Consider the following 63,902-nt stretch of genomic DNA (forward strand, 5'->3'; position numbering starts at 1 on the left):
ACCCAGAAAGAAAGTATTCTACACTTTGAAAATGCTAAGCTTGCCATTTCATATTGCACTTGCTATGAGTGATATTTTCCATTAATGGAAATCTTTCATCAGATCAAAAAGATGACTTGAATACCTGGCAACTGAGTAACAGCGTAGACCATACTATCATTGACATGTTCTGTTGACTGTTCGTAATAGGTAAATCACAGATCACATTCAACCAGACCACACATGCTTGCAAAACCTAAACTGAAATCATTTGCTCTTAGATCCAGTACAAAACTACTGAACTAGGTTTAACGTAAGAGGTGAAAGATTTAAAAAGGGCCCAAGGGATAATTATTTCACACACAGAGTGGTGCATGTCTGGAACAAGCTGCCAGAGGAAGAGGAGGAGGTGGGTACAATTACAACATTTAAAAGGCATCTGGATGGGCATATGAATAGGAAGGTTTAAAGGGACACAGGCCAAATGTTAGTAAGTGAGGCTAGGTCACAAAGGGTCTGTTTCTATGCTGTATGATTCTAAACAGCTCCTTCACCCTACTCCAGTATTCAATGAGATAATGGCCAAAGATTCACACTTGCAAGTTGTGAACAAAACATCAGGGTACCATTCTGGCAACAGTCATCCTTCTGTAAGCACATCTGTGGATAGGTATAGATTAAGCAATCCTGAGCTGCCTCCCACGCATAAATATGATGTTTTCTTTGTTGAAAGGGATAGACTTTCACAAGTACTTCAAATGACTTGAGTAATGCTACAAAAATAATATGTCACTCAAGGGTATATATGGCTGAAATGAGAAAAACAAATAAGTCTTTGACTTCAATTCATTACCATTGTTAATGATCTGTCACCAGAACTTTCCTTTATTTCCATCATTACTGAGAGAATTGGTCTCTGTCTTTCACACAGTCTTGCTCTGACAAAGTTTCCAGATTTATTTTGCACCTTTTGATTTGACTATGATTTGGTTGCAAGTGGTACATTACCTCATTAGTTTCACAATATTTCATAACCGTAATCTATACTATGGAGTTAGCGGTAGCTAAATACCCCTCCAAATAAGCCTATCTGGAGGTACAAATGGTGGCAAGGAAAGAACATCTTCTAGTTGTTGGAAAGATAAACTGCCCTTTGATCTGCATAAAAGAACCAGATTGTCTTGCCTTCGTGTTAGTTAAGTTGGAAAATGCCACTTTCACAAAACTAGAAAGAAAAGGTCGATTTTTTGGGAAATTACAATCAAATAATCCTTTATTTTGGAATCCCTACAGTGTGGAAACAAGCCATTCAGCCCATCGAATCCACACCAACCAAAGACCAACCCACCCCCCACTCCACCCTTTCCTATCCCTGTCATTCTATATTTCCCATGGCTAATCCACATAGCCTGCACATTCCTGAACAGTATGGACAATTTAGAATGGCCAATCCACCTAGCCTGCATAGGTTTGGCTAGTGGGAGGAAACCAGAGCACTTAGAGAAAACCAGACACACGGAGAATGCACAAACTCCACACAGTCACACAAGGGTGGAATTGAACCCTTGCTAAAAGGCAGGAGTGTTAGCCACTGAGCCATCGATTTACTGCCCTCAAAAAAGTCCTAATTTTTCTCTTAAATATGCAACCAATTGTACTGCAATTATGCCCTCTGGTCCACATGGGGCAGGGGGGGACCCTTTCTGTATCTCCACTATCTAGTTTCCAAAGAATCTTGTATGTTTCATAACGTCACCTCTCAAACGTTCGAAATTCCAATGCATACAGGACCAAACTCTCTTTATAAGACAGCCCCTTTATACCTGGTATCAGTCTGATGCTTCTCTGGACTGCCTCCAATGCATTTAGATAAGGGCCCCAAATCCGTTCACAGCTGATGGCCTGACTGGTGCCTTATATAGTTAACAAAACTCCCCTACTTTGATACACCATTCCATTTGGATTTAAGAGGTAAAAACAATGACTGCAGATGCTGGAAACCAGATTCTGGACTAGTGGTGCTGGAAGAGCACAGCAGTTCAGGCAGCATCCAAGTAGCTTCGAAAATCGACATTTCGGGCAAAAGCCCTTCATCAGGAATTGGCTTTTGCCCGAAACGTCGATTTCAAAGCTACTTCGATGCTGCCTGAACTGCTGTGCTCTTCTAGAACCACTAATTCATTTGAATTTAGGGCCAACATCCCATTTGCCTTCCTGAACTCACTGAACTTCAATGCATGTGTTTTGTGATTCATGGATGAGAACTCCCATATCTATCCAAACTGTGGCTTTCTGCAGTCTTTCTCCATATAAATAATATTCAGCTCCTTTTCTTCCTGGATTAGTGGTGCTGGAAGAGCACAGCAGTTCAGGCAGCATCCAACGAGCAGCGAAATCGACGTTTCGGGCAAAAGCCCTTCATCAGGAATAAAGGCAGTGAGCCTGAAGCGTGGAGAGATAAGCTAGAGGATGGTGGGGGTGGGGAGAAAGTAGCATAGAGTACAATGGGTGAGTGGGGGAGGAGATGAAGGTGATAGGTCAAGGAGGAGAGGGTGGAGTGGATAGGTGGAAAAGAAGATAGGCAGGTTGGACAAGTCAAGGAGACAGTTACTGAGCTGGAAGTTTGAAACTAGGATGAGGTGGGGGAAGGGGAAATGAGGAAGCTGTTGAAGTCCACATTGATGTCCTGGGGTTGAAGTGTTCCAAGGCGGAAGATGAGGCGTTCTTCCTCCAGGTGTCTGGTGGTGAGGGAGCGGCGGTGAAGGAGGCCCAGGACCTCCATGTCCTCGGCAGAGTGGGAGGGGGAGTTGAAATGTTGGGCCACGGGGCGGTTTGGTTGATTGGTGCGGGTGTCTCGGAGATGTTCCCTAAAGCGCTCTGCTAGGAGGCGCCCAGTCTCCCCAATGTAGAGGAGACCACATCGGGAGCAACGGATACAATAAATGATATTAGTGGAAGTGCAGGTGAAACTTTGATGGATGTGGAAGGCTCCTTTAGGGCCTTGGATAGAGGTGAGGGAGGTGGCGTGGGCACAGGTTTTACAGTTCCTGCGGTGGCAGGGGAAAGTGCCAGAATGGGAGGGTGGGTCGTAGGGGTGTGTGGACCTGACCAGGTAGTCACGGAGGGAACGGTCTTTGCGGAAGGCGGAAAGGGGTGGGGAGGGAAATATATCCCTGGTGGTGGGGTCTTTTTGGAGGTGGCGGAAATGTCGGTGGATGATTTGGTTGATGCGAAGGTTTGTAGGGTGGAAGGTGAGCACCAGGGGCGTTCTGTCCTTGTTATGGTTGGAGGGGTGGGGTCTGAGGGCGGAGGTGCGGGATGCCTGGAGGCGTTCTTCCTCCAGACACCTGGAGGAAGAACGCCTCATCTTCCGCCTCGGAACACTTCAACCCCAGGACATCAATGTGGACTTCAACAGCTTCCTCATTTCCCCTTCCCCCACCTCATCCTAGTTTCAAACTTCCAGCTCAGTAACTGTCTCCTTGACTTGTCCAACCTGCCTATCTTCTTTTCCACCTATCCACTCCACCCTCTCCTCCTTGACCTATCACCTTCATCTCCTCCCCCACTCACCCATTGTACTCTATGCTACTTTCTCCCCACCCCCACCCTCCTCTAGCTTATCTCTCCACGCTTCAGGCTCACTGCCTTTATTCCTGATGAAGGGCTTTTGCCCAAAACGTCGATTTCGCTGCTCGTTGGATGCTGCCTGAACTGCTGTGCTCTTCCAGCACCACTAATCCAGTATTTGGTTTTCAGCATCTGCAGTCATTGTTTTTACCTCCTTTTCTTCCTGCTACAGTGCATAAACTAATTTCCCCACATTATACTTCTGTCAAATTTCTGCCCACTCAATCAGATCATATCCCTCAGCTAACTCACCTGCCCACCTATTTTTGTATGCAGGCAGGAGGCTGGAAAAAACACAAGTCAGGCAGCATCAGGGTACTGCAGAAGTTGACATTTCAGGTGTAACCCTTCTTCAGGGTTGGGGGTGGTTGTGGGAGGAGCTGCAGATAAAGGGAAAGACAGAGGCAGGATGAAGTGGGAAGAGGTGAAGACAGGTAGAGGGTACGACCTGGTTGGTCAATGGGAGGAGTGGATCCAGTTGGTGGTAGTGTGTCACGTATAAACTTGGCTGCAGTATTCTCCCCATCCAGTCATGAATGTACATAGTAAACAAAATAGTTCTACTGGACTTTGTGTGCACCTGCTTGTTTGAGAATCCTTGAGGATACCAGTTTCAAAATATTTAAACATGAAAGGTTTAAGCATTGCACCAGGAAATTAGCATATGCCTTGCAAACTTCACAACTCAAAAGTGGTAGTTTCTAAGTTATTAAGCTAAACAAGTTCTAATGCCTAACAATAGCATAGAACTCAGTGAATAAGGTTTTTTTTTAAAAAAAGACATCTAATTATTGCCCCAGATCTTACAAAATAAAACCTCAGATTTCCCAGGACAGATTTGTGACCTAAATGGGTTTGGAGAAAAATCTGTCCCAAGTTTGTAGATAAATCAACAAAGAAAATTTCAAGATTGAATTAACCGAGCCCCCTCACCTGGAGGAGGAAGTATAAAAAGGGGGAATTACAGATATACTCTGAAAAGGGAGGGGGAAAACACTCTCTCTATCGCCCACTACCACCCTCAGCCTGGGCACAGCCAGAGCCAGGTCCAGGTCCAGGTCAAGGTCCAGAACTAGGGACAGGGACAGAACTCCCTCGGGTGGGACGGTTTGATTAACCCTCCAGCCCAGGTACCAGGGCGGGCGCCTCCGCTCCACGCCCTCAATTTACAGCCCAACTTCTACAGAGGGTGCCATCGCCGCTCCAAGACGAGCACTAGCCCACAACACGAGTCCTGGGCCCGACGCCCTCTCTCCCTCCCTCTCCCCCCTCCTTCACTCACTCACCGAGCCGTAAGGATACGTTGCCATCTCCAACTCAACTACCAACCGCGGCCTCACCGAGCACGCACCCACCCCGCGCGCACTCTCCTTCACCCGATTGGCCCGTCAGCGACAAAAGGCCCACCCTCCACTTGGAACGTCTTGGCCTCTGATAGGTTATTATGCAATGCCAATCACGAGTTGCCATGACGTGTCCTTTGTAACGTCGGGGATTGTGAGGACATCATGTGATCCGTTCCGTGACGTCTCGAAAGGTGTGTCATTCCTCACACGTGGTCCTCCAGCAGCATTCCCGGAAGCGAGGCAAGTGTTCGTGGTCAGTGTTTCCCCGTTACCAATCTCTCAACCAGCCAGCCTCACCTCCACCCAGTCCGTAAAATAAATCCTCAGCTTCCAGTTGCCTGCCATTCTTCAAGTTCCCACCTCAGCATTTTGTTTTATCTTAGTTAAAAATCACACAACACCAGGTTATAGTCCAATTATGAAGCACGAGCTTTCGGAGCGCCGCTCCTTCACCAGCTGATTGTGGAGGGCTCGATCGTAACACAGAATTTATAGCAAAAATTTGCAGTGTGATGTAACTGAAATTATACATTGAAAAAAATTATACATGCAACTTTTTTTAAAAAGGGGTTTGTGATTTCCACATGAAAGAAGTGAAACTATCACTGTATTCTAACAGATGAAAGGCTTAACAATCAATTTTTCAATGGATAATTTCAGTTACATCACACTGCAAATTTTTGCTATAAATTCTGTGTTACGATCGAGCCCTCCACAATCAGCTGATGAAGCGTAGCTCCGAAAGCTAGTGTGCTTCCAAGTAAACCTGTTGGACTATAACCTGGTGTTGTGTGATTTTTAACTTTGTACACCCAGTCCAACACCTGCACCTCCAAATCATGTTTTATCTTAGGTGGGCTGTAGTGTCTCAGCAAAGCTCAATGCAAGCTGAACGAACCTTCTACTTTGGTTCTGTGCACCCTTCAGGACTCAATACTGAGTTTAAAAAATTTAGAGCATGAATATCTCCTTCCATAGCTATATATGTACCCCTACACTTTGAGTGCTGTTGTTGGTATGGGTTGCTTCCAGAATGAGGACTGCAGATCCTGGATATCAGAGTCGAAAATATGATGCTGGAAAAACACAGCAAGTCAGGTAACATCCGAAGAGCAGGAGAATCAACGTTTCGGATGTAAGTCCTTCATCAGGAAGCTTCCTTCTTCCAGCCAACCCATTTTCAATTACACATAGCCCCCAAATATCTAAACCTCTTCTGCTCTGGCTTACTATCAACAATCCTTTTGTCTGTGTTATCTTGTTCTCGCTGAGCTCCATCTCCACTTATCCACTTGGTCTCTTTACTACCAAGTCCCACCATTCTCAGTATCAATACTAATTTTTTCTCACTGTCATCAGTTCTAAAGGGTCACTGGACCAGAAATACTAACTCTTATCATAAATGGTCCAAACCTGCTGAGCTTCTCCAATAAGTTGTTTTTGTTATAGGAAAGCTGCTGTGGTAGCAGAATACTGAGGGAATGGATTCCCTGTCGAAGAGATTCAAAGACCCAGAAGGCACTTTACTTCTGGAAGTCAATTTGTGTATGCACAGGTTTGAGTGAAGTTACTTTTACAACAACTCTGGAATTTCTTGAGGGTGGTAACTCTGTGGAACTCATTCCTGCAGAGGGCTGTGGAGCCAAGTCATTGAATGTATTTAAGACAGAGGATTCTTAATTGGTTGGGGGATCAAAGGCTATCCGGAAAATGGGATTAAGAAACACATCAGTCATGTTCAAATGGCAGAGCAAACCCAATGGACTGAATTACATAATTCTCCTATATCCTATGGTCTTATGGTCTAAGACATGCCCCACTGTAGCAGGGAAAGAGTGCCTGTTGAAATCCTGGGAGGGACCATTTTCTTACATCTTGATTTTTTTTCTCCCCTTTTCCAGTCCCTTCCCACTTACACATGCAATTCCTTGGATGCTTTATGTCAGTTTCAGAACTTCCACTTCGTGGGCTCCAGCTGCCTTTTCTTTACCAAGAATATCCATTCCCATTACACATCCATCCCCATCAGGATGGTCTTAGGGCTCGCTCCTTCATGGAAAAAGAGGCCTGAACTGTCCAATTCACCCTCACTCTCCTCCCCTGGCCAAGCTCAGCCTCATTCTGAACTCTTTCGAAATTGGTTGCCAACTACCTGATGAAGCAGCTCTTCGAAAGCTCGTGCTTCCAAATAAACCTGTTGGACTATAACCTGGTATTGTGTGATTTTTAACTTTGTCAATCCCAGTCCAACACTGGCACCTCCAAATCATCACTTCTTTCAAGAGGGGTGGCCATAGGTACCAGCATGGGGCCCAATTACATTTATCTCTTTCTGGGATACATGGAACATTCCTTGTTTCAGTCATACATGAGTCCCACCCCGCAACTCTTTCTTCAGTACATTGATGACATTATTGATGCTGCTACCCTCATCCAGAATTGGTTCACTTCCAACTCGCTCTCATCTTCACCTGGTCCATCCGACGACTCCTTCTTCTCTTCAACATCTGTGCTCCCTTTCCTGTGAATAGGCTGGCCACCAATATCGACTACAAACCCCAGTGACTCCCACAGTTAACTGTGCATCTTCACACTGTGCTTCCCATAAAGACTCTATTCCATTTCCCAATTCCTCTGCTCTGATGATGCCAACTTCAACAAAAGGGCCTCTAAAATGTCCTGTTTCCACTATTGATGATTCCCCAGCACCATGGTTGACAGGATCCTCAGCCAGGTCTGACACATCTCCCACACTTTAGCCCTCACCCCTGCAAAACCACGATAGGGTTCCCCTTCAAAACAGAGATAGTGTCCCCCTTGTCCTCACTTACCATCCCATCAGCATCCACATCCATAGGATCATTAGCCACCATTTCTGCCACTTCTAAGCAAATAGTCCCCCCCCCCCCCACCATCAGTCTTCTGCAGGGACTGTTCTGTCCAGGACACCCTGGTCCACTCTTCTCCCAACACATTCCCTCACACACATGGCTGCTTCAATTGTAATCACAGCCTATTAACTTCACTTGCCTATTAACGTCCTCCCTCCTTACTTTCCAATGGCTCAAACATACCTTCCAGGTGAAGCAGCTACTTACCTGTTCTTCACTGAATGTAGTTTGCTGTATTTGCTGCTCACAAACGGGGAGACTCTACATTGGGAAAACAAAGCACAAACCACTTTGCGGACCACTTTGCAAAACACCTACATTGTCTGCAAAAATACTCCTGAGCTTCTAGTTGCCTGCCACTTCAACACACCACCATGTTTCTCTGGCCAACATCTTTGTTTCAGGCTTGCTGCAGTGGTCCAGCAAATCTGGAAGAACAGTATGTCATTTTCCACTTGTGAACTCTTCAGCTTCTAGACTCAATATTGAGTTCACCAATTTTAGGGCTTGAGCACATTCTCCCGTGTCCTTAATCCAACCCTCACACTCCAGGCCTTCTCACATGGGCTGCTACCACACATAACTCATTATCAGGTACAAATAATCCCCATTAGCAGCTATTCATTCTCCATAAACTCATAGAGATGTACAGCATGGAAACAGACCCTTCAGTCCAACTCATCCATGCCAACCAGGTATCCCAACCCAATCTAGTCCCACCTGCCAGCACCCGGCCCATATCCCTCCAAACCCTTCCCATTCATATATCCCATCCAGATGTTTTTCTACAACCTCTACCATCAGGAAGAAGGTACAGAAGGCTGAACACATGCATCAGCCACTTTCGAAACAGTTTCTATCCTACTGTTGTTAGAATACTGAATGGACTCACAAACCCTTAACATTCGCCTGTACCCATGTTTTAGTTTTTGCTGATGTTTACCTATTATTTACTTAACTGTGTACTTAACTATGTGATCTGCCTGTTCTGCTCGCAAGACAAAGTTTTTCACTGTGCTTCGGTATGTGATAATAAATTCAATTCAATTCAGATGCCTTTTAAATGCTGCAATTGTAATAGCCTCCACCACTTCCTCTGGCAGCCCATTCCACAACGCACCACCCTCTGTGTGAAAAAGTTTCCCCTTAGATCTCTTTTATATCTTTCCCCTCTCACCCTAAACCTATGCCCTCTCGTACTGGACTCCCCTGCCTCAGGGAAAAGACCTTGTCTATTTACCCTATCCATGCCCCTCATGATTTTATAAACCCCTATAAAGTCACCCCTCAGCCTCTGATGCTCCGGGGAAAACAGCCCTAGCCTATTCAACCTTTCCTTATAGTTTAATCCGCTACCCCGGCAACATCCTTGTAAATCTTTTCTGAACCCTTTCAAGTTTCACAACATTCTTTCAATAGGAAGGAGACCAGAATTGTATGCAATATTCAAAAGTGGCCTAACCAATGCTCTGTACAGATGCAAAATGACCTCCCAACTCCTGTACTTAATAGTCTGACCAATAAAGGGAAGCATACCAAACGCCTTCTTCACTATCCTATCTACCTGCAACTCTACTTTCAAGGATCTATGAACCTGCATTGCAAGGTCTCTTTGTTCAGCAACACTCCCAAGGACCTTACCATCAAGTGTATAAGTCCTGCTAAGATTTGCTTTCCCAAAATGCAGCACCTCCCATTTATCTAAATTAAATTCCATCTGCCACTCATCAGCCCATTGGCTCATCTGATCCCATTGTAATCTGAGGTAACCACCTTCGCTGTCCACTACACCTCCAATTTTAGTGTCATCTGCAAACTTACTAACTATACCTCTTAAGCTCACATCCAAACCATTTACATAAATGATGAAAAGTAGTGGACCCAGCACTGGTCTTTGTGGGACTCCACTAGTCATAGGCCTCAAATTTGAAAAACAATCCTCCACCACCATCCTCTATCGTCTACCTTTGAGCCAGTTCTGTATCCAAGTGGCTAGTTCTCCCTGTATTCCTTGAGATCTAACCTTGCTAACCATTCTCCCATGGGGAACCCCGTGAACGTCTTACTGAAGTCCATATAGATCATGTCTACTGCTCTGCCCTCATCATTTCCAGGCTCACCTTTACCTAGTCCTTTGTCTCTCCAATTGCTTTTCTCTCTCCCCAGATGAGCTGAGTTTTTCCAGCAATTTCTGTATTTGTTTCTAATTTCCAGCATCCACAGTTCTGTTGGATTTTTGTTTACCATTTCCACCCACCTATTGCAACTTCAATATGGATTTGCCCTTTTCCCACTTAATCGTTGGCAATAGAAATTTCAGAAGACTACTGAACTCTAATGAGAAAGATTGGACATAAATGATTTCCATTGGAGAAGGTAGCCTTTTGTTTTAAACCTTTGCCATGCCAGTTTTCTTCTGATCATCCAAACTTCCATCAGTTTCTCTTTATAGGTGTATTTCATTTTAAAGTGGTGTATATTTCATTATCTATCATTCAAACATAAGTTACTGTGATTTGTAATGACCGGAAAGATGGACATTCTTTTTGAATTTTTTTCCTCATGTTCAGGAACTGTACAAGGCTGATTTCCCAAAGACAATCGGAGGGATGTCTTCTAGTGCCTGAAGATAGTTGTTTAAAGTGAACCAAAGGTACTGGAGCAGATCAGAATGTCTTCATCATAAATGCATTGGGATTTTTGCTAAAAGCATCACATTGTTGTTATCAAACTTGTGATGCTGAGTTTAGAGTAGTTGCACTGATGGATATGTGCATAATCTGGTTGCCAGCATGCAACTAGGTATCTTACTAAGACTTGAGGTGTTAGGTATTTTCAAAATGTGAATATGAGAAGGCTTATGTGTTACATTTTGAACATGTGACCTACTGAGGTATGAATCTTAGAAGCACAGAATAAAAGCCATTCAGTTGATCATATCTTTGCAGGCTGAAAAATAATTATCCAGTGTAATCCCATTTTCTTGCTTCCAGAATGTAAGTGTTGATATGTTCACAAATAACTAGTAGATGCCACTACTGTTTCTCTTCATGATCAACAGGCTAGCAGTCCAACTGAAGATCTGTTTTGTAACTACAGCATCACAGTCAGTCAAAACACGAAAGACCAATTCAGTTCATGCCAGTTCTATAGAGCAATTCACTCAGTCCAATTCCCATGATCTTTTCCCTTATCTTACAAGTTTATTTCCCTTAAATGGCAATACAACCTTCTTTAAAAATCATTGCCACTTTCCACTTCCACCCTCATAGACAGCGAGTGCAAGGTCATTACTACTTCCTACATCAAAAAATTTCTTCACATCTAACCTGTTTCTCTTCCCACAGATGCTTCAACCAGCTGAGTACTCCAGCATGTGACAAATCAACGTTCTAACTCAATATATCTTATGGTTCAAGAAGAGGATTCGGATTAAGGATGATCAGCCATGACCATATTGAATGGTGGTGCAGGCTCGAAGGGCAGAATGGCCTACTCCTGCACCTATTGTCTATGTTCTTTTCTCCCTCACTTACCTGATATTTTATGATTTGTACAACTGCAATTAAACAAAGTGCTCCTGACTTTTATAGATTAATACAAAGGGCAAAAACATAGTAGAAGCATACTATAATAGTTTGTACTGTAATTAACAGTACCATTTACTATTTGGTACAATTGCTTTACTGTAATTGATAAACGTTAATAAGATCAAGGATATCAAAATAAAATGAATCAGTTTGTGAAGAATGTTTTATTGGCATTGCATATTACTTTCAGTTACCAGCTTCAAACTTTAAAAACAAAATAGGGTAATTCCTTCATTAAAGTTTTACGTACATATACATATATATGTATATATTAAAACACAGCAGTGCTGGATTAAATACTGCCAATATTTCCACGATGACAAAACTACAGTCGAATCTGACATATCCTAGGTCCCTTCAACTTATTTTAATCCAATTTTGTTAAATCAGTTTTCACCTCAAAAATATTTCATAGTAGAAAATAACAGCACTTTATAGAATGAACTGAATCAATAACTAATAAAACAAGTTACATTTTAAAATAAAGGGCACAGAGCATCTAACACTGCATGAGCCAATAAGAAATATACCAAACTACTATAAGCTATAGGAAATGATCCAGTTAACATTTTGCATTTTTACCAAAACACCACAGATTGAGAGTCAGGTATTCTGTACCAACAGTAATTTCTCCCTTTTATTAACCTGGCTGAAACTGGATTTCTTTCTTGCATTAATTTCTCCAATCTAGTTTATTTTTCTGGTTCTAAACTGGTCAACGTTTCTGAAGAAAAAAACTGGAGTACAAGGGTGACTGATTTGATAGAGATGGATGATAAAATCTTACAGTTTGGCTGGTTTAAGAATGGGCATAGAAATTGATTTAGGAAAAATCACTAAGCTACTTACTTAGGATTACAATGTCCGTTATTACCAGAACGCTGAGGGATGGTGTTATTTAGAATTCTGCTGTTGTTGAGACTTTCTTTTAATGCACAACTTTTAAACAAAATTTCCTGTTTTTCCATCCCATCCCACCTAACCCAACAAAAAAAACAAGACAAGTAGCTGCCATGCAACTTCCTGTTAGTAGGAATGAAAAGCAGTACAAAATTGACTATAATGGGGTTTCAGCAAGGCATCTGAACAATAGAGAAAACTCATTATGCAATGGGTTCAGAACATCAGACAATTCTGGGACTTGAATCTTGATCGGCCAGCTCAGAACACAATGTAAATTGCTAGATTGCCAAGCAGCTCCGAAAACCTTGTTTTAATAAATATTGATCCACCTTCAGGACCATGACACTAAAGCTGAGTACACACTTTTGAGTAACAATGTGCTTACGTCTGGCATACACTATCTGGTGTGTACCAAAGTATGCACATTCCAAACCTGAAATGTCAAGCAATAGTCTTTAAGAATCAATGGCCATATTTAAAGTGCTCTTCAAACACTTTCTATTCTGTGTTTTGGATTTTAGTCATTTTCCAGTCTCCATTCATTAAAAATAGCTGCTCTTGGCAATCATAAATTTCCTTTGCAAACCAAAAAGGACCTACATCAACTTATTCACAAATACGCCGCAAATTTAATCTCTGCTGTTTGTGTAGCAGGTGCCCAACTGCACACTACAAAGTCAGAACAATTAGCAAAAGAAAGCTAAGGAATGGCATTTGTTCCAAGCTGCAGATTTTCATAGGCTAAATTGTGGCATTCACATGTGCATCTATTCAGTATTGGTGATTGAGAAATTCCTTTCTTGGAATTGTCAGTGGAACACTAAAGAATGAAGACATGTAAAAGAGGATTGGACAGCAGCTCCATCTGTGCGTTTAGTTCTCTCCCCCTTCTCCACCATCAGCATCATCTGCCGCATTATCAGAGGTCCATAACTGCAAGAAAAGCAACAATTTTCTAAGCCTATATTTTTGAAAACCACATGTTTAACAATGTAGTATATACAAGTAGAATTAGTGATTAATACTGTGAATACCAAATATCATTTTTAATTGTCAGGAAACACATTTCTAAAGTTACAAAAACAATATACACATAGATGTCAAACTTTCCATTCGTTCAATACTTGGGGGCCTCTGCAGACTTAGCTATTTGTTCTGGCTATTTTGCTATGTTCTGACTTCTGATAAAGCTTGCATATATAAAATTTAATGGCCATAATGGTATATTCTCTCAATACTTATATGAAGAATAATTTTTAATGTTACAATTTACGTTAATATAGCATCATTGACAGAATAAATGATCACGGTGCTTCATGCAGAAAAATGGAGCAAGAGGATTAGAGGAGGTATTTGAATGTATAATCAGTAAGACTTTCGAAAAATCTTTTAAACACAAAGAAAGAGATAAACATCAGCTTTGGGACAAACAGAAGGGCAAGTCTGCACATGGTCCAGGCCAATGTAAGCAAGGTGACATGGTGCAAATGAGGTGAATCTCAATAGTGAAAAGGTTTTGATGATTGGTCTTTGGTGTTTCTCACGTCTCAGTTAAAGGGAATTCTGCCATGCTGCACTGTTGCAAATTCCAAAGAGAGGGGTTATTTGTACATTATACACAAGTTGAGGCAAAAAAATTAAACATTTTTCAAATGCTTGTTTATTCCAAAGCTTGCATAGATTTCTGAGCAAGAGGTTGCAATAATTTTATTCTAGATACTGTCCAGTGTTGCAAATTTCTGTTAAGTTTCTAAGTTTCAGTCACATGCATTTAAGATTTTCTATTCCTCATGGTGATTTGACAGTATAAATATTTTTATAGTATTCTTAACCATATCACTCTTATTTACATTATATTGAAAAACATGAGCATTAATGGTCTTTAAAAAAACTGTTTAGATTTTGTATGCCTCAATCTTCTCATTAAGCTCAATAACCATTTATTGAAATATTGTTACAGTGTTGTATAATTTCACTTACCGTCAGGTTATCTCTAAGTAGTTGCATAATGAGTGTACTATCTTTGTATGAGTCCTCATTCAGTGAATCCAGCTCTGCAATAGCTTCATCGAATGCCTGAAGACAGCAAAGGTCAAAAAATATTTCAGTACTGTATTATAAATCAGTTGCAAAAATGGGAGGAGGAAAAAGGACATAGCAGCTTAACAGAATAAGCTATTTTAAAGTGATGCATGATTTGGGATGCATTTAAAAAAACGTACAGCGCTGGAATTCTGTTCTGTAATTAATAACTTCAAGGTAAAAGTTACCAGATTTTAAAAAATATAGTAACAGATATCCAGAATACAAAAAAAAATTGACATCCTGTAGTGCACCCTTGCTAATGTAGTCCACACTTTTGAAGTAATTTTAGAGAGCAAACAAAAAATCTTCCAATTTATCCAATTGTTTGTAGGACCATTGCTACAATGACTATAAATTTAAAAATAATTCGCTGAATGTGAAACAAGCTCTTTCCTACATTATTACACTCTATGTCTATCTTTCCCATTGATCTTAAGGGGGTTAATTATTTGGCCAATTTTTACAGCTACCTTTAATAATATTTGATTTCCTCTTAGCCAGGTATTTATCAATTTGTTTAAAGACCCACAACCCAATTAGGAAATAAACGCTTACACATTTGCTTGAATTTGTGACTTTGCACTTATTGTTTACAATTTTTTGTCATATGGTCAACTTACACCATTATTCCACACCGCTAAATCAACTATGTTAGAATTAGACAAAACAATGAAGTGAACAAAAACACCATGTATTAACATCTGTCTTTTTTTGTTATGAACTGCACTGCTTAAGTAGATGAATTTCAGCTATATAATTGGAGGAAGTTGCAGAGATAAGGCAGAGCAAGATCACTGAGGAATTCAAGACATCACCAAATGTTCTAAACTCAAAGTTTTGGGAATTGAGAGCCAACAGGCAAAGTGCAAGCAAGTCTCAGCATAGGGCAGGATACAGATAGTGCAGTTTGGTAAGGTAGAGTTTATGGAAAGTAGAGGATAATGTATCAGGAAAGAAGTGGTTAGCACTTCTGCATCGCAACACTTGGGTGCCAGGTTCGACTCCAGCCTCAGGCAACTGTCTGTGTGGAGTTTGCACATTCTCCCTGTGTCTGCGTGGGTTTCCTCCGGGTGCTCCGGTTTCCTCCCACAATCCAAAGATGTGCAGGTCAGATGAATTGGCTATGCTAAATTGCCCATAGTGTTAGGTGCATTAGTCAGAGGGAAATGGGTCTGGGTGGGTTACTCTTCGGAGGGTCGGTGTGGACTGGTTGGGCCGAAGGGCCTGTTTTCACACTGTAGGGAATCTAATCTAAACTATGGAGACAATGACGATACTATCAGCATTTCAGAACAGAGTTAAAGTAAGTGCAGCAATAGGCAATTTTTCAGAAGTGGAAATAAGCAGTTAGAAGCTTATTTGAGTTCAAAACTAAACTTAGGATCAAACGAATCTGTCATTTCTCACTGGTCTTAGAAAAGTAATAAAGTGGAAGAAAACTAAAGGTGAGGTACCAAGACTTCTCCAAAATTAATACAGTTTTCATGTGACAATTTATCCAGGCATAGTATATTCAATGAACAAGATCACAGAGTTGTTATGATGCAAAGGACTGTCTATTGGTGTATTACCGAGTGACAATCTCCTGCCTTTTCCCATATCCACACACACTATTTCTATCCAAATAATTATTTGGATTCTTCTATTGAATGATCACAAGGAAAAATATTTTTAAAAGTTAGTCCTTGACATTTTTGCTTACCGCCTTGGCCAGTGCGCAGGCTTGCTCTGGAGAGTTGAGAATTTCATAGTAGAATACTGAAAAGTTCAGGGCAAGACCTAATCGGATAGGTTGTGTTGGCTGCATGTCTGTCTTACTGATATCAAATGCTTCTTGATATGACGACTGGGAGTTCTCAACAGTTTCTGTGACAAGACAGAATATAAGCCTGAAAATATCCTTCATTTTAGCAGCACTTATGTAATCACTAAGCGATTTTTTGTTATCGAAAGTGTTCCCTTGCCTGTAATTTTAGTCTATCGCTATCTCTCTTTTCCTTCCCTACTCCACTCTCCTCTCCACAACCTGCAATTCATACCCCAATTGCTTCCATCCCTTTGCAGCATACTTCCTCACAACTCAATCTTCTAAATTTATCAGCATTTTCTATCTATTCGACACATAATTACAAGTGATATTGATTTGGATGGTGTAATCTCATACACAACCATTCTTTCAAACTCAGCAGAGGTCAAAACACCAAAGATTTTTGCATCACACTCTAATTTTCCATCATCCTCAACTGATACCAAAATCAGATTAGTATTTGAAGATTTCATATATAATCCTTTTGACCATTCTATACCACCATATTGGTGAGTTAACATGCAGTGTCACAAATACCTTCTGTCTGTTGTTTGCAGATAATATACCAGCAGTAAAAACTTACGTTTTTTGTTTTCAATTGCAGCTACTTCTGCAAGATAACGGTAATAATCTCCTTTCATCTTAAGATAGAAGACTTTGCTCTCTGAATTGGTCGAAGTTGGTATTAGATATTTGTCCAGCAAATACTGCAAGAAATAAAATTATTTGCGTTATATCAGACTCTAAAATATCTAAACTCATTTACAGAAACTATAGGAGTAATCATTAAAATCAAAAAAGTATTATATTTAGACTAGTTATAAATTTTATGAAACTTTTGGAAGAATACCTTACTATTTGTTAACAGAGAACTTGTATATATGCTTTGTAGCTAATTCTAAGAATGTGAACATCACTGTACAATATTAGAGTTACTCTGTAAATTCTGATAGATTAATTTTATTATCAAATATTGCAGACCAAAGCACACATGGTGAGTAAAACGTAGGCATAACAAATTTTAACTAAGCACACACGTGAAAACTATAAGACTTAATAACTGTGTGATAAATTAAGTCCTAAAACAAAACAGGCAGATACATGCCTGGGAAAAAGAAATCAACACTTAACAGTGTATTGAAAAGATAACCCAGAAACTGTATGAGATGGTCCGTTAAAGTATTAACAATAATGAATACCACTGTTAAGAAGAAATGAAGGGAAGACTACCTAGAGTAATTTTGGAAATGCAGACTTGAGAATTGCTGGAAAAGAAACATTTTGTTGAAGCTTTTTGTCTTATACTCATCAGGACAATTCACAAGAACTATCAAAGTAAAAGAACACCAAATCTTATATAGAGTGTGTTAATTGACTGGCAAGTGAACTCTGATTGGTGTTGTCATGAAGAATGTACCAGTTAATGATGACTGAGTTAACTGCCCAGCTTTTTAAAATTTTAAGCAAGGCAGATGCACTCTGAATGGTTCATTTTTCAGAGAACATTATTTTCCCTTTGCTTTGGTAGTTCCTGTGAACCATCCTGGTTGGTACAAGAGGAAAAGCTCCGACAATATGTGTCTTATCTTTTACAGCAGAATATCCAGCACAAGGCATTTAAAAGTAGCACACAGAATGGGTTGATTTAATTCAGTTGGCTGCATGGCTGGTTTGTGATCCAGAGTGACACATACTGTACAAGTTCAATTCCCACACCAGCTGAGGTCACTGTGAAGCATTTTCCTTTTCAACCTTTCCCCTCGCCTGAGGCATAATGACTTTCAGATTAAACCACAACCAATCGTCTCTCTGCAATGACAAAACAGCTATATGGTTTAGTCTTCCCATCATGTGCTTGTACATTCCCCCCTCCAATAGTTTCTCTTGCTTAGCTTTCCAGAGTGATGTGCAAGTGATAAATACAAACCTTATACACATTATACCTTTTTAAGATAATTATTTCCTACAGCAGATCTACCAAACATGAAAGCATGTTTTCTTAAAAAGATATAGCCTCAGAAGCTAAATATTTATAGTTGTGTTAATGGGATATAATGATAAATTCCTTAATGCAAATAGACATTTTTAGTTAGAAAGAGGAAACGAGACTGGTTAATATCAGATCTTCATTCTGGAGCTTCACAGAAATGGAAATGGCAGAAGAATGAAGACTACATTATGCAAAATAACATATTTACAATTCACAATTTATCTTCTACATGTCACCAACCAAGATCACCGAAACAAATTAACCAGTCATTTACCTCATTGCTGTTTGTGGAACTTTGAAACCCTCTGATAATTTGCTCCTCTGTGCATAAAGACCTGGATAACACTCAAGCTGCACGGGTAAGCTGCAAGTAGCATTTGCATCACGTAAGTGCCGAACAATCACCATGTCCAACCAAGAGTATTTTCTTCCAGGAATTGGCCTAAACAACATTTTCTGAATTGCTTCAAAAGCAAGTATATCCTTCCTGAAGTAAGGAAATCAAATTTCATTAAGGGGGTGTGGGCTTCACTGGCAGGGCCAACATTTACTACAATCTCTAGCCTCCCTTGAAATGGTGGTGATGCACTGCCTTCTTGAACTTCTCAGTCCATTCAATGTCAGTACATCATTGTGCTGAGGCAAAGAGTTCTAGGATTTTGACTTCGTGACAGTGAAGGATACAGAGGGACTCGGATGGGAAATATCTCTGCTAACCTGGTCTTTCTGGATGATAGTTACAATGTGTTTGGAAGTGCTGTCTAAGCAGCCTTGGTCAACTTCTGCAGTGCATCTTCTTGAGGTAAACATTGCTGACACTGTGTTGGTGGTGAGTGTTTGAGCATGTGGTGCCAACCCTGCCAGCTGCTCTGTCTTGGATGCTCTCAACCTTTCGACTTTTTTTAGAGCTGTACTCATCCAAGCAAGCGTGGAATATCCATCACACTCCTGGCTCATGGCTTGTGGACAGGTGGACAGGTTTTGGGGAGTCAGGACATAAGTTACCCTCAGCAGAATTCCTAGATACTGATTTGGTCTTGTGGACACATTATTTATATGGCTGGTATAGTTCAATTTCTGGTCAATGATACTCACCAAGTTGTTAATAGATGGGGGATTCAGTGACAGTAATATCACTAAAGGTCAAGGGCACTGGACACAGTAACCTATAAATAGTGTCACCAATGCATTGTACAGTTATTGTAAGGCTTCATTACTTTAACACCCTATCCACCTTGCAATAAAGGCCAATACTCCATTTGCCAATATATTTGTTGTACAAGCCTGCTACTGTTGTGATTCATGTACATTCATCCAGATCATTCTCTACAGCAGCCATTCTGCAGTTTTTCTCCATTTACTAAATACTTTGGTTTTTCTATTCTTCACCCTGAAGTGACAATCTCATATTTTCCCACAATGTACTCATTCTGACAATTTTTTGCCGACATTCTTTGCAGACTTCTGTGTTCAGCTCAAATTCTTTTCCTACCTATTGTGGTATCGTCAGCAAATTTAGCCACAGTATAATCAGTCCCATCATTCAAGTCATTAATATAGATCATAAATAGTTGAGGGCATTGCACATATCAATGTGATACTCCATTTGTTACAATTTGCCAACGTGAAAATGATCCATATCCGCCTAATTAGCTAATCCTCTATCTTTGCCAACATAATACCCCAAAAACTGAACTCCTATCTTATGTAATTATCTTTTATGAAGTATATCACTGAATTACTTCTGAAAATTGAAATACACTATATGTACTGTTATCCCTGCTTGTGACATACTCAAGGAACTCTAATAAATTTGTCAAACAATTTCCCTTTCCAAAAACAATTCTGGCTCTGCCTGATTATGTAATTATTTTCTAAATGTCTCATTACCACTTCCTTGTAATAGATTCCAGCAGATATCCAAGGTAGATGTTAGGCTATCTGAGCCTGGCTTTTTGCCTCCTTCCTGGTACATCTGAATACTGGTACATCTCAACCTTTTGGAAAGAACAGACTTTTCCAGAATCTTGGAACTTTGAAAGAATACAATTAATGTGTCCACTTATCTTTGCAAACACTTTGTAAAGATGCTAGAATACAGGTCATCGGGTCAGCATTTAGTCCCATTAGTTTTCTTAGTACTTTTCCCCTCTAGCAATCATGAGTCCTGTAATTTCCTTCCTTCATTTTAACATCTGCTTTTCGATTATTCTTGAGATTTTTTCTCCCAACTTCAATTGCAAACAAGATACAAAATACTTGGTCAACGTTTCTGCCGTTTCTATGTTTCCCATTATTAATTTCTCAATCCAATTCTCTAAGAGTCAAACATTTACTGTCAATACTCTCTTCCTTTTTATATACTTGTAAAAGCTGTACCATCCTTATATATTTTGCTAGTTTCTATCTCTCACACCAATTTCTCCTTTTTTTCGTTATCCTTTGCAGGTTTCTAACATTTTCTCAATACTCTGGCCTACTACTAAATCATTGCAGAACTAATCTGTCTTTTTTCAAAATTTGATAATATCTTTAGTTTTCTTAGTTAGCCACAGATAGTGCATCCTTCCTACTGAGTCATTAGTTCTCAATGGAAAATATCTTTGTTGAGTGTAATGAAACATTGCAAGAGCTGACCACTGCTCCTCTACCATGTTCCCTTTTAGTCTATTTTCCCATTCCAATGTTAGCCAGTGCTGTCTTTATACCCTTGTAATGTAGAATGTGAAATTCTATCATTAAATGATCACTCTTATAAAGCGGATGTTGACTATGAAGTCATTAATTAACCCTCTCATTACACATTTCCAGGTCAGAAATAGTCCATTCCCTCTTCCGATGCAGAACAGTGTTCTAAGAAACTGCTCTAAAAACATTATGAACTCATCCTGCAGGCCATATTTATCAATTTGATTTGTCCAGTCAAGATCAAAGTCTCCCATGGTTACAGCAGTACACTCACGATCACTCACCTCTTGATTTTTTCCAGAGTAGCTGAATGACCATGAAGGGGCATATAACCTCTCACCAGGACTACTTCTTTTTGCTAATTCTTATGTACTCCAAACTGATTGTACATCTTGACTCTCTGAACCAAGATTATTTTTGATTTGGAGATGCTGGCGTTGGACTGGGGTGTACATAGTTAAAAATCACACAACACCAGATTATAGTCCAACAGGTTTAATTGGAAGAACACCAGCTCCTGGAGCACAATCAAGTGATAAAGGACTGGCACTCCGAAAGCTAGTGTGCTTCCAATTAAACCTGTTGGACTATAACCTGGTGTTGTGTGATTTTTAAGATTATTTTTGATTGCCTCTTTTCTAACAAAGTATTAAGTATGTGTTGTAGAACAGAGGGACCTAAGGGTTCAGGTACATAATTCTTTGATGTTTACTTCACATATACAGGGTAGTTTAAAAAAAGGCATTTAGCATGCTTGCCTTCATTTCTCAGTCCTTTGAGTATCGGAGTTGGGAAGTCATGTGGAGGTTTATAGGAATTAGTGATGCCTCTTCTGGAATACTGTATCCAGTTCTGGTCAACCAGTTATAGGAAGGATATTATTAAGCAGGAGAAGGCTCAGAAGAGATTTACCAGGATGTTGCCAGATATGGAAGGTTTGAGTTATAAAGAAAAGCTGGATGGGCTGGGACTTTTTCCATTGGCACATAGGAGGTTGAGAGGTCACCTTCTAGAAGTTTATAAAATTATGAGGGGTGTACATAGGGTTAATGGTAGGTGTCTTCCCTAGGATGGGGGATTTCAAGACTAGGGGACACATTTACATTTTTAAATCTCTCTCTTCTCTCACCTTAAAAAGACATAAGGGGCAAAGTAGTTACACAGAGTGTGGTTCACATGTGGAATGAACTTCATGAGGAAGTGGTGGATGTGGGTACAATTACAATGTTTAAAAGACATTTAGATAAGTACGTGAATAGGAAACATTTGGAAGTATTCTGAAGTATTTACCTTTAAATGAAACTTCTTCTGAAATGCATCCTTTTGAAATATGTGTTGGCTTTTAAGAAAACCTGGTTATTGATGATTCAGAGATGCCGGTGTTGGACGGGGGTGTACACGGCGGGGGGGGGGGGGGACAATCACCTGATGAAGGAGCGTCGCTCCGAAAGCTAGTGTGCTTCCAATTAAAGCTGTTGGACTATAACCTGGTGTTGTGTGATTTTTAACTTGGTTATTGATGAGAAGTGTGGCTGCAGAGGAGGAGGAAATAATGGGAATTTATAGTGATCATTTTGGAAGGTTAAGAAAATCCAAATGCTAGTTTAACCAATGCAGGAATGAGAGATTTTAATATTGAAACAATTCTGTAAAGTAAAATTGTTTGTTAAAAAATCATGAGATATTCAAGGGGAACATAAAACGATATTTTAAAAAGCCATGATTAAAAAAATGTTGTGGCAATTGTTAGGATTATTGCCAATGGATTGCATCTACAAGCATTTTGAGAAATGAAAATGTGAACATTGATACTGGAGGGGAGAAATGCAAACTTGAACAAAGGTAGGTAGGGAGATTGGATTGTGTATGTGAAAAATTGTTTATGTCCTATCTCAAAATAACAGTGTGTTGAAGGCTGACAATGGGTATCAAAATGGAAAGGCATTCTATTATCAGCATTAACTTCTCCAAAATAAGAATTACAAATAGAGATTAAGGAGAAAATCATTTTTCTTAAGTTAGTGGCATTTCACCCACCTCTAGCATGATGCCACCTCAAAACCTATCTATCCCTCCCCTCCACTGTCAGCATTCTGTATTGACCTTTATCTCTATGACAACCTGATCCACTCCTCCGTCCCTCCTCACACTTCCTCACTCTCCCATAGCACCTTCTGATGCAATCACAGAAGGCGTAACACTTGGCCATTCATGAATTCTAAACTCACTGTTCAAGGCTCAAGACACACCTTCTAGATGATAACTTCATTCCAAGCCGCTACAGCCCACACATAGGATTACATATGCAGCAGGAAAATCGACGTTTCGGGCAAAAGCCCTTCATCAGGAATGAAGGGCTTTTGCCCGAAACGTTGCTTTCATGCTCCTTGGATGCTGCCTGACCTGCTGTGCTTTTCCAGCACCACTGATCTAAAAACTAGTGAAAGTAGTGTTTGGTATATTTGCTTTTATTAGTCAGAGCATTGAGTATAGGAGTTTGGGAGGTCATTTTGCATCTGTACAGGACACTAGTTAGGCCACTTTTGGAATACTGCGTTCAATTCTCGTCTATAAGAAGCATGTTACAAAACTTGGAAGGGTTCAGAAAAGATTTACAAGGACATTGCCAGGATTGAAGGATTTCATTTAGATTAGATTTAGATTTAGACTTATATTAGCTTAGATTACTTACAGTGTGGAAACTGGCCCTTTGGCCCAACAAGTCCACACCGACCCATCACCCACCCAGACCCCTTCCCCTACATTTGACCCTTCACCTAACACTACGGGCAATTTAGGATGGCCAATTCACATAACCTTTCAGTTATAGAGAAGAGGTTTAATAGGTTGGGGCTATTTTCTGTGGAGTGTCAGAGGCTGAGGAGTGACCTTATAAACATTTATAAAATCATGAGAGGCATGGATAGGGTGAATAAACAAGGTTTTTTTTCCCTAGGAGGTGAGTCCAAAACTAGAAGGCAGAGGTTTAAGGTGAGATGGAAAAGATTTAAATGGGACCTAATGGGACCAGAGGGTGGTGCATGCATGGAACGAGCTGCCAGAGGAAGTGGTGGAGGCGGATACAATTATAACACTTCACCTGGATGGTTATATGAATAGGAAGGGCTTAGAGGGAAAAGTGAGGACTGCAGATGCTGGAGATCAGAGTCGAGAGTGTGGTGCTGGAAAAGCACAGCAGGTCAGGTAGCATCCAAGGAAGAGGAGAATCAACGTTTCGGGCATAAGCCCTTCATCAGGAACAAGGCTTGTGAGCCAAGGGGGTAGAGAAATAAATAGGAGGGGGAGGGGGCTGGGGGAGGGTAGCTGAGATGAAGGTGAGGGTAATGGTGATAGGTCAGAGATGAGGGTTGAGCGGATAAGTGGGAAGGAAGATAGACAGGTAGGACAGGTCATGAGAGTGGTGCCAAGTTAGAAGACTGCATCTGGGATAAGATGAGGAGAGGGTTTAGAGGGATATGAGCCAAATGCTGGCAAATGGGATTAGACGTATATAGGATATCTAGTCAGCAAGGACATGTTGTGAGAATGTGTATAGGGTACAAGCAGGCAAGGAAAGAGTTACGTTAAGTTCTGAGTTTTGTTAAACAAGAGGTTCAGCTAAGTACAACTCAGATCAGATAAGAACTTACAGTTAACAATAGCAAGGGTAATGGGGTAACAAGGTGGAAAACTAGTCATTATGTAGAGCCATTTAACAATATTGAAAACATTCAGTATGTAAGGTCAGCTCACAAGGGGAAAAGTATCCGTTGTATGAGCCCAATTAGCAAAGTTAAGAATACCCATTGCATAACAGTAAAGGGCTTGGCCTCTGCTACTGATACTCGTCAATTGTAACGGTCACCCAATTAATATGGTATGTTGCCTTATCTGGACGTTCCTCCATGTAAAATGACTGTATAATTCATTGAGAAGCTATTGTTCGAGAGAAGACCGTGAACTCATGTCTCTGTGCACATGGGCAATCATTTTCTCTCTCTCTCCCTCCCTCCCCAGGGCCTGGAATAAAGGAAGGTAAAACAACTGTGTCTCTGAGTGTTTTGCTTTGACTTAAGGGGGAACGGGACGATAGTTGGACCGAAGGGTATGTCTCCATGCTGTACAGCTCTGTGACTCCAAATGTCTTTTCTCCTTCAAGCAACCATTCATTCCACTTTTATTTTATCATGCTATCCTTGAAATGCTTGTTTTGAGAGATAGCCAATGGTTGAATAAGCCTAGTTAGACCACCAGGGACCATTGCACAATTACCAGTTTGCGATCTAACTTCAGCAATAGTAGTGTGACATGATCTGAACATGTCCCAGATAACAAGACATCTTTTCTTCATGTCATCCTCCTAATCAAAAATTCCAAGCTTTCATTACTCCTATTTTAAAGCCACCTTTATCCATACATGACATGAATGTGGTTGACTGTTCCTCCTGGGGATTATCATTTTTGGAAGAATTTTCTTGAATTAAGCTTTGTCCTGCCAACAAAGGTACAAAAACATAAATTTCTGGAAAAACTCAGCAGGTCTGGCAGCATCTGTGCAGAGAAAGCAGAGTTGATGTTTCAAGCCCAGTGTGCCTTCTTCAGAACTAATGGTAGCTAGGAAAAGTTTGGTATTTATGCAGGAGATGGTTGGGGGGGGGGAAGGAGTAGACAACAGGGAGAGATAGAGCCTGAAGAGAGAGAAAAACAGAGAGATAAAGGAGTGAGTAAAGGTCAGTCTGGAAGAATGAATAGCTGACAATGGGTTGTGTGTGCTAGCAGCCTATTTGATGACAAATCTGGTGTCTGGGGTTTGGGGTAAGGACATGGGAAAAGGTGCTCAAGCATTAAAACTGTTCATATTGAGTCCAGAAGGTTTCAGAGTTCCCAAGCGGAAAGATTATGTGCTATTCTTCAAAATTGCACTGAGCTTCACTGGAGCACTGCAGCAAGCCTGCAACAGAGATGTTGACCCGGGAACATTTCTGCCAACAGAACATGGGTTACCAGAATTGTGAATGTATTCTTTTCATGGTCAATTCTCTTCACTGACACCATTTTTTCTCCAACTTTGCCTCCCATTTAACTGGTTGGCATATGAAAATTCAAGGAATCATATCAATGTTCTTAATACAAGCAAAAGTGCATCCACTCTTACCAAAGTTCAATTTTAATCTGGTGAAGTGTGATATACCAGTCATATATTTCTGCTGGGTGATGCTGAAATCTTGGTCTTCTATTGCAGTTCAGAATTGTTTCTCTTCATTAGCATGGTACACTATCCAGAGACGGTTTTGAAGCCTGCAACACCTAACTTTGCCTTTTTTAGCACCAAGATTTGGATGGCTGTTTGAGAAATGGAATCCTGGCAATTTTCATCAACATACTTTACAACCTTGTCTCCTGACTGAGACCACATGCTAGGATTTCCTCTATTTGCATGTTCATTCTACCCAAGCAGGGATGACAGCTACATCCAATCTCTAGCTTTCTTCTCAAATATTCTCTAAGCTATTTTCCTTAGCAATTTGAATCAGAGTGTCTCGGTTTGGGTAGGGGATGCTACCACTGCCCCACAAAAACCGCTACACAATTATTCGTCTGACCTACAATCCTATCGACTAAGTTTAAGTGGGGCCATGCACCTGTTGTTCTTGCTTCATACCATGTTAGACAGCAAGTTCAGCAGGAAAGCAATGCTTAGTGTGGTGGTAGTCTTGAAATTACGTGTTCATGCGCAAAGACACAAATGACCAGTAAATAACTCAAACTTGCCCATGATACTGACCTTGTTCCTCCTTAATGTTGTCACAATTGTCTTAATATTGCTCCACTTTGGAAACTAAGCAAAGGTGCCAGACAATGTAAAGGTCAGGTGTGGTCAATTTGAGATCATGATTTTAAGAAATAATAGTATAGTCTTCCTTTAAAAAAATGCTATCAGCATGGAATTCGAAGGTGTTCAGTTATAACAGTACTGGGCTCCATTTATAGAATTATACTTATTGCACTTGAAAACAGTTGTTTTAGAACTCCACTTTGTATTGCTTAATTTAGAGTTTAAAAATATCCTTGCTTTTGGTCAAGTGTCTCTATAAGATTAGAGTCAGCTGATTAACTGAACATGCAAAAGAAATAGATTATGCATCATTGCAATTTTTCAAAGCCAAATGCTAATCTTTATTCAGTGTTAGTTTATGCCTTTTTCTTACTCTTACTGAAACTGAGATATTGCCTTATAAAGGCCATACAACCTATATAAACATTCAGCCAAATAACTACTACTCATGTGGATTCTATCTGGTAGTGTAAGAGGCTAAACTAGCCTATCCTGAAACCTAGAAATGGCCAACTCATGGGAATCATAAATCCTGATCTATTTTCTGCTCACTAACCCAGGGCATCAGTCACACTACCCATATTGTAACCCTGATTATTACTAGCTAAGTCAGCAAGAGTTTCAAGATTAAACCTGCTTCAGCACTGGCTTAGCTACTGACTGCCTAAAATCAGCTGAGTCAGTGCTGCTATCTGTTAGCTCAGTGCTGCATTGCACAATGAAATATCTAGTTTTCACAAAGAATTGAGGACAAAAAGAGAAAAAAAAAAGCAGCCTCAGTGTGTATCATTGGTTCTGGTGGGGTCAATGAAAAAGATGATCTGCAATAATGCCAATGATTCTTATAACAGGACATTAAAAACTCAGTAATATTTGAAGAATAACGCCCTGCAAGGATGAAAGCTGACATTTATCTTTCAACAAACATCAGCGGAACAGTTTAACTAGTTATTTCTCTCACTGCTGTTTGTTTAGCTTTACTACATGCACATTGGCTTCTGCGTTTGTTCACATAGACTTGTGGTTCTCGGGCAGGTGGTGGCTTGTTTGCCAATCACATCCCCACTAGTCAATAAAAGGGCAGACAACACTAATCCTATTTTTCAGCTTTTGGTCCATAGCCTTGGATTCTATAGCAACACAAATAAACACCTAAATACTGCTTAGATGATATGCAATAATAATCATTATACTTCGAAAGCAATTAATTGGCTATGAAGTACATCATGAGACGACATGCAAGGTATTATAAAAAATATCCAAGGCTTTTTCCTCAGTCTTCCTTATTTATTGAATGAATATATCACCCAGTAGGGTAATGAGGAAGGTTTAAAGCTTGATTCTTCCCCTCTGCTGAGTTATTTTATTTGAATGGTACAAGTGACACCAATGTGCCATTTTTATGGGAAGGGAGTAGAAGCTCAAAGAACAGAAAGACTGCATCAACCAAGATTCCTATTCCTAGTTCAATAACATGGGAAGACAGTAGTAATGTCACTGAACTTGTAAACATGAACATGGTTCTAATGTTCTGGGGATCTGGTTCGAATTTCACAATGGTAGATAATGAAATTTGAATTTTAAAAAATCTGGAAATATAAGTTAGCTTAATGGCAACTATGTAATCATCGCATAAAAACCCATCTAGATGACCTAATCTCCTTTAAGGAAGGAAATCTGGTCTCCTTACATGGTCTGGTCGTCAAAGGGGGTCACCTAGCTTGTACAAACTTAAATAAACTTTAACTGTTTGCAGAAGTCGGTGTGTGCAAATTGCATCTTGTGTGCAAAACCTCAGGAAAAGAACCTAACACTTGCAGGGATTCACAATGACTCAGGCAATACTGTTCCATTTATTCTGCAAATGCATGCCCTTTATGAAGGTATACTAAAACATGCTCAATTGTGAATATATTTACACCAATTACTTTGGATGATCCTTTGCAGCTTTATCCCAATTCCCCATGTGCAATATGTAGTGTGCAGAAGAGGAGGATTTGGACAACAGGATAAAATGTCCATAGGATAGCTCCCTATTTCTTCACTACTGATTTTTCAATATTCTTATATAAGCAAAAACAGGAGACCATATCTGGGTCACAGAATGTGTTCTGGAAAGTGCATTTGTGACAAGGATACATCGCAAGGCACCTTATTAAATATTCTGAAAACTGAAAAAAAAATCAGTTAGACACAAGCTTGGTTGACATCTTTGGAAGATGGCATTCGAATTGGGAACTAATGATCTTAATTACTCCAGAACTGGAAGGCATAAGTTTAGGGTGAGAGGGGAAAAACTTAAGAGGGACCTAAGGGGCAACCTTTTCACACAAAGGGTGATGTGTGTATGGAATGAGCTGCCAGAGGAAGTGTTGGAGGCTGATACAATTACAACGTTTATAAGGCATCTGGTTGGGTATATGACTAGAAAGGGTTTAGAGGGATATGGACAAATGGGTCTAGATTAGTTAAGGTTATCTGGTCAGTGTGGACAAGTTGGAACAAAGGGTCTGTTTCTGTGCTGTACATCTCTATGACTCTATAATTCAGCAGTTCATGTAGATGTGCAACAAGATCTGGGCAATTTAAGCTTGCATAGTCAAATGGGAAGGAACTTACCTAGCACTTAAGTGGAATAAAATGACCATCAAGAGAGAATCTATTTCCCCTTGACATTCAATAGCAATATTGATGCTGAAGCATCCACTACCTACATCTTAGAGGTAACTATATACCAAAAACTGAACTAAAGCAGCCACAGAAATACTGGTGCAACTGTAGCAGGTCACAGGCTGGAAACTCAAACACACAACTTACTTTCTGACTTTCCAAACTTTGTCTGCAATCAATAAGGCAGACATCTGGAGTATAGCGAAACACCATCCATTTGCCTGAATGAATACAACTCCAACAACTCACAAGCAGCTTTACATCATTTCAGATAAAATAGCTTGGTTGATTGCAGTCAACATACACCACACACATACAAGCATTGCTGATGTACTGGTATCATGCAAGATTCCAATTCTTGCAATGAAAGTTCGATTTCCAGGTGGTGCACTGGCTACCTTTGGCCTCCAGCAAGGAGCTACTATTTCCTGGCCTGGCACAGCAGACTCCCATAGTGGCCTCTGAGTGTGGCATAGTGACCTCGCAGTGTTGGCACACCAGCTCCTGGCGTGGCACGTTGCGGTATGGAGCCAGGGCTCAGTGTGGACTGGAAACTAAGTGCCAGCATGGTCTGCTGTACTGAGCTCTTTTCTATAATGCTGGACATTTTATTTCTGTATTTTCTTGTAATAAAAGAAGCTGTGCCTAGGTGCTTTTGTATCTAAGTTGGTGTTGTAATTGACAACATATAAACCTTTCACTATACTCCTGAGTTGTATATTTGACAAAAAAAGGCAATTCTATTGTATTCTAGATGCACTGCTGCAGGAACTTAAACTCCTTCAACAATACCTTCCAAACCATCTATACCATAAAAGACTACACCTGAATGCATGGAAACAACACCACCTGAAAATTCCCTCTAAGTCACACATTATCCTCATCTGAAACTATAATTACTATTCCTTCTCTGTCACTTAATAAAAATTCTCCAATTTCCTTCCTAAAAGCATTGTGGATGAACCTACACCACAAGGACTGCAGCAGTTCAAGAAGGCATTCACAAGGGCAATTAGAGATGGGCAACATATACTGACTTAGCCAGTGATACCTACATCTCTGGAAGAATGAAAACAGAAACAGGCATAGAAAAGCAAAAGTATAGGTTCAAGATATCTGGCCGGCATAGACACGTTAGACCAAAGGGTCTGTTTCTGTGCTGTACATCTCTATGACTCTAAATGGTAAACGTCAATACTGTGTAGTCATCAGTAATATCTACTTTACCTAGGGTGTCCAGCAGCTGAGAAGTGTTAGTATATTTTCAAAGGGATAAAAGCAGATTGTGTTTTTGGGTGTGGAAAAATGTGCATGTGATCATTTTGTAATTAAATCTGCATAAAGTTGGAAAAATATTAGTCAGGTTTTATTGGCATGCCAGAACTGGACCTCAATTTTCTTGATCTGCACTCAGCTGATTTTAAATTATAGCTTTCTACATATTTGATTTTTAAAAATTGGAAGACAGAGTGCACAGCTCTGATCCACCAGGCAATCCAGTTACCCTCACAGCTTGTTACAAAGTGAATTTTTAACAATATTGGAAATTACCTGATTTGAAATAGGTTTCATCTATAGGCTTATAGCTTTCTTCTCTAGATTCTAGCAAAATGCATTGTGAAAATATGTTACATGCGGAGGGTAAAAGTCTGTCACTAAACAAAACTCCGCTCTCCTTCAAATTTTAAACGTTAAGTGATCAATTCACATTTAATTGAGCACTGGAATTTTTAAAATATTTGTTTTATTTATAATAATTGAATGTTTTAAAATGTTGATCTGTGTATTGCAACTAATTATTTAGTACATAGCAAATGGATAAGTTCAGTCTTGAGAATGTTCATCTTACCTAAAGATATAACAGCAGCGATTGTTAAACGGAACATTTCCATTACTTCTTTGCCTTACTTCAAGATCAGCTACATTCAGCAGAAAAAGCTAAACATCGTTGATATTTGGTAATTAATGCAAAAAAACCAAGTGTCTTTTAAAAGTACTGTCTGATGCTGAAGAAGCTACATTAAAATATTGCACATGCTGTATGAAATGAAAATTTCAACCTTGGTTAGGAGGTAATACTTTCAAAGTCAAAATCAAGTACTTCATTCAGAACTTGAGCATATTATCTATGCTGACACTGCAGTGCAGTAGACAGAATACTGCACTTTCAGAGGTGCCATCTTTCGAACAGAGTGTTAATATGAGGTCCATCTGTCTTCTCAGATAAAACTATAAGCTCTTATGAAACAATGAGCAGCAGCATGGGAGTTCTCCTGATGCTCTGCTTAGCATTAACACCAACCAACATAAAAACGAAAACAGATGAACAGTTCCTTTGACCATTGTGCAACCTTGCTCTGTACAAGTTGGCTGCAGTATCTACTAATAAGAGTCTGCATCAAAAAGTGTTCCTCATTGACTTTGGGATGGCCTGAAAATGTAAATGGCTAGAATTTCTTTCTATCCAAAAACCGACTTCTTTTAAACTTCTCACAGGAGGAAAATTCATTTATTTGTTAATAACTAGCCCAAAAGCTGACAATGAACACTAAAGACATTTGACAACAATATTTGCCATTGTAGTCATCGTTTGGAATTTCAGCAACTAAACAGTCAGTTACTGAAAGCAGCATAACTGTAATTTATATGCATATGCTCTATAATGCAGGCTACTGGAAGTTTCCTGCAGAATACACAGTCTCCCCCACACCCAACAATTGTGGCCTCCAACAGGCACATTGTTCCATAACTTGCCAGCTCAACAGTAATAAAAACGCACGCTCAAGCATCTTTTAGCAAAAGCGATTAATGGCCTTATTACATATTCTGAAATGTCCAAAACTAACACAATGGAGTACAAGATCAAAGAAGCTTTGTTAATTATTAATTATAATACACTGATCTATAATTCCTGAAAGCTAGAAAGAAGCAAACAATTCAAATCTGGAGTCTAATAAGATGGTGGGTTCATGCAAAATATTAGCTACTTTAACAATTTTGAAATAAAAGTTAAAAGTCAGTTGATTTTAGATCTCTCTTGAAGATAATAGTAAATACAAAAAAAAACGTCAGAGTGGGTTATTTCCCACATCATGGCCAGGATTAAAATATAGTTCAAAGAGAAAGAATTCAACAAGGAAACTAATCAATGTTTTAAAATTTATACTATTTGCAGAAATCATACATGCCAAATTCAACCATAAAAGAATGCCAGTTACATCCATGCTTCTTTAAGCATTATATCCAGACTTAAATTAACAAATCAACATTCAGTGACAAGCGATAAGTCTACAATCTGTTGGGAAACTGGCAAGTGCCAGATTTAATGCTGAGCTTACAGCCAGCTAAATCCTTCATAGACAGCAGCAAGTGGCTACAATTGGCCTCAATGGTTCAGGCTGGGAAAGAAGGGGCAGCGAAAATGTTCACTTCTGATCATCATCAACCATCCCTTGCCAGAAAAGTTGGTAAATGTGTGTTGGGTGAGAAGAGCTCATGTCCTGTAATGCCTCCACAATCATAAAACCTGTCAACACGCACTGTCTAGGATCACACAAGTGACACTTGAGAGAAGTATAAATTATAAAGTTATCACCCAGCAGAAATGAGATGTTTCACATTCAAGGACCATCTTTTCAGGTTAGCAAAATTACAAGACCTGCTGCGTATCCAAGTATAACATTTGAGTAGATTCCAGGTGAAGGAATTTCTTCTGGATCATCATATCCAATATTTCAAAGTTAGATTAAGCAATTAATGGATGTAACAATTTTTTACTTGTATGACATTAGTGTGGAGTTGGTTTTAAATTAAAGTACAATCAATAATTTGACACTAGAGAACATACAATTACCAATTCTTTGATGCCCATAGTCTCTTTTCTTTATTTATTCATGGAATGAGAGTGTCATTCACTAGGCCAGCATTTATTGCCCATCCCTGCTTGCCCTTGAAAATACCATGGTCAGCTGCCTTCTTGAACTTCTGCAGTCAATTAATGCAGGTAAACCCACAACGCTGTTTAGGAGAGTGATGCAGCAACTTGATCTAGCAACACTGAAGGAATAGTGATATATAGTTGCAACAAAAATTACAGGGAACGTAATTCTTGAGTGTTGTTGGAATTTCACTTATACTGGTAAGTGGGGAGTAGGTTTATAAAATCATGAGGGGCATGGATAGGGAGTCCAAAATAAAATACATAAGTTGAAGTTGAGAGGGGAAAGATTTAAAAGAGACTTAAGGGGCAACTTATTCATGCAGAGAGTTGTGCGTAAATGGAATGAGCTGCCAGAGGAAGTGATGGAGGCTGGTACAATTACAGCATTTAAAAGGCATCTCAATGGCTAAGTGAATAGGAGGAGTTTAAGAGGGATATGGACCAAATTCTGAAAAATGGGACTAGCCTATTTTAGGATATTTGGTCAGCATCGATGAGTTCAACCAGAGAGTTTGTTTCTGTGCTGTACAACTCCACGACTCTCCTCCATCATATTCCTGACTTGTATCTTGTAGATGATTGCCAAGGTTGGGAGAGTCAGGAGAGGAGATATTCATTGCAGCATTTCAAGTCTCTGACATGCTCTTGTAGCCACTGTATTTATATGGCTAGTCCAGTTCAACTCTGGTCAATGACAACATCAGGATGTTGATAGTGGGTATTCAATCATTGTAACCATTGAATGTCAAGGGGCAAAAGTTAGATTTGCTCTGCTAGAGATGGTCAATATGTCTTAAATGTTACTTGCTACTTGTCAGCAAAAAGTTGCATACTGTCCAGGTATTGCTATATTCGGGCATGGACTGCCCTGGTATCCAAGGAGCTGAACATTGCATTGCCAGCAGCAAACATTCCACTTCTGATCCTGTAATAGAGTCAAATTCATTGATGAAGCAGGTGAAGATATTTGAGCCTAGAACACTATCCTGAGGTACTGAAAGGGCTCTTGCGGTGCAACGGTAATATACATATCTCTGAGCAAGAAGCTGCATCTGATCCAGAGTTCTGTAATAACAATTCTGAGCAGGTTAATTTGAAAATATTTGCTCCGAGGAAATCACCCTCAACAACCTTCCTTTGTGCCAGGTATGATTCCAATCAGTAGTTTCGCTAGTGATCCTAGATGCCACTAATTGTCAAATACAGTCATACAGCATGGAAACAAGCCCTTCGGTCCAATCAGTCCCTGCCAATCATGTTCCCAAATCAAATTAATCCCACCTGCCTGCTCTTGACCCATATACCTCAAAAATGTTGCCCCCCCATACCTTTTTAAAATCTTTCTCCTCTTGCCTTAAAAGTATGCCCCCCTAGTTTTTAACTCTCCCACCTTAGGAAAAAGACCTTTGCAATTCGCCTTACTATGTCCCCTCATGATTTTATAAATTTCTTTATAAGGTTACCCTTCAACCTCCTACACTCCAGCGAAAAAACATCCCAGCCTATCCAACCTATTTTAAAAACCCAATCCCTCCATTCTCATCAACATCCTAGTAAATCTTTTCTGAACCCTCACCTTCCTACAACAGATCGACCAGAACTGCACACAGTACTCCAGAAAAGGCCTCACCGACATCCTGTATAACCTCAAAATGACGTCCCAACTCTTATAAGCAAAACATATGGGAAATGAAGGCAAGCAAGCTAAACATGTCCTTAACCACCCTGTCCACCTGTGACACAAACGTCAAAGAATTGTGTGGCCCTGATGTCACTCTCACCTCACCTCTGGAATTCGCTTCTAGTCCATATTTAGACTAGATCGAGAGTGTGCTGCAGGAAAAGCACAGGAGGTCAGGCAGCATGCGAGGAGCAGGAGAATCAATATTTTGAGCATAAGCCATTCATCAGGATGAAGGGCTTATGCCTGAAATGTCAATTCTCCTGCTACTCGGATGGTGCCTGACCTGCTGTGCTTTTCCAGCACCACACTCTCCACTCTGATCTCCAGCATCTGCAGTCCTCACTTTCTCCATGTTTGGATTAAAACTGTGTTGAGGTCAGGAGCCAAGTATGGAATCCAAACTAAGCATCAGCAGCATGCTATTGCAAAGAAAGTGCTGCTTAACAGCACTGTTGATGGCAACTTCCATGGCCTGACTGATAATCAGCTAGGGTAGTAATTGGCCAGTTTTGATTTGTCCTACTTTGTGCATACAGGACATGCCTAGACAATTTGTCGCATTGTCTGGTAGATGACAACATTGTGAAAGTACTGGAACAACTTGGTTAGAACCACAGCAAGTTCTGAAGCACAAGTCTTCCACTATATTATTAAAATGTTGTCAGGGCCCATAGCCTTTCCAGTATCCAGTGATGCCATCCATTTCTCGTTATCATGTGTAGTGAAATAAGTTTTCTCAAAACTAGCAAGAGTGATGCTGGGGACTTCTGGAGAAAGGCAAAATGTATCTTCTACTCAGCACTTCTGGCTGAAGATTATTGCAAATTTTTCAGTCTGGTCTTTTTTTTCCAATGATGTGCTGGGGTCCACTATTGAGGATGGGGATAGTTGCAGAGCTCATCTTCAGCAAGTTGTTTAATTGTCCACCACCATACACAATTCGATATGGCAAGACCAGTTGGTTGTTGAATTGCTTAGTTCTATTACTAGCTGCTTATGCTGTCTAGCACGAAAGTAATTCTGTTTTGTGGTTGACACTCTTTTTGTTTAAGGTACGTCTGTGCTACACAATGCTACAAACGACATTTAAGTCCTCCACCTGGAGTATAATTGTTGGCCTTGCCACCCTCAGTACTTTCCCTCATGAAGTCAAGAGTCAATGTTTAGAACTCCAAGGGCAATTCTCCCTGACTGTATACCACTTGGCTGCCTCCTCTGCTAATGGGACCAGATATTCCAGGAATGGTAAAGATGTTGTCTGAGACATTGTCAAACTTGTGGAGTTGTATCTTAAGTCAATGTCAGGCTTGTTGTTTGACTAATCTGTGAAATAGCTCTCCCAATACTGGAATGCGCTCTCCAATGTCTTTGCAGGGTAAACAGGGCTGTCCTTGCTCTGGTCATCTCCTGTGCCTTAAAACAATGCCAGATAGTTCACCCTGGTATCCTTTAAAAAGACATTTTAGTGGTTGATATAACAGAATGGTTTGCCAAGCAATTTCAGAGGGCAGTTAAAAGTCAACCACTTTACTATGGGTCTGGAGTCACAAGTATGCCAGACAATTTCCTTCCCTAAAACGACACTGATGAACCAGAAGGAATTTTATAACAATCGACAATGGTTTCCAAAGTCATCATAAAAATCTGAATTAAAAAATGTTTTAATTTATTCATTTCAAATTCCATCATCTACTGTTCAAAACCATGCCACCAAAAAATTATCTGGGTCTCTGGATGAAACGTGTAGCAACAATAAAACTAGTTCTTGGCTGCCCTAACATCTTACTTGGAGATATTTATCTGCGCCATACATTGTAGTCTTTATAGAAAGAATGACTGCCATTTAACTCATGCAATGCTTTTCTATACCTTTTTTCACCCAAAGCTGTTCCATATAGTTTGTCCACGCTGTCCACTTTACCAACAGCTAAGCATCCTGCTTTATAATTCATAAACTCTGGAATTTACCTCTCATCACTTTTGTCCTACTACATCATTCCACATCCTCAATATTCGTCCATGAACAAAGACTTCACCAGCTTCTTTGGCCACATTCCTTATTCTCCTACCCTTCCAAATTGGATCTAATCCAAAACTTCAGAAAGTCAGCACAAGATTTTGTCCCTGCTACAATTAACTGGTGCTAATTATTGAAATTTATTTTAATTTTTTTTACAGAGACAGCCCTTTATGTTCAAAGACTTGTAGATGATACCTTTCCTAAGAAATATTCACAAAGACAATGCATGCTGCAGATATAGTAAAAGAGAAATGCATGTATTTGATCATTAGACCAGATAGCTTAATAGAATTAATAGAGTAAATCTTAGCAACATGGTGCAAAAGTACATACATGAGGCAGTCAGTTGCTTGAAGTCTGAGAATACAGAATCGAATAAAACTTGACTCATGGGCGTAATTTTCTCAAATGATCTTGGCTATTCAAACAGTACATTAATGGTCCAAACATGTGCATGTCAGTTTAGTATGAGAATCAATGTACAATTATTTTGTGTTTATAATTACCTCGAATAAATGATATGTCACTGGAAATCCCTAATCTTGGGCCATTTGGAAGGTGCTTCAGCAGTGACTATTCAGTTATCCCAAAAAATTATTTTTTAATTAATCAGCCCACTTCAATGCGGCAGGCAGCTACAGTGACCTCTGAACAGGTCATCTATATAGGTTGACAGCGTGGTGGTGGTGGTGGGAAAGAAGGAGCATTTACAACAACACTTCCATATAACTCGTTATTCCTGTACCATTAAACACAGTTAACAGCATCATTTCCACCTAGCTAAGAAAGCAAAAGGATCTCCCCTCTTACCTTCCCCTCCTCTCAACCCTACCTCCCCCAATGAAGTGATGGCAAAAACCGCTGATTTAATGCCAGTCTCCTCAGTTCTCATGATATTCCCACGCTTATAAACCTGGCATCACACATATGATAAAAATTGCAGATTCATACGGTGGGGGGGGGGGGGGGGGGGGGGGGGGGGGGGGAGGAGAAAAGGCAGCCCAGTTTACATTTAAAATGAGGGCCAACCATCTGTGAATGCTAACGTTTCATTCTAAATGAATGAGAAAAAAAAATTGGGCACACCTGGATAATTACAACATCTGGCCAGTTCATCTTAAATTTTATTTCCTCCGGGTGGGCTGAGCGAACCCGCTGCTTGCTCGGATGTACGTTGGCGTTTGCCAACTGCCTACCCCACCCGACAGCCGCAGCTCAATGCAGAGGGAAGGGTTGCCCTCTCTCCTCCATTTTCTACCGGTTACTCCTGTCTGATGGAGATGGTGATACAGGAGGAAGCGCCGCCTCAGAGGCAGAGGACCAGCTTTCCAACATCCTGTGGGGATGGATAAGACAGTGACTGGGAACCTCGCACTGTGTCGTTTTTTTTTAAAAAAAGAATTTGCTCCAATTTCCCATTAAATCGAATGATCGCGAATAAAAAAAAAAATCCCCGGCAGCATCCTTCCTTCCCTCCCCCATATATATATATTTTTTTTTGTGTTTTCCTCACCAGGACATCATGGCAGATCTCCCTCAGCTCAACCTCCACCTTCTCCCGGTACTCCTTCACCATATGCAGCTTCTTCTCGCTGCCGCCGCCCTCGCCGGTTTTCTGCTCGATGCTGGAGATGACCCTCCAGGCCGAGCGGCGGGCGCCCACCACGTTCTTGTAGGCGACCGACAGCAGGTTCCTCTCCTCGTTTGACAGCTCCTCGCCCCACTGGGTGACCGCCTTCATCGCGGCCGCCATGTCCTCGTAGCGCTCCGCTTGCTCCGAAAGCTTGGCTTTCTGCACCAGCTCGTTCTTATCCATGGCCGGAGCTGCTTTACTTGGGTACGTTTGTATGAGAAATTCCCACCCCCCTCCCCCCTCAAGTGTGTAATGAGCGTCTTTTCTTTTCCTCTGCGGGGCGGACGGTCGGAGCTGCTCTCCGTCTCCCGCTCCCTCTGCCTCACGCTCGGCTCCTCAGAAACCAAATGGCGGTTGAAGGCTCTCTCCCAGCGAGTGGGGGGAGGGGGGGGGTCTGCACTTGCGCAGCGTACACCCCACCGGCCATGACGTCATTGAGACCTCCCCCCGCTAAAGATACTGCAGGAGAGACCAGAGTCTGACAACCCCCCCCCCCCCCCTTCAAACCGACCCCTACACAGGCGGAGATGGTGCAGGGGAGACTTAACAACGCTCTCAGCCCCACCCTCCTAAAGATACTACAGGACAGAGTCTGACACTTCTCTCTCCTCTCCACACCAACCACCCCACCCTTCTACAGATGCTGCAGAATAGATCAGAATCTCAGTGACCACCCCCCCCCCCCCCCCAAAGATGCTCCAGGAGAGACTGTTCTCACTCACTCCCCACCCACCTAGAGAGATAGTGCAAGAGGGACTAGACAAAATTATTCTCTTCTCTCTCCTCTTCTCTCTTTTTCCTCCCTCCCTCTCCCCTTCTTTCCCCCCCAAAGATGGTGTAGAAGACCAGACCAGACACTAAGCACCACCTCAGCCACTCCACAAACCCAAAAGATGCTACAGGAGGGACCAGACTCTGAACCCCACCACCCCCACAGATACTACAGGAAAGGAGGCCACTGTCACTAACCGTCCCCTGCTGCACCCTCCCATTCAACAGACTGATCAACCTCCCCACCACCCCCCCCCCCCCCCCAAAACAAGCGCACACACCCCCTAAATCCCCTTCACCTAAAAATGTTGCAGGAGAGGAGACTAGACGCTGAAACCTCACCCCACTCCATCCACACCCCTTGACCAACTCCCCCTCCACCTAAAGATACTGCACAAGATTCTCACCAGCTGACCAGGGCGCACTACCCAGTTACACTGACCAACTATTGCCCACTCCACTCACACCGAACAGACCGACTGACCTCCCCGCTCCACCCAGAGTTAGACTGACTGAATGACTACTGGAGTTAGACTACCCTTATTCTGATTCTGGGTAAGACTCCATTCCACCCAAGTCAGACTATACTCCCTTCCACTGCACTGGAGTCAGACTGACTAACACCCCCAACCTCACCCAGAGTCAGAGTGACCGAGTTCCCCCTAGCTCAGGCTACTCACCCTTAGATTAACTGACTAACCCCCATTATAGAGGCAGGCTCACTGAACTCCCCAACTCTCACTACCTGAGTTATATTAACTATTTCTTTCCTACACCTTAAGTGAGACTGACTGGCTGATTAGGATAAGTCAATCAGGCTTACTGATCAACAGCCACCTGAATAAGACTGACTTGTTTGTCATCATGCTGAGTTCTGCAAGCAACATTGTTAAATAGAGCAATGTATCTCCTTTCACTGAGCTGGTACATTTACAAGTATGCATGGAATGGAGAATCAAAGTTTTAGGTTTGATCCAATGCTTGCTGATAAAGTTGGAAAAGAATTGATCCCTTAGGGAGGGGAAACCAAGTAGGAACCTGGAAAAAGACCTTGGCTATTCACTAGCTATGACCCTCATGATTTTATAAGCCTCTAAAATCAACCCTCCAGCTCAGATGCTCCAGGGGGAAAAAAAAAAGCCCCAGCCTATTCAGCCTCTCCTTATAGCTCAAACCCTCCAAGCCTGGCAATATCCTTATAAATCTTTTATTCACCCTTTCAAATTTAACACCCTTCCCATAGCAGGGAGACTAGAATGGAACACAGTATTCCCAAAGTGACCTAACCAATGTCCTGTTCAGGTGCAACGTGACATCCCAACTTCTATATTCAATGCACTGACCAAAAAAAGCACACATACCAAACACTTCACTACCCTGCCAACCTGTGATTCCACCTTCAAAGGAACTACGAACCTGCACCCAATGTCTCCTTATTCGACAACATTTCCCAGGACTCTACCATAAAGTGTAAACATCCTAACTAATTTGCCTTACCAAAATACATTTACCTAAATTAAAGGCCACTTGCCATTCCTCATCCATCAGCACATCTGATCACGGTTCCATCATACTGAAATAACCTTCACTGTCCACTATACCACGAATTTGGGAGGAATATGGACCAGAAGCAGGTGGGACTAGTTTGGGATTATGTTCAGCATGGACTGGTTGGACTGAAGGGTCTGTTTCCAGACTGTATGATTCTATAATCAGACATCTTGCAAATTTGCTTCTCCATTTCACGCTGACTATTGGGAGACCTATAGCACAATGGCAGTAAGGCGATCATCCCTTTCTTATTTCAGTTCCATCCACGTAACTTCCTTGGACAGATTCCCAGGAAAAACCCTCCTGAAGTACAGTTGTAAATGTTATCCTAAATGAAAAACACCATCCTCTCCTCTCTTGTTCCACCCCTCCCCATCCTTCCTATAGCATCTATCCCCAGAAACATTAAGTTGCCAGTCCTGCCCTTCCACGAGCCACATTTGTCATCTAATATCCCAGTCCCATGTTTCTAACCAGGCTAAGCTCATCTGCCTTACCTGTTAGGCCTCTTGCAGCGAAATAAATGCAGTTGAATCTTACTTTGTTCTCTGCCTTGACCATTTACGTTCCTCCACCTCAACAGTACCATCCTCAGACTTCTTTCTTCACTCTTTGGGTCTCTTCCCACCATCGCCATGCTTACTAACTTAAAACCTCCAGAGTAGCACTAGCAAATCTCCCTGCCAGGATATTAGTCCACTTCCAATTCAGGTACAACTGTCCTCCTTAGACATACAGAATAAGAGTACTTTTAAATCAAGTTATTTGGACATGTTATGCATGCAGAAGGGATTAACAGATCATCAAGCGGCTGACAGTGAAGGAAGCAGCTAGAAGTAATTAAAGAATAGTTTATCCAGAACTCCAATGAGATCAACCATTACTATGTTTGGAAAAGTATGGTTGTCAACTTCACTTGAAATGGCACTTAGACAATAACCATACAGGCTGAAAGATCTGGGAGGAGGAAACTTATTTGAAATGTATCTCGAGCCTTGCCCCAACTCCACACCCCACCCATTCCCTCTTCCTCTACATTCTTGCTGATATTACCCCAAGACATGGGGGTGAGGTTTCACATACCCATTGTTAATACCTAGCTCCAGCATTCCTCCACTTCACTCAATCCCTCCGTACACTTGTCTTATATTTCCACTTTATTTATTTGCAGTCATGAATCAGCTGCAATTTCCTCCAGTTGAGCAGTTATATCTCTGCCATAAATTGTGCAATTCCCTCCCCAGGCACAGTATCAGATTAGGCCAGACTACTTACAACTCAACCATCCTATTTGGCCAAAACCTTCGCATCAAATCCAAACTTTGCATATTCAAACACTGCCTAGTTTCACCTTTGCATCATCTTTCACTATCTTTGCCCACAATCTGCTCTCAAAATACTTACTCTATGTAATCCCCTAACATGACAATTGCATTGGTGTCTGGGCAGTTTAAGTTCCTCCATCAAATTTGACTCATCCCACTCACTCCATGTAATATTAATAAACAAGAGGTACCAGATTTCAGAAAAGTTAATGCATCTGACCATATTCTGGCAGAACTATGGATTATTTGTGATGATTTGTTATGATTCAGCTGCTATTACCAAACAAGTCAGATCCCAATTTTTTTTTTTTTAATTTAATCGGATGGTCTTTCACTGAAGCACATGTAATGCTGCAGATTTGGTTTTAACAACAAATCAGAAGTTTATTGCTCAAAGTGATAAAAGAGAGTAACCCAAGCTATTAACATATAGAACAAGTTGAACAATTTCAAAACACAGTAAAGATAATCCCATTTGTCCCAACACCATCATTTACAGTACTGAGTTCCCTTCTCTATCATATCGGTACATTTGGTTTATGTTTCTTTCAATTTCCAATTGAGTTTGATAATCTTTTCCTTGATTATCACACAATTGAACTTAGATTCTCAACTTCAAATAATGCCTTCATGACTCTACCCTAACATTTCTGGTCTAGAATTTTCAAACAAACTCTTACACCAACTATTTCCCAACTATTCCAAATAAACCCCTTTCTCCAGAAGGTGTTCTTACATCAACTTCAAACAGAACTTGTATGATCTGAAATCAAGTTATTTATTCCATAAACTTTGTCCAGAGGTAAATAAAAACAATTCCTTGATTTTTCTAAACCAAAAATCAAGAAAATGCTCTTACAATGTTTACTGTCTGATTGTAAAATTCTCACATTGCAAACAAATTCATATTCTCAACCCAGACCTTCACTCATTCCAAGAAATGGCTCCAGAAGAACTGACAAGTTAATTGTTTGGTTCCCTCATACACAGCCTAAAATCCACATTCATTCAAATTCTAAACTCTAAATACCCTGAGGGTGTAGGTTTGCTCGCTGAGCTGTAGGTTTGATGATATCCAGACGGTTCATTACCTGGCTAGGTAACAGTGGTGACCTCCAAGCGAAGCTGTTGTCTCCTGCTTTCTATGTTTGGCCAGGATGGGGTTCCTGGGGTTTGTGGTGATGTCATTTCCTGTTAGTTTTTTGAGGGGTTGATAGATGATATCTAGATCGGTGTGCTTGTTTATGGCGTTGTGGTTGGAGTGCCAGGCCTCTAGGAATTCTCTGGCATGTCTTTGCTTAGCCTGTCCCAGGATAGATGTGTTGTCCCAGTCGAATTGGTGGTTTCTTTCATCCGTATGTAGGGCTACGAGGAAGAGAGAGGGTTATGTCATTTTGTGGCTAGCTGGTGTTCATGAATCCTGGTGGCTAACTTTCTTCCTGTTTGTCCTACGTAGTGTTTGTGGCAGTCCTTGCATGGAATTTTGTAGATAACATTGGTTTTGTCCATGGGTTGTACTGGGTCTTAAGTTTGTTAGTTTTTGTTTGAGTGTGTTGGTGGGTTTGTGCGCTACTAGGATTCAGAGGGGTCTTAGTAGCCTGGCTGTCATTTCTGAAACTTCTTTGATGTATGGTAAGGTGGTTAGGGTTTCTGGCTGTGTTTGTTCTGCTTGTCGTGGTTTGTTCTTGAGGAATCTGCGGACTGTATTATTTGAGTATCCGTTCTTCTTGAATACGTTGTAAAGGTGGTTCTCCTCCGTTTTCCAAAGTTCGTCTGTGCTGCAGTGTGATGTGGCTCGTTGGAATAGTGCTCTGATACAGCTTCATCCCAACACACAAACAAAGCTGTATCAGAGCACTATTCCAACGAGCCACATCACACTGCAGCACAGACGAACTTTGGAAAACGGAGGAGAACCACCTTTACAACGTATTCAAGAAGAACGGATACTCAAATAACACAGTCCGCAGATTCCTCAAGAACAAACCACGACAAGCAGACCAAACAGCCAGAAACCCTAACCACCTTACCATACATAGTAGTTTCAGAAATGACAGCCAGACTACTAAGACTCCTTGGAATCCTAGTAGCACACAAACCCACCAACACAAACAAAAACTAACAAACATAAAAGACCCAGTACAACCCATGGTCAAAAAACGTCATCTACAAAATTCCATGCAAGGACTGCCACAAACACTACGTAGGAACAAACAGGAAGAAAGTTAGCCACCAGGATACACGAACACCAGCTAGCCACAAAAAGACACTACCCTCTCTCCCTCGTAGCCCTACACATGGATTGAAAAAAACCAATTCGACTGGGACAACACATCTATCCTGGGACAGGCTAAGCAGAGACATGCCAGTGAATTCCTAGAGGCCTGGCACTCCAACCACAATGCCATAAACAGATCTAGATATCATCTATCAACCCCTCAGAAAACTAACAGGAAATGACACCACCACAAATCCCTGGAACCCCATCCAGGACAAAACATAAAAAGAAAGCAGGAGACAACAGCTTCGCTTCACTTGGAGGTCGCCACCGATTATGTTACCTAGCCAGGTAATGAACCATCTGGATATCAAACCTACAGCTCAGTAAGCAAACCTACACCCTAAACCTCAACCTGAGCTACAAACCTTTACAAATCTATAAATACCTATATATGGAATATATAATCACAAACCTTACATGGTCTCGGTCTGGAACTTTTGCATTCCTTGCCAATCTGTTTCAGCCCAACACTGGCATCTCTACGAGAGAATGTGGAAAAGTAACTTGGTTTGTCATGTCCACAAATAAAACAAGTTATATTCATCTAGCCCCTGCCTACTCTCCATCAAAAACTAGATCAAGCAAAGTTACTTAGCAATAACTTGCTCACTGATGCTCAGTTTGGGTTCTGCCAGGGTCACTCAGCTCTTGACCCAATTAGAACCTTAGTTCAAATAGGGAGGGAAAGATTTGTACTCCATGCATTTGATTTGGTATCAAGGAGCCTAAGCAAATGTAATATCAACAGGGAATGGGGAAAAAAATTCTGCTTCAAATTATAGTTATTCAAAAGGAAGATGGGTGGGGGTTGATGAAAGTCAGTAATTCCAGCTCCAGACCATCATAACAGGCTGTCCACAGAGTAATGTTCTAGGCCAGACTACCTTCAGAAGCTTCTTTAATTCCTTCTATATTAAGGACGGAAGTGGAGGTGTTTGCTGATGAGCAAATACTCTGATACTGTAGTAGTCCATACCAAATGCATAAGGACCTGTACAACATTCAAGCTAGTGCCAAGCAATGATAATCTCCAAAAAAAAAAAAAAATTTAATCATACCCTCAACATTCAATGGTATCACCACTAAGTTTCCAGGTCCCAACCCATGCACCCCAAATCAACATCTGTGTTTTACCATTGACCAGAAAGTTAGTCATATAAATGTTATGGCTAAAAGTCAGAGGGCAGGAATCTTGCACCAAGTAATTCACCACCTGTCTCTCCAAACTTTGTCCCCAAATGCAAGTCACAAATTAGAGTGTAGTTGAACGCTCCACACTCATCTACAAGTGTAGCTTCAACTTTAGATTGTTTCAGTTAAGGTCAAAGCAACCCACTTAATTGGTGCCACATCCACAAATTTTCACTCCCTCCATTAGTGATGCTCAAGAGCATCAGAGTGTACCATCTATTTAGGTTCACTGCTTAAATTCTAAGGTTCTGTTGACAGCATATTCCCAACCCACAACTAATCAACAAGGACGTGGGAACACCACCTGCATGTTACACTCACCATTCTGACTTGAAACTATATTGCTATTCCTTAAATTTTTCCCAGTGGACCATTCAGCCCATCAAGTTGCTACACTATTCAATTAGATCATGGCTGATCAGATAATCCTCAACTCCACTTTCCTGCCTTTTCCCCATAATCCATGTTTCTCTTACTGATTAAAACAAACAAACAAAGTCTCTCATACTTGAATATACTTAATGGCCCAGTCTCAACAGCTCTGTGGTAAAAACAAAGCAGATTCACAACTCAATAAATTTTCCTTATGTGTTTGTTCCCTCTACCCCATCCACTTTATTCTGAGATTATCCTCTCTGGTGCTAGTCTCTCCCACTATTTGGGAGAGAAGGGAAAAGATATAAAAGACCTAAGGGGCAACATTTTCACAGATGGTGGTTTGTGTGGAATGAGCTGCCAGAAGTAGTGGTGGAGGCTGGTACAATTGCAACATTTAAAAGGCATCAGGCTGGGTCTATGAATGGAAGGGTTTGGAGGGACATGGGCCAGGTGTTGGCAGGTGGGACTAGATTGGGTTGGGATATCTGGTCGGCATGGACAGATTGGACCAAAGGGTCTGTTTCCATGCTGTACATCTCGATGACTAAGGAAAGAGAACACATTATGAATGGTAGGACTCAAGTACCAAGGATCAGATGGGCCTTCGTGTGTATATCCACCAGTTCCTTAAGGTCGATAGTGGTTAAGCACATTGGATATTTGCTTCTACTAACAGAGGTAAAGAGTAAGAGCATGAGGTTATTATTGGAACTATGAAATGTTGGGTGGGCCATAGCTACCTAGTATTGTGCACAGCTCTGGAACTCACTGTAGGAGGGGCAGTATAAATGAGATTTACCAGATGTTGCCTGGGCTGGAGAGTTTTCAGTTACGAAGCAACTTTGGGTTGATTGGGGTTGCTTTCCTTGGAGCAGAGAAGACTGATGGAGGACATGATCAAGATCACAAAATTGAGGGTCATAAATAGGGTAAACAGCAAGGAACTTGTCCCCTTGATGGATCTATAACCAGGGGCTAGATTTAAGGTTAGAGGCAGGAAGTTTAGAGGGGCTGTGAAGAAACACTTTTTAATCTAGAGGGTGAAGGAAGTCTGGAATTCAATGCCTGAAAGCACACTAGAGGCAGACACCCTCATAACAATTAAATAGTATTTAGATGTGGACTTGCAATGTCAAGACATTGAACAATATGGACCAGGTGTTGGAAAAACAGGATTAGAACAGTTGTTTGTTTTTGAACAACACAAACTTGATGGGCTGAAGAGCCTTTTTCTGTACTATAAGACTATGATGAGGGAAACAACCTTTCTGCATCTAACCCGTTAAGCCCCTAAGAATCTTCCATGTTTCAATAAAGTTGCCTCTCATTCTTCTGTATGCCAACAAGTACAGGCCAATCTACTAATTCTCTCAGGCAGTGCCTTCATATCTGGTATCAGCCTATTTAACCTTCGCTGGGCTGCATCATATGCACATACATCATCCTTTAGGTAAGGGGCCCAAAACAGTTCAGTATTCTAGATGTGGTCTACCAGGTGCAGTTTTAGCAAAACCTTCCTACTTTTATACTTAGAAATAAAGGCCAACATTCTATTTGTCTTCTCTACTATCTGAACTTGGATGCTAGTATTGAGATTCATAGATGAGAACTTCAAATCTTTCTCCAGTTTTTTTTCCCCTCCATTTAAATATCCAGCTTCTCTACTCTTCGTTGCAAAGTGCATAATTTTTCTCCAAATTATATTCCATTGGCCAAGTTTTTGCCCATCGGCTTAATTTATCATATCTCTCTGCAGTCTTTGTGCTATCCTCACAACCTGCCTTCCCATTATTTTTGTATCTACAAACTTAGATATAGTATGTTCACTTGCCTCATCTAATTTATTTATATACATAAAAGTGGTCCCAGCATTGATCAGTGCAACTCTAGTTACAGGTTGCCAACCTGAAAATTTCCCCTTATCTCAACTGTCCACTAGTGAGCCAATCCTCTATCCATGCTAATATACTAGCTCAAATACCATGGGCTCTTATTATGCAGTCTAGTGTGGCTCCTATCAAATCTTCTGAAAATCCCAACATTACATTCCCTTCATCTGTGCTGTTTGTTGGCTCAAACCAGCGTCTGGTAAATTTGTCTGGCACAATTCTCCCCTTTATGAAAACATACTGAGTTTAGAAATATATATGATCAAGAACAATTAAAATATTTTAATATACTAACATTTCCCCAATAAGTTACAATTGCTGGCCTATAGTTACTGGGTTTTTTTTAAGGGAACAAGACAAAGTAGACATTGGAAAACTGCCAATCTTCTGGGACTTTCAGAATCCAAAGATTTCTGGACGATTACTCCTAATGCATCATTATCTCTGTAGCTACTTCCTTTAATATCCTATGATGCACCCTATTAGGAACTGGAGTCATCTTGGTCTTCCGTCCCATTAACTCTCTAGCACTTTTTTCCCTAGTTATGACTATATATTGAATTCTGCACTTCCTTTTGCCTTTTGAATATTTAGTAATTTTGGAATGCTGTGTGTCTTCCACAGTGAAGACACAAATGACCTATTCAAGTCTTCCGCCATTTCAGAGTTCCCTATTTTGTCAGCCTAATTTTCTAATGTAACCCCTTAATATAGAAAGTCATGCCTTAGAAACAGCCCTTAGTGTTGGCAATGTAATTGCCAACACACATTTTAAAAGATTGCACTTTAGAAACTGTGTCCCTAATTTGTCAGTGTTGGTGAATTCAGTTAACAAAACACATTATACTAGAACAACCTGTATTCACTTTGGCTTCTCTCCATTTTTATATATTTAAATAGACTCTTGTGCCCATCTTGATATTACTTGCTATAAACACCCTTAGTTTATTTTCCCTTCTTGATGGCCTTTTGTTCTCTCAAAACATTGCCAGCCCTCTGGCCTACCACTGACCTTTGTCACATTAAATGAATATATATGCATGCTATCTTTAACTTCCCTGGTTCCTTCCAGGAATCCTCTCTCATTGGAATAGGTCTTTGCTGTGAGCCATGACCTATTTAAAGTTTGCCATCATTCCTCATCCATTTCTGATGCTATTTCTTTTCCCAAGCCACTCCAGCCACCTCTGCCCTCATTCCTGAGCACTTACCCAACCCAAGTTCCTCCCTCCTGATCTGAATGTTTAATTGTACCATGTTATGGTCCCTCTATCCATGCTAAAAACGACCTCAAATACCATGCGCTCTTATTACAGTCTAATGTGCGGCACTTATCAGAAATCTTCTCAAAATCCCAACGTTGAATAGATGAAGGGAATGCAGTTAACAAAATATTATCGCAGAACAACTTGTATTCACTTTGGCTTCTCTCCATTTTTATACAAAGACATTCTTGCTGCCCATCCTGATATTACTTGCTATAACACCCTCAAAGGGAATCTTTTACCCTGACATCATTTATTAAAGCTGGTTTATTACACATGGTCTGAAAGAACCTGATCCCTGGTTGGATCCACTACATTGTTCTAAGAAACTGTCCCTACATATACACTTATGAATTCTACCTCATGGTTTCCTCTGCCAACCTGAATCCTAATTAACGTTGTACATTTGCTCGCTGAGCTGGTAGATTTCTTAGACATTTTGTCACAAATCTAGGTAATATCAGTGAGCCTCCAATGAAGCAGTGTTCTGTCCCGCTTGCTATTTTGGTGTCATATCACCCACCAGAACACAGCAAGACATGTCCCTGAGTATTTCATTTCCAGCTTTGATCATTTTATAGCCATTAGAGACAGTACAAGACCATACTCATTAATCTGTATTTATGCAGTGAATTCATCATTCTGTTCCATAAACTACACACAGTAAAAGCCATTAATTTTGCCTTTTAACTTTCTTCCTATTTGAAAAGATTTACTGCTGTATTTTTAAGTTTGTAAACACTGTCCCCACTCGGTATCATTATCCAAATAGCTGACCTGAAATGCTAAGTCCTTTTGCTTCATAAGCTTCCCCTTCTCCCAACCATCTCCACACACACCCCTGAGGTTCTGGTTTTTAATTAGGTCCTAGACTGTTCAAATCTTTCAGCAAATCTTCCTTTGTTTTTAGAAACAACATGCACTAATGAATCTCTATCCCTCCAAGTTCTTCAGCCCCAAGAGGTCTTTAATCTTGGCACCAGACGACCAGAGACTTCATGACTCCCACTCACGGCTACACAGAACAGTATCCATCTCCCTAACTATTCTGCCCCCTACTTCAACTGCGTTCCTACCTCGGTCCCCTACTTTAATGGCTCCCTATATATCAAAATGCCAAGGTCAGTTTGCTCATCCTCCCTGCAATAGAAACAATATTTGTTAGGGAACTAAAACCCAAAAAAACTGATGCTAGAAAGCAAACAGAAATTGCTGGGAGAACTCAGAAAGACTGGCAGCGTCTGTGGAGTGAAATCAATTAACCCAAAACATTCTGAAGGTCACTGGACCTGAAGTCTGAGCTTATTTCTCTCCATAAATCTGTTAGGGAGTTTGCTTCAAGGTTCTAACTAGTCAGGCAGATTAAGAAAAAAAGTCAATGTAATATTTAAATTTTTTTAAGCGAAGTCCCATATTAATGTTTATCACAATTAGACTTTATGGGATGGGGATATTAGACTGAGGATTGTTTATTAGACACAAAAGAGGGTTAAACTAATTATTCAAGTTGGCAGGAACCAGTGCTTGGACTTCAGCTATTTACAGTCCATCTCAATAGCTTTGTTGATGAACCTGAACATAACTATCCCAGTTTGCTGACGATACATCTTATTCTCACACAAGTAGGACACAGACTGCAAAGAGATTAGACGGGTTGAGTGCGTGTGCATGAGCATGTTAAATGGAACATTACTTTGGCAAGTGTGAAATTTTCCACCAGTATAAAATGAATTTCATATGGTGAGACTGAGAAACATTGGTATTTAGAGGGATCTGGGTGTGCTTGTACCCAAAACTTGAGAATTAATAAAGGTACAGCAAATACAGAAAAACTTCACTTATCTGAATGTGATGGGCAGGCACTGTTTCGTTCAGATAATCGTTATTTGGTTAAGCGATTAAATGCCTTTCCTCTGGGGCTTGGAGTTTTTTTTGTTCAGTCCTCTCCCCGCTCAAGAAACAAGGCAGTAACACACTGCGCGCAAGCCCCTGCTCCTCCTCTCTTCTTTCCCCCCCTCCACCCAAATGGGCCTATATACCCTGAGGAGTTGAAGTTTTAGGGACCAGGCTCAGAATGAGGTGAAACATTGAGTGAGTTGAGGAATTATTTTCACTGATAGGCTTGTGAATATCTAAAATGTTTCAATATTGGAGAGCCAAGGATGCTAAATTATTGGATATATTCAAGAGATTTTTTTGGGGGTATTAAAAGGTCATTAAAGTTTGGGACAGTGCAGGAAGCTAGTCTTCAATTCCAGCTAGAATCCCATTGAAAGGTTCAGAATTGAACTGACATTTTAACCTTTCATAATCCTACAAATTGCTAAGACCACTTCATTTCTCGACACAAATCATGGGTCTAGGCAACATCCGAGCCAAAGTCCTATTTAATTTTTGTACCTCCCCAGCTTTAAAGACCTGCCTTAAGACTTCTTCATTCATCTACTGGAGCCATTTTTCATCTGTGCTTTTGGGAACAGTTTAAGTGTTTTTGATATTAAACTATTTACCAGATGATAGCATCAACTCCATAATCACAACTGAACTCAATATTACAAGACAGAGAGAATGCAAGCACCAATTTCATGCAGCACAAATCACAGTATTTAAGCCATATACAATTCTGGTTAAAATCAAAGATAATAGATGGGCACACAGTCATTGGGCTCACCAAATAAGGTTTCAAGATAGTTATGTTTCAAACAGTCCCCTTTAATTCAAATAGGCCATGACATTCTACCTGTATGGCCTGGCAATAGACTTGCATAATCTACTGAAACTGTACTGAAGTGCCAGCTTCCAACACAAGTTTCAGCTGGCCTTGTAATGTTCTGCTTGACTAATCTCAGACAAGCAGAATCTTGTCTGCAGAACCAGGGCACTGAAGACAAACATACCACTCCGAAGAGACAGGAAAGCAGTTCTGAAAGGTCACTGGACTCAATGTTAATTCTGTTTTCTCTTCAGATGCTGCCCCACCTGATTTTCTTCCATTTATTTTTGTTACAGGAAAGCTGCCATAGGAGCAGAATGCAGAATGAATTTCCTGTTTGAAGAGATTCAAAGACAAAGTTGTCACCAGAAGATACTTTGCTTCTGGAAGTCCATTTTCATTTGCACAGGTTTAAGTACTTTTGTTTAAAAAAAACACAGCTCTAGAAGACTCGTCCCATTATAGCAATGTTGAAACTCTGGGAGAGATTGGTTACTGATATTTTAGCTGACAGCACAGCATATGTGGAATCATTGGGCATGTTAAAAAAATACCTATTCTGTAGTACCACACCTCCAGAAATTCAGCTTAAAATTCAAGCTCTATGATTAATTCATACAAAATATCTGTTTTGAATTTTATGCCCAGTCAAAATCCTCAGTTAGGGATAATAAATTAAAACCTTCAATGAGGATAAAGAAATACTATATACCACTTTTACCCAAGGTAGAAATTAGTTTTCTTTTCCTCCATAGAAATGCTAATGCTTCCCATTGGTAAAATTAAATCCAATGTACAAGATTGTGGAGAACAGAGGAAAAGGATAGGAAGCATTACAACATAACTACAATTAGGTTGCTGATAAAGTTAGTTTATGGAAGGTAGTTACCAAACCCTGAACAGTTGTGTTATGGACATCCAGGAATTAAGGTTAATAAGGGAAGAGAGTTTCCTGCCTAATTCCATTAGGAGAGGTTTACTTTACAAAGTAGCCTTTTCATTGGTGTAACAGTGGCCAAAACTACAGACAAAAACCCAATCCTTTTGGAAGTACTCAGGGAAAATGTTCCCACTTTTCCTAAATTAAAAATATTAGCCAATGTCCATTGGGAGAAATTTAAGTAGCAGATTTTCAAAGGTAATCAAAAGGTGGTTAAACAGCTCAATTGTTAATCACCAGTTTCATCCTTCCTTATAAATGAGCCTCAAATTTACATGGTAGTCATTTGGCTATTGAGGCCATACATTCAGCCTTGCTTTGTTTTTTTTTTGCCAAGTAACTAAAAATCTTGGAACTCACTTCACAAAAACAGCAAATGAAGTGTGAAATCACTTAGTCCCCAGTAAATTGCCAAGCTAAAAAAAATGTAAGAGTCTGATTCCGGTCAAGAAAAAGCTTCATTCAAGTAGTTAGTCACTGGTTAAAGAAATATTTCACTGTTAAAGGCTGTGAAGTGTATGGAATGTACCAAGGACATGAAAGTCTTATTACTGAAAGACTAAGAATCCCTTACCGCCAGAAAGCTCAATTTGTAAGAATTATATGCTGTAGAATTCCTTGGTACAAGTGTACTCCTTGCAAAATGATAATGGAAGCCAAAAAAACAAACTGTTTACAAAACGCAACATCTGTATTTAAGAAACAAAACATTGCAACATCTATGGACAATAAAGCTCTCAAATGCAAGAACTCCTATTATTGAAAACAGCTTTTATAATGCAAATCATTATTGGCAATACATGTTACAACTGTACTGGATACGAAATTTGATTTTAAAGACTGTGGCTTAAGATTTCAGGAAGCTAGTAAACTAAGAACTCAATGTAAACTATAAACATATGTTTGAGAAGCATGATCACAACTTTTTCACAATTTAATCTCTATTTTAAATTACCACCCAAAAATATAGCTACATGGATGTGTTACATCTCAAATGTAGCATTAGATGCTTTAGTAAGAACAGCTAATTTCATCAACTGAAGCATTAAGGCATGTTTCTATAGGATATAAAGTGCATGTTTGCAGAGTTACATTTTGTAACATCTACTTAAAAACAAGAAAAAAAACACTGAAGGAGACAAATTAAACAGGCAAAAACAAGTCTGCAAACATTTGGCAATGAGAAAATTTTGCAAAACCTTTTAAAAATTGAAAACTAAGTTGAGGGGAAATACAATCCCTAAAAATTATTAAAACTGACCAAATGTCAATACAGAACAGTACAGAAATTGTAGTAACTCAATAGATACTAAATTTCTATTTTTCTAAGATAGGTAGAGGTCATGGGATAAAACTCAGTCAAATTTCTAACGTCAAACAATTTCCATTCATGCTCATGAAATTCTAGGGATTTCAAGAGGTAAAAACTTGTGCAGCTGGAGCTAAAGACAATTGGCACAAATCACAAGAACCAGTGGCCACAAATTGTTGAAATTCCAACTGATGTTCAACTTAATTTCAAGAGCATACTCTGTGCACCAACCTACAATACAAAGGCAAGGCTCTCCATCTCATTTCAGTTGGGGTTCCATTGTCCAACTTTACATACTGGAAATAGACATATACATAACTGATCCACAGCCAATCAAGCATCTTCCTGAACCCAGTGTAAACATTTAAAACTATTCCCAAGCAGAAGTTGGGATTTCTTGACTCATTACCTTCCGGCGCAACTTATATCTGAATTTTTCCATCAGCATCCAATAGTTGAAGCTTTTTAGTACAAAGTTTGGGAGAAGATTTGTAGTTCGGGTGCTCGTTGTTGTGATTCTGTTCGCCAAGCTGGGAATTTGTGTTGCAAACGTTGTGTCTCCTGTCTAGGTGACATCCTCAGTGCTTGGGAGCCTCCTGTGAAGCGCTTCTGTGATGTTGCCTCCGTCATTCATAGTGGCTTGTCTCTGCCGCTTCCGGTTGTCAGTTCCAGCTGTCCGCTGCAGTGGCCGGTATATTGGGTCCAGGTTGGTGTTTGTTGATTGAATCTGCGGATGAATGCCATGCCTCTAGGAATTCCCTGGCTGTTCTATTTGGCTTGCCCTATAGTAGTGTTGTCCCAGTCAAATTCATGTTGCTTGTTATCTGTGTGTGTGGCTACTAAGGATAGCTGGTCGTGTCGTTTCGTGGCTAGTTGGTGTTCATGGATGCGGATCGTTAGCTGTCTTCCTGTTTGTCCTATGTAGTGTTTTGTGCAGTCCTTGCATGGGATTTTGTACACTACATTGGTTTTGCTCATGCTGGGTATCGGGTCCTTCGTTCTGGTGAGTTGTCTGAGAGTGGCTGTTGGTTTGTGTGCTGCTATGAGTCCTAATGGTAGCAGTAGTCCGGCTGTCAGTTTGGAAATGCTCCTGATGTATGGTAGTGTGGCTCGTCCTTTGGGTTGTGGCATGTCCTCGTTCCGTTGTCTTTCCCTTAGGTGTCTGTTGATGAAATTGCGCGGGTATCCATTTTTGGTGAATACATTGTATTGGCGGTGTTCCTCTTCCTCTTTTTGCAGTTCAGGTGTGCTGCAGTGTGTTGTGGCCCTTTTGAACAGTGTCTTGATGCAACTTTTGTGTGTGTTGGGGTGGTTGCTTTCGTAGTTCAGGACTTGGTCTGTGTGGCTTTCCTGTATACCTTTGTGGTGAATTCTCCGTTCAGTGTTCTCTGTACCATCACGTCTAGGAATGGGAGTTGGTTGTCCTTTTCTTCCTCTCTAGTGAATCGGATTCCTGTGAGTGTGGCGTTGATGATCCGGTGTGTGTTCTCTATTTCTGTGTTTTTAATGATTACAAAAGGTGTCATCCACCTATCTGACCCAGAGTTTGGGTTGAATTTGCGGTAAGACTGTTTGTTCTCACCTTTGCATTACTGCTTCTGCTGAGTCCAGAGATGAGTGAGCCCATGGGTGTTCCATTGGATTTGTTGGTATATCTGGTTGTTGAATGTGAAGTGTGTTGTGAGGCATAGGTCCAGTAGTTTAAGTATGCCGTCTTTGTTGATAGGTTCAACGTCTTGTTGTCTATCAACAAAGACGGCATACTTAAACTACTGGACCTATGCCTCACAACACACTTGGACTCAGCAGAAGCAGTAATGCAAAAGGTGAGAACAAACAGTCTTACCGCAAATTCAACCCAAACTCTGGGTCAGATAGGTGGATGACACCTTTGTGTAATCATTAAAAATACAGAAATAGAGAACACACACCGGATCATCAACGCCACACTCACAGGAATCAGATTCACTAGAGAGGAAGAAAAAGGACAACCAACTCCCATTCCTAGACGTGATGGTACAGAGAACACTGAACAGAGAATTCACCACAAAGGTATACAGGAAAGCCACACACACAGACCAAGTCCTGAACTACGAAAGCAACCACCCCAACACACACACAAGAAATTGCATCAAGACACTGTTCAAAAGGGCCACAACACACTGCAGCACACCAGAACTGCAAAGAGGAAGAAGAACACCGCCAATACAATGTATTCACCAAAAACGGATACCCACGCAATTTCATCAACAGACGCCTAAGGGAAAGACAACGGAACGAGGACATGCCGCAACCCAAAGGACTAGCCACACTACCATACATCAGGAGCATTTCCGAACTGACAGCCAAACTACTGCGACCACTAGGACTCATAACAGCACGCAAACCAACAGCCACTCTCAGACAACAACTCACCAGAACAAAGGACCAGATACTCAGCATGAGCAAAACCAATGTAGTGTACAAAATCCCATGCAAGGACTGCACAAAACATTACATAGGACAAACAGGAAGACAGCTAACGATCCATATCCATTAACACCAACTAGCCACAAAACGACACGACCAGCTATCCTTAGTAGCCACATACACAGATGACAAGCAACATGAATTCGACTGGGACAACACTACTATTATAGGACAAGCCAAACAGAACAGCCAGGGAATTCCTAGAGGCATGGCACTCGTCCACAGATTCAATCAACAAACACATCGACCTGGACCCAATATACCGGCCACTGCAGCAGACAGCTGGAACTGACAACCGGAAGCGGCAGAGACAAGCCACTATCTCTGCTGGAGGAAACAGCACAGAAGCGCTTCACAAGAGGCTCCCAAGCACTAAGGATGTCACCTAGACAGGGGACGAAACGTTTGCAACACAAATTCCCAGCTCGGCAAACAGAACAACAACTTTTTAGTACAAATTGTTGCCCAAACCAAAAGGGCACAGTGCAATTTTACTATTGTTACAGGTATATTGGAATGAAGCAAAACATTAATTGCTGAATGGACTGTGCTATTTGCTCAAATCAGTTGAAGTTTTACACCAAACATGGTAATGTTTGAATTTATATGCCTCAAAATTGTTTGATTTAGCTTCTAATTAAAGACTAAGTGATTCTTTTAATCAATTTCTTTGATGCATGACTCAAAAGGAACTATTTTATCCATCTAGAATTCTTTAACTGCACATCTTAAGACAAATGACTATTTTACTTATTTACTTTCTTGCACACAAATATTTTCACTTGCCCATTGCGTATTTATATAGGTAATTCCACTTCCATTCAAACCAAAGTATATACAAGAAACTTAGTGTCAGACCACACCAAGAGGTTTACAGTACAAGTTTACTTTAATCTAGAAAAGTTATTCAAGATTAAAATCAAGTGCCACATTGCTGAAAACAATACATCACATTGGCAGGAATACTAGTCTCAGTTCAACACTAAGAATAACGAATGAGCCGTTCTGTTTACAAGAAAATGTGCTTCTGATATTTATTAAAGAAATTACAATGAGCTCCAATAAATCACAATACTTGTGTATGACTATGCAAGATTGCTACAGAAAAAGGAGCTAAAGGATTAGGAGCAGATCTAGTTGAATATACAAGCTATTGCAATCTTAGCTATTGTGATTTTAAATAGGAAAGACTCAATTTAAGGATCGGTTTCACTATTTCTGAAAAACCCCTTCAAACTAAAATTTTAGACAAAAAAACCACAACGAGTTAATTGACATGTCACATACCAACATGCCAGCTTTGCTGTAAGATGTTAATGCTACAATTGTAAGCTGCAAAGCAACAGTTAGAAAACAAAGCTCCAACACATTCATTTACTAGCATTTATGCATCAAGAGACAGTGGCTCTTCAACTGTTTGCTCCACATTAATGCATTTTAAATTCATAGGGATGCCACAGTATGACTTGCAATAGAAAATGTATGGAGCTCAGCTAAAAACTTATTTTTCAGGCAATCAAGCACTTGAGAAAAGTGGTTATGAGTTCAAACTGTTCTCAATTCTTGGAAATATCCACTTTTGAGAGAAAAACCCCATTGTCATAGAAATCTTCATGTTTTGATATCGATTTTCAAGTTACGATTGCAACAAGGGAACAAATTTTAATATTGCAATGACTCTTCTACAAAGAAGGTGCTGAACACAGGCCAAATGGATACATACCCTAATGTAGATGATCAGCCTGATGTTTAGCAAGGTATTTTATTAGTGACAAGTACACTAACCTAACCAAATTCGTAAAAGCAACAACATTCACAGAGGTTCCCACAAAGTCAATTAATTGTAGATAGTTAAGATTACAGCTTTGCATTTGTCTCCAACAGTACAAGGATCACAACGATGCCAGTGCTTAATAACAGTGAATGGAAGAGAAGTAAATATTAGTACTGGTCTATCACTAGATTAGTACCACTTTCTCACCCAGCTCACTTGAAGTATTGGCAGCTTTGTAATTTCTGAACAAAAAAAATCTTCATTCCAATGCTCCCTTGCCCCCAAAACATGAAAGGAATAAACATCAACAGTTCAGTAGTAAGTAGAAAGGGAAAAGGTTGAAGAATCAAATATCCTTCATCTTTTCCAGGCCTTGTGTAATTGATTCAGTGCATCATGTCAGCAGAATTCCAAGTCTGAAAGTAATCACAAAAATGAAGTTAGAAAGCACAATAAAGCCAAAAATCACATTTTGCACTAAATATGTATGAAACCTCACTAAGTTCGCCAACTGTTCATTTGATTATTCATTTAAAATTTCAGATTAATAACACTGAAATTTACTCAGCACTGTTACACTAGCCAAACAAGCTCAATTGAGCAGAGTTAAAATTTTGACCTGCTTCTAGATTAGAGTGGTGCAGGAAAAGCACAGCAGTTCAGGCAGTTCCAAGGAGCAGGAAAATCGACGTTTTGGGCAAAAGCCCTTCATCAGGAACAGAGGCAGAGTGCCAGCAGGGTGGAGAGATAAGAGAAAGGAGGGTGGGGGTGGCCCTCCTCGCATTTATCTCTCCACCCTGCAGGCACTCTGCCTCTAATCCTGAAGGGCTTTTGCCCAAAACGTCGATTTTCCTGCTCCTCGGATGCTGCCTGAACTGCTGTGCTTTTCCAGCACCACTTTAATCTAGACTCTGATTTCCAGCATCTGCAGCCCTTGTTTTTACCATTTTGACCTGCTTGTCAGTTAGCAATACAAAAATACAGGCAGAGTTCAAGACTTAACAGATATGGCATCGCCCAAGGAAACAACTCATGAACCTTGAGATCATAGTTAAAGGATCTCAAAGGCAATTCACCCAATTGTCTTAGAACAACCCATATTTTCTAAAGTGATAAATTAGTTTTCTAAAATGATGAGAGTCAGAGTCATACAGCATAGAAATAGACTCTTTGGGCCAACTCGTCCACGCCAACTATGTTTACAAACTGAACAAACCCCACCTGCCTGTGTTTGGTCCACATCCCTCCAGACACTTCCCATTTGTGTACTTATCCAAACATCTTTTGAACATAGTAACTGCATCTACGACCACCACTTCCTCTGACAGTTCATTCCACATACAGGTAGACAATCCTTTATCAGAAATCTGAAAACCTCCAAAGTCCAAAGGTTTTTTTGTGAAGTTTTTCTCTCATTAATAAGGTTGTGTGCGCAAACAGTTAACCCAAGTCAACACCCACTTGATGCGAGTCACTCAGATGCGACATGGAGGCGTGGCTCAGCATCAGCAGGCCTAGATTCTTTCTCAAGGCCTGCTTTAGTGAGTCATGCTCCTCCGGTAAGATTTTTAAAAATTTCACCAAACTGTCACTTATTCTGAATTCCAAAAACAGCTGTTGCCAAGCATTTCTGATAAAGGATTGTGCACCTGTACTAGCTACAATGTAAAATAGTTCCCCCTCATGTTTTTAATTCTTTCTACTCTCACCTTAAATATTAGTTTTGAACCACCCCACCTGAGAGAAAAGACCACAATCTATGCCCATTGTGATTTTATAAACTTCTACATGGTCACCCTTTAACCTCCTATGCTCCAGTGAAAAGTGTCCCAGCCTATCCAGTCTATAGGAAACTCAGCAACATTCTGGTAAATCTTTTGAGCCCCCGTCTGTTTAATAATATCCTTGCTATAACAGGGCAATCAGAACCCCACAGTCCAGAAGAGACCTCACTAACATACTATACAACCTCTCCATGACTTCCCAACTCCTATACTCAAAGGCCTGAGCAACAAAGGCAAACATGCTAAACGCCTTTTAAACCACCATTTTCCTGTGATGCAAATTTCAAAGAATTATGTACCCAAACCAGAGGTCTCTGTTCTACAACACAACCCAGGGCTTTACCATTGATTGCTTAAGTCCTGCCTTTGTTTTAACAAAATGCCACACCTTGCATGGCTCAAGAGGAGAAGAAATGGGTTTGAAGAGGAGACAACATTCAGTTACCAGGCTAAATTTGACTTTGTTGTTAAGCTGGAATTTTTGGTCTGTGGAGGTGATAGGGGCTCCCTCTACCTGCATGTGCAGGGAGGCTCATGGCTCGATTTCCTCTGATCAAACCTCCCCAAAAAAGTCTCTTGTGATGCAGTTTAGTATCCCTACCTTGGAACAAACAGACATGGGTTGAAGTCCCATCTGCTCCAGAGGCATGTAATAATATCTCTGAACAGGCTGATTAGGAAGCATCTTAAGATAAAGACATAACTAATATGTCTATCATTGGCACAGCTATTAAAAATATAGTGACTTGGCATAAACAAATTCATAGTAGAATAACCCACAGTATGTTTGCTTCCTCTCCCAATTTTCAAATAAATAGCGCCAAATCACAAACTCTCTCATATCTATGGCAATGAGACTCTCAATGAGACTTCCTCTTTGCTGAAGATTTTCACATTAAACAGCTTTAGGTTCAAAATGATTCAGATAGCTGGCACATTGTAAACTGTCTTGTGCAGGTCCTTCCATTACAGTGAAGACAAATGCTAGTGGGAAGAGAGCTCTTCAAAAGGCAATACCTTAAGAATGCATAAAAGTATATGTTATATACAGAGTTTGAGTGAAATTAAGAGCTTTACCTACATCTTCAATGACATATGATATGTTATGAATATATTCAGTGTTTGAGAATGTATTGTGGCAGGTTTCACTGCAAGAGTTCATTGGTTAGAATGAGACAATCTCACTGAATCCTATCTCAAGATACAAGCACATTTCTTTTTGCAGTTCATACTAGAATGGTCACATCCAGCATGCCCCAAAGTTGCATTTTTGGTCTCCAACTTATCCTGGTCTAGTTGGCATTACGTACAAGCTTATTTATAAAGATGACACTTCATTCTGTAGCAAAGCTCTCCTTCTACATAGCATAAGTGTATCAGAGTCAATACAAAAACAAACTGCAGACGAGCCAGATAAATTAGTCTATTTTGAAGTACGCTTATTTCAAAATCTTCAATTTTCTCTATGACTGTCATAAGCATGCAAGTGCAACCAACTGCATTCAATTTTACATCCCAGCTTAGATAAGAATACAACAATAACATGCAATGCATTTTTCACCAAGTAGCAAGGCTATTGAATCCCAACACAAGCTTTCATTTATCCTCCCCATCATAACTCAAAAATTGCAACTCAGTCATTTCTCAATTGTACCACTTAATTTCCATTACTAATCCCCACACTGAAGCCTGGAATTACCTGATGCATTGAAGCTATTAAAATTATTTGTTAATGCTCAACTACAAAAGAATAACTGGTAAAGAAAAATATATGTGCAAACAGGATTACTATACAGTCGAGTTTGATTCAAGATTGCATGATTAATGATGCCAAGTTACATACAAGTCAATCTCAACGACAGAATATATCTGATATCAATAGAAGGTGCAAGGGTGTTTCAACAGAGTCTGGATTATTCAGAAGCTTGAAATATTTTAAAAATAAACAAACGAGGGTAGTTTTTGGACAAAAAGATTGCATAGCCCCATTTTTGAGCTCTTCATTGACCAACTTTGCACAAGCTAAGGTAGCGATCTTGGGAATACGAATATGGAATATAGTTTAAATAGGTTTCTCCCGGCTGACCGTGCATCACTCAGAAGCACTTAAGTAGCAGCCCAGAAAAGAAACTACACTACATTTGGTTAGCTACTGCTCAACAGATGGCTGGACCACTTGTCAGGGAGGACAGCTAATGTTTGGTGGCTAGATGTGTTATTTGGGAACTTAAGTATTTCAGGTTATTTGATTAAAATACAAATTTTTAGAAAAGTAATACTACAGTATTTTAAAGCCTGCCAGAGGTATGTGAATTTTCTGTTTATAATATCAGCTTGGTTATAAAATTCCTTAACTGTAGAATTCTTGGGATGTTGCTTAAGTGCAAAAAAACTGATAACGAAGGTAAACAAAACATCGATCAGTTACTTGCAGTCTTCAGATTTAGAAATTTGGCTAAATTGAATATAGGCATTTGCTTTTGGGAAAAATGTCAAAGATGTGCCATCGCCCTTTGAGTGATTTGTTAGAATTACCAGCCAGATGGAGTTAATAAAATGATGCAATTTTATTAAAAAAGGAGGAGGTGGCGTTGCTAATTAGAAATGGTATATCGGCTGCAGAAAGGCAGTTCGAGGGGATCTGCCTTTGGAGGTAGTATGGGCTGAAGTCAGAAATAGGAAAGGAGCAGTCACCTTGTTGGGTGTTTACTATAGGCCCCCCAATAGCAGCAGAGATGTGGAGAAACAGATTTTGGAAAGGTGCAAAAGCCACAGGGTAGTAGTTCATGGGCGATTTCAACTTCCCAAATATTGATCAGAAGCTCTTTAGATCAAGTAGATTGGACGGGGCAGTGTTTGTGCAGGGTGTCCAGGAAGCTTTTCTAACTCAGTATGTAGATTGTCCAACCAGAGGGGAGGCCACATTGGATTTGGTACTTGGTAATGAACCAGGACAAGTGATGGGCTTGTTAGTGGGTGAGCATTTTGGTGATGGTGACCACAATTCGGTGACTTCCACCTTGGTTATGGAGAGAGATAGGTACATGCAACAGGGCAGGTTTTACAATTGGGGGGGGGGGGGGGGGGGGGGGGGGAAGGGTAAATACGATGCTGCAAGACACGATCTGAGCAGCATAAATTGGGAGCATAGGCTGTCAGGGAAGGAAGTCGTTGAAAAAGTTCCACATTTCAAGGAACAGATACGACATGTCCTTGATATTATGTACCTGTCAAGCAGGAAAGAGATGGTCATGTGAGGGAACCTTGGTTGACGAGGGAGGTTGAATGTCTTGTAAGGAGGAAGGAGGCGGCTTACATAAGGTTGAGGAAACAAGGTTCAGACGGAGCATTGGAGGAATACAGGATAGCCAGGAGGGAGCTGAAGAAAGGGATTGAGCGCGCTGAGAGAGGGCATGAAAAATCTTTGGCGGGTAGGATCAAGGATAACCCCCAAGGCCTTTGAGAACGAGGATAGGTCCAATCAAGGACAGTAGTGGGAGACTGTATTGAGTCAGAAGAGATAGGAGAGGTCTTGAATGAGTACTTTTCTTCAGTATTTACAAATGC

At 40.5% G+C, this 63,902-nt stretch overlaps 3 protein-coding genes across 5 annotated transcripts in view; all 3 read right to left on the bottom strand.

Annotated features, from left to right (window-relative positions):
• The window catches only part of pef1 (penta-EF-hand domain containing 1), a 14,210-nt gene extending 9,219 nt beyond the window's left edge, over positions 1-4,991 (bottom strand). Inside the window, exon 1 of one of the 2 annotated variants that reach the window (XM_072548142.1) lies at positions 4,896-4,991. In XM_072548142.1, coding sequence (XP_072404243.1) covers positions 4,896-4,919 — 24 coding nt within the window. In that variant the 5' untranslated portion in view covers positions 4,920-4,991. The remainder of the gene's footprint in view (positions 1-4,895) is intronic. The other variant, XM_072548143.1, reaches the window with a different exon arrangement.
• A 6,590-nt stretch (positions 4,992-11,581) lies between these two features.
• Positions 11,582-39,070, bottom strand: LOC140453454 (14-3-3 protein beta/alpha-1-like). Its single transcript, XM_072548144.1, has 5 exons — positions 38,573-39,070; positions 16,815-16,938; positions 16,127-16,290; positions 14,320-14,415; positions 11,582-13,272 (listed from the first exon to the last, which is right to left on the bottom strand). The coding sequence occupies exons 1-5, from the start codon at positions 38,873-38,875 to the stop codon at positions 13,213-13,215; spliced, it is 747 nt and encodes a 248-aa protein (XP_072404245.1). The 5' UTR covers positions 38,876-39,070; the 3' UTR covers positions 11,582-13,212.
• An 18,577-nt stretch (positions 39,071-57,647) lies between these two features.
• The window catches only part of LOC140453455 (zinc finger protein 706), an 18,150-nt gene continuing 11,895 nt past the window's right edge, over positions 57,648-63,902 (bottom strand). For both annotated transcript variants that reach the window (XM_072548146.1, XM_072548145.1), the window contains exon 4: positions 57,648-58,967. The gene's annotated coding sequence lies outside the window, so the exon portion shown is untranslated. The remainder of the gene's footprint in view (positions 58,968-63,902) is intronic.

This window comes from Chiloscyllium punctatum, chromosome 27 (assembly GCF_047496795.1).
Source record: "Chiloscyllium punctatum isolate Juve2018m chromosome 27, sChiPun1.3, whole genome shotgun sequence".
Taxonomy (NCBI): Eukaryota; Metazoa; Chordata; class Chondrichthyes; order Orectolobiformes; family Hemiscylliidae; genus Chiloscyllium; species Chiloscyllium punctatum.

What these genes read in the sequence shown, in the direction of transcription:
- LOC140453454 (XM_072548144.1), bottom strand. Translation starts at nt 38,875, where the DNA reads ATGGATAAGAACGAGCTGGTGCAGAAAGCCAAGCTTTCGGAGCAAGCG. An exon ending in AGATCTGCCATGATGTCCTG is followed by an intron (nt 16,939 to 38,572) that starts GTGAGGAAAACA and finishes TATTTCTTGCAG; the next exon opens with TATTTGCTGGACAAATATCT. An exon ending in TACTTAGAGATAACCTGACG is followed by an intron (nt 13,273 to 14,319) that starts GTAAGTGAAATT and finishes CTTTTCTTGCAG; the next exon opens with TTATGGACCTCTGATAATGC.